Here is a 72,089-nt window from a genome sequence, read left to right as displayed (position 1 = left end):
CCTTCAAGATCCTCAGCCATAAAACAAGGAAGAACCAAGACTGGTTTGATGAGAATGACAAGGAGAGAAAAGCTTTCCTACAGGAAAAGCACAGGCTGCACAGAGCCTCTCACAATGATCCTTCCTGCATTTCCAAGAAGACAGTATTTGCCAATACATGCAAAATAGTTGAAGCCAAGCTCAGAAAGATGTAAGACTTCTGGCTCTGCCAAAAGGCTGACAAGATTCAGGGCTATGCCTATAGCCATGAAGAGATTCGTTGATGCTATCAAAACACTGTATGGCCCTCAGTCTTCTGAGACCTCACCCCTCCTCAGCACAGATGGCATCACACTCATTACTGAGAAAACCAAGATTCTGGATAGATGGGCAGAGAATTTTGAATCTGTGCTGAACAGACCATCCACCATAAATGAGGAAGCAATTGATCATCTAGATCAAGTAGACATCAACCATGATATGGACTTTCTTCCACCAGAAGAGGAAGCCAAGAAAGCAACCAGCCAACTGTCAAGTAGCAAGGCTCCTGGAGCAGATACTAAACCAGTGGAGGTCTAGAAAACAGGTGGTCCACTCATCACCAGAAAAAAAAAAGAGCCCTTCCAGTCCTTCTGGGAAATAAAAGATGCATCCATTGTACAGCTGTACAAGAGGAAGGGAAACCGCTAAGCATGCTACAACAACAGAGGCATCTCTTTGCTCTCAGTAGCTGGGAAAATCTCAGCCAGAATCCTGGTAGACGGGCTAAGTGCTCATCTGGAATGAGGTCCTCTCCCAGAAGGTCAGTGAGGCTTCAGGAAAGGAAGAGGAACTATCAACATGATTCTTGCTGTGAGACAACTCCAGAAAAAATGTCAGGAGCAGAACAGACAAATTGCTCTGAAGACCAAGCTGAAAGTCTGCTGCGCTGCCATCCTACCCAACCTTCTCTATGCATGCAAAACGTGAACGGTGTACATGAGACAGGCATGTAGACTGAACCACTTCCACTTGTCACGCCTACGGAAGATCATGAAAATCAATCGGTAAGACAGAATTCCTGACACGGAAGTGCCGTCTGCAGCAGACATGCCCACCATCCACATGAAGCATCAAGTCAGATGGACAGGGCATGTCGTCAGGATGTCAGACGAGCACATCCCCAAGCAGTTGTTCTTTGGGAAACTGTCCACAGGGAAGTGCTCTCATGGTGGTCAGCGAAAACGATTCAAGGACTCGCTCAATGCCCTTGAGGTCGATTACACTTCTCGGGAACATGCAGGCTTGAATCTCTCATTCTGGCAAAGCCTTCTCAATGAAGGTGCCACCAAAGCTGGAAAGAATTGCAGCACGGAAGCAAAAAAGAAACAACAACGGAGGAAAGAATGAGGAGCAGGCACCTGGACTACAGAAACTTCACACACTTGCCCCATGTGTGGGAGGTACTTCCCAGCCCGGACTGGACTCATCGGCCACCCCCAGACACACAAAAAAAACCACTCCCACCCAAGGATGCTTGCGGTGAACACACACACACACACACACACACACACACACACACACACACACACACACACACACACACACACACACACACACACACACACACAGAGTAACCATTTAACATCAGACTCACTAGATTTATTGGACTAGTGGCAGAGAAGAAGTTCTTATAAGAATGAAGTTTCTGGTTCAGTATTTGATAGTGTTAGTTGTCCATTCATCTTTGCTATGACCTTCAGATAAAGGTGTCATTACTTTCAGTGTTGTTAATACAATCACAGTTTAAGATCATCTTGAACTGAGTCTCAAGGAGAGCTGGAGCATGAAAAGAAAAATTGATGTGGGCACAGAAAAAGTTTAGGCTCAAAGCAAAGAGAAATTCCTGGATGTACTAAGTGAATTCTACCATCTAATCTATAATGTATGATTTGCAATACTCAATGCTGAAAGATGACAAGTTTCCTAGCACAATGAAGAATATAAAAAATGACAAAGAGCTATCAAGCGTAGCACTTGAACCTGATTTTTTTTAACCAACTGGTTTTGAATCGAGCATTTCTTCCACCTATTTACTTGAAATCTCTCTTATAAAAAGGCTTTGGATAGACTTAATGTTGCCTTTTTTAAAAAAAAATGGCTTTCCTAGTTCTTTAGTACACAAGGCCTGTCAATAGCAAAACAAACCGTTTGTGCATTTGTGTGTTACTTTGCAAAATTAACAGCAAAAAATGTATATTATTGTGCAAGCTAATGGTACACCATATTGTACTGCAGAAATGGAGCATTGGTAAATGTTATTACAAACTACAGTACGTGATAAAACCATTTTGACTAATGATACATTCTGAGTCTGAAGAAGTGAATATTACTCTATTTTCCTGAATGGATTAATTTAGCAAATTTTGGTTCAGACACTATTGGTTTGAGTAGCTTGTAGTTAGAAATTGTATTCACACAACATATCTCCAATGATTGCCGAGATTATTTTAAAATTAGTTATATACTGTATTTCCACTAACAAAACCTATACATAGAAATATGAAAATAACTTTAAATGGAAAAACAGAAAATTTGAAAATAAATTATATAGATTTATCCAAAATCTAAGTTTGCAACACACGCAGCATGGTGATTCAGTATTTCACATTGTCGTCTCAAAACTCCAAGGACCAGGAGTCAATCCCTTTGACCCTGTGGGATCCTTAGGTGCTGCCATTTCTTCTTATATCCTGAGCACATGCTGGTAGTAAATATACTATTGTAAATTATAAGCTAGTGTAGGTTTCTGGCAAAAGAGAATCAAAGGGGAGTTGATAAGCATGTGCGAGAGAGATTAAGTTGCAATTGCACAGAGGAGATTGGCAATGGGAATAATGGGATTGCTTACCTGGCAGCTGGCATGTATGCAATGGGCCAAATACCTTGTTATTAGTATTAAAGATACACAACTCTGCATTTCTTAATTTCTTTTATTACTGACTGTGTTTGTTTTCTATGAACATTACTTTCTGCACATAAGCGGTTTTTTATATCATTTCCAGTGTGGGTTAATTTTGATTTGATTTGAAGCGCACTATGAAAGACATTCATTTCCACCCTCTCCTTATTTGCCCTTGAAACAGCAATATCTTTTTATAAGTAAGTAAGATATTATGAAAAATCCTGACGAGAGCTTCTGTCTTGGGTGTTTAACTCACTGCATAGTTGTGTAGAGACGCACAGCAAGGACGGTAGAATGAAAAGATAACTTATCTTCAAAGTCATTACCCGTGGACGGGTGATGCGACTGAACACTGTAGACGATAATGTCGGCTTCTGATCAAAGCAAAGTCAGTCGCCAGGAGTGGCAATCAGGTCAGAATGCAGCTCATTGATTGCGTCTTTGCTACGCTCGAGCAAAAACACAATTAGCATAGCCGCAGCACACCTCTGTACCAGAGCTGAGGTGTCAACAATCAGAGGGGCTGAACCTATGCACAAAGTTGAGATACAATTTGAGAAAGCACATATAGACATGGAGACAGCATGTGTAGAGAGTATATTAAGTGTGCTTGAGGAAGAATGTGAAGCAGGCTGCCCCAGCAGAGACAAAGGTGTCCACCACAGCTACAACCTCAGTCAAGAGTTGCTACTGATGTCAATCCCACCTACACAGTGATGGATAAACTGAACTTCCATCCATGCCAAGACCAATCTCCAAAATGCTCTCATTCAGGAGCTGCTGGTGCATTAGATGTGGCTTGGTATCTGGCTTGTCCAGACCTAGTCGTAGCAGGACTAAAAATGTTCGATAAACAATCTTCCAGTTGTCTGTCCTGGAAGTCAAGTTTTTGCAATACCATGGAAGGCCTAAGTCTCAAACTCAGCAAAGAGCTCTGGAAGTCACTGCAACATATAAGTAGGGCTAGGGCAGTTCACATTCATAATCCAGCTGCAGGTTTACAAATGCTGTGACAAAGACTGGACAAATTCTATGGCTCTCCAGAGGTAACTGAAGCATCTCTCTTCAGTAGACTTAATAACTTCCCAAAACTCTCACACAAAGAACTGCAGAAGCTACAGGAACTTGCAGACCTGTTATCTGCGATAATAATAAATTGAAAGAACAGTGGATAACTGAAAGGTCAATTATAAAATGAAGCATCATGCCCCTGGTCCACCATTTTCATTCTTTGAAATTTGCATTTTGTCTGCCACCATGCGGAGATGTGAAATGACACTAGTTTCATACTCTCAAATTCAGACAACTTCTCATTCAAAGCCAGGTCTCCAGCAAAAGCATGGCAAACCAGAAGCCCTGTCAGGGTCAGCAAAACTGAAGTAGGAAACTGTATTATAAACCTCAAGGATGATGCCCGGTCTATAACAACCCTCGCCCCTTAAGGAAATGCAGAGAAAAAATGCCTGCAGACGAGAGCTGCTTTTTAAAAGAGCACCCAAAATGTGGCAAATGTGTTTCAACCCAACATCAAGCAAAAGACTGTAAAGCTTTCATGCACTGCACTGAATGCAACAGTGGACCAGTACATATCAACAATTCGTTCAGGGCCAGCACCTTGGGCTATCACTGATTCCAGCACACACTGGTCGGTAGCAGAGCATGGCGGGGAGCCAGCTGAACATCCATCAGATGTAGCTACTTCCTCATGCACAGAAGTATGTGGGAAAGACTTCCAAGGCAAACCCTCCTCCGAAATACAGTTTGTCTAGCCAGCATCTATCCAAAAGGACATCCTGAGCAAAAAAATAAAGGCATATGTGATATTAGCTGATCAGGTTAATGTGTCTTTGGCAAAATCAATGTGTCTCTGTCCACCAGAGAAAGCAGGATCTCCCAGTGGCCACACATTTTAATTCCACATCCCATTCCCATTCTGATATGTCTATCCATGGCCTCCTCTACTGTCAAGATGAAGCCACACTCAGGTTGGAGGAAGAACACCTTATATTCTGTCTGGGTAGCCTCCAACCTGATGGCATGAACATTGATTTCTCTAACTTCTGTTAATGCCTCCCCTCCCCTTCTTACCCCATCCCTTATTCATTCACTCACTCACTCATTTATTCATTCATCTATTTATTTATCCATCCATCTATCTATCTATTTATTATTCCCCCTTTTTTGTTTCTCTCTTTTTTCTCTCTCTCTCCTTCTCACAATCACTCCTTGCCTGTTCTCCATCTTCCCCTGGTGCTCCCCTCCCCCTTTCTTTCTCCCCAGGCCTCCAGTCCCATGATCCTCCCCCTTCTCCAGCTCTATATCCCTTTTGCCAATCAACTTCCCAGCTCTCAGCTTCCTCCCTCCCCCTCCTGTCTTCTCCTGTCATTTCGGGTTTCTCCCTCCCCCTCCCACTTTCAAATCTCTTACTATCGCTTCTTTCAGTTAGTCCTGACGAAGGGTCTCGGCCCAAAACATTGACTTTACTTCCTCCTATAGATGCTGCCTGGTCTGCTGTGTTCCACCAGCATTTTGTGTGTGTGTTGCTTGAATTTCCAGCATCTGCAGATTTCCTCGTGTTTGCGTTCTGTATTCAAAGTTCTGTTTCCCTGTACTCTCTAATGACATGTTCTGGAACCCTCCAGAAGTTGCTGGACGAAGAGCCAGTGGCTTTGTCATGGAGTCAATAGCAGAGGAGGCCTGCTTACCCTTGCCAACCTTTATTGAGTGTAACCATATTTACAACAATAGGGATGAAGATCTACACAGTCATTCACATCTCAAGGCCATTGCTGACCAGACCTCCCCACTTGACTCTTCTGCGGAGATGTTCTTATTGCTTGGCAGAGACACCACTCATGCACATCAGGTAAGCGAACAGCACAATGGTCAGCACTATGCTCCTTATGCCCAAAGACCAGGCGTCGGTGGAGTCATAGTGGGTAAAGTCTGCCCTGATGGTACTCATCTGCACAGTTAAGGCTAATGTCCTGGAGAATGTGTGCCCAAGTCATTTCAGACTCTGTGAGAGTAGAATCTTTATGAAAGAGAAAAGGTAAGTAAACCAAGCACTCTGACATACTTACCCCTGTAAAGCAGATTTCGGTAAGCTACTATTCTGTCACTCGGAAGATGATTATAAGTTAGCACCTTCCATCGAAGATGCGGTCTTCCTTCAAACTGTGAACAAAGTGTTTAGCAAAGATGAGTCAAACAGTTGGTAGCTCCTCTGCTCCCCTTCCTTTTCTCTCTCCATGACAACTCCTGCCAAACAACAGAGAGCTGGTCCTGAGCTGACACATGTCACTCAGTCACACATTGAGAAGGAAATGAGAAATGAAAGATCATTACATGGAGTTCATGCAGAGATTCTTCCGGAACAATCATGCTGAGTTAGCACCTCCACCAGAAGCTAACAAAGAAAACTGGTACTTGCCCAATTTTGGTGTTTACCACCCTAAGAAACCTGCACAAGTACAAATTGTCTGTGATTCAAGAGTGCTGTTCAAAGGCATATCACTGAACAATGTGCTCTTGCGGGGTCCAAGCCTATAAAATCTCTGGGTCCTCATTCGCTTCAGAATAGAGTCTGTCACAGTGATTGTAGATATTGAACAAATGTTCTACAGCTTCTTAGTGAGAGAGAATCTAAGACTATCTCAGATTATTGTTTTTCATGATCTCTAACTGGACGAGATTCTGGAATACCACAAGAGAGTTCATATATTTTGTAAACATGAGAAAATCTGCAGATGCTGGAAATTCAAGCAACACACACAAAATGCTGGTAGAACACAGCAGGCCAGGCAGCATCTATAGGGAGAAGCACTGTCAACGTTTCAGGCCGAGACCCTTCGTCGGGACTAACTGAAAGGAAAGATAGTAAGAAATTTGAAAGAATGAGGGGGAGGGAGAAATACGAAATGATAGAAGACCGGAGGGGGTGGGGTGAAGCTGAGAGCCAGAAAGGTGATTGGCAAAAGGGATACTGAGCTGGAGAAGGGAAAGGATCATGGGACGGGAGGCCTAGGGAGAAAGAAAGGGGGAGGGGAGCTCTAAAGGGAGATGGAGAATAGGCAGAGTAATGGGCAGAGAGAGAAAGAAAAAAAAGAGGGGGGAAAACAATATATCAGGGATGGGGTAAGAAGGGAGGAGGGGCATTAACAGAAGTTAGAGAAGTCAATGTTCATGCCATCAGGTTGGAGGTTACCCAGCCGGTATATAAGGTGTTGTTCCTCCAACCTGAGTGTGGCTTCATCTTGACAGTAGAGGAGGCCATGGATAGACGTATCAGAATGGGAATGGGACGTGGAATTAAAATGTGTGGCCACTGGGAGATCCTGCTTTCTCTGGCAGACAGAGCGTAGGTGTTCAGCGAAACGGTCTCCCAGTCTGCATTGGGTCTCACCAATATATAAAAGGCCACACCAGCCGACTCACAGGTGAAGTGTCGCCTCACCTGGAAGGACTGTCTGGGGCCCTGAATGGTGGTGAGGGAGGAAGTGTAAGGGCAGGTGTAGCACTTGTTCCGCTTACAAGGATAAGTGCCAGGAGGGAGATCGGTGGGAAGGGATGGGGGGAACGAATGGACAAGGGAGTCGTGTAGGGAGCGATCCCTGTGGAAAGCAGAACGGGGGGGGGGGGGGAGGGAAAGATATGCTTGGTAGTGGGATCCCGTTGGAGGTGGCGGAAGTTATGGAGAATTATACGTTGGACCTGGAGGCTGTTGGGGTGGTAGGTGAGGACAAGGGGAACCCTATCCTGAGTGGGTTGGTGGGCGGATGGGGTGAGGGCAGATGTGCGGGAAATGGGAGAGATGTGTTCGACAGCAGAGTTGATGGTGCAAGAAGGGAAGCCCTTTTGTTTAAGAAAGGAAGACATCTCATTCATCCTGGATGAAAAAGCCTCATCCTGAGAACAGATTTTTTCCCTCCTCCTCTTTTCTCTCTCTCTCTCTCTCTCTCTCTGCCCATCACTCTACCTGTTCTCCATCTTCCTCTGGTGCTCCCCTACCCCTTTCTTTCTCCCTAGGCCTCCCGTCCCATGATCCTTTCCCTTCTCCAGCTCTGTATCCCTTTTGCCAATCACCTTTCTGGCTCTCAGCTTCACCCCACCCCCTCCGGTCTTCTCCTATCATTTCGCATTTCCCCCTCCCCCTCCTTCTTTCAAATCTCATACTATCTTTCCTTTCAGTTAGTCCTGACGAAGGGTCTCAGCCCGAATCGTCGACAGTGCTTCTCCCTATAGCTGCTGCCTGGCCTGCTGTGTTCCACCAGCATTTTGTGTGTGTTGCTCATATATTTGGTAACTGTCCCTCGCCAGTTGTGGCAATCTATGGCCTTAAGAGAACTGGTATCAAGGGAGAGAAGGAATTCGGGACTGAAGCATGCAGGCACATAGTAAGAGATTTCTATGTTGACGATGGTCTTTATTCATTTTCTAGTGCAGAAGAAACAGTCAGTGTGCTGAAAGAAGTGCAAGACATGTTGGCACAGTTTAATCTCAGACTGACAAGATCATATCCAAAGGTCTGAAGATCTGGCCAAAGGTCTACAGAATCTTGATCCTGGCCAGGACCTCCCTTCGATGCAGCACAGCTTGACCTTGGGTGGGACCTTGTTACCAACACCCTTACTTTCCAGGTCACTGATACTGGATAGAACCCTTCATGCATTGTGTCATGCTGTCGACCATCAACTGTCTCTGTGACCCTCTTGGATTTGGTGCTCCAGTCAGCATCTAAGGATGCTCATGTTAAAAGAGTTGACCTCTGATGGGGTGTCCCACCCCCTAAAGAGAAACATGAGCCGCGACAGCAGGGACATTCTTACCTTCAGGATCTTAAAGTTCTGAAGGTTCCAAGAACCTACACAACAATTCAACTGTATACAGCTCAAATGGAAGAGGTCTGCATTTTCTGTGATGCATCAGTTAAACCTATTCCCACTGTTACGTACCCGAATATCACAGACACTACTGGGTACAGTGAAGTTGGATTCAACCTGGGCAAGCAGAAACTTGTTCCCAAACCAGATTTCACCATACCAAGGCTTGAACTCGATGCTGTTGTTTTAGCAGTTGAGATGGCAGAGTTGATAACCGAAGAGCTGGACACAGAACTAGATGACATCAGGTACTTTACCAACAGCAAGGTTGTGCTTGGTTATATATTTAACGAAACAAGGAAATTCTATGTTTTTGTACGTAACAGGATCCAATGTCGAAACCAGAATCAGAATCAGGTTTATTATCACCGGCATGTGTTGTGAAATTTGTTAACTTAGCAGCAGCAGTTCAATGCAATACAGAATATAGAAGAAGCAAATAATAAAATAATAATAATAAATAAATAAAAAATAAATCAATTACAGTATACATATATTGAATAGATTAAAGACCATGCAAAAACCGAAATAATATATATTTAAAAAGTGAGGTAGTGTTCACGGGTTCAATGTCCATTTAGGAATCAGATGAAGCTGTTCCTGAATCGCTGTGTGTGTGCCTTCAAGCTTCTGTACCTCCTACCAATGTATCAGGCGATCAGCCCAGAAGTGTCAATGGAAATATATTTCTACTGATTTTAACTCAGCTGATAATGCCACTGGAGGGTTCAAAGCTAATCAGCTCACTGGCTCCTCATTGCTAACTGGCCCGGCATTTCTTGGTGAACCCTGCCAGGAACTTCATTATTTTCAATGTGAGAATAGTTAAAGGACTGTGTAGTAAGACTATTCAAGACCAGTCTCTGAAACTATCCTTCTTTTACCAAAAACTTAGTGAAATGATCATTTGACTTTTAGTTTCAGTAGTTAAGTTTGACATCCTATGTATGCCAGGCGGGGAGCAGTCAGGCATCTGGAGGAGCAGTTCATGTTGTACGTAAACTGTTTTTTATATCAGTCAGTCTGGATCAGGAGCAGCATCTCTAACACCATCACACTGAGCAGCGGGGCCCCCTAAGGCTGTGTGCTCAGTTCACTGCTGTTCACTCTGCTGACTCATGACTGTGCTGCAACACACAGCTCGAACCACATCAACAAGTTCGCTGATGACATGACCGTGGTGGGTCTCATCAGCAAGAACGACGAGTCATCTTAAAGAGAGGAGGTGCAGCAGCTAACGGACTGGTACAGAGCCAACAACCTGTCTCTGAATGTGAACAAAACAAAAGAGATGGTTATTGACCTTAGGAGGGCATGGAGCGACCACTCCCCGCTGAACATCGATGGCTCCTCGGTAGAGATCAAGAGCACCAAATTTCTTGGTGTTCACCTGGTGGAGAATCTCACCTGGTCCCTCAACACCAGCTACATAGCAAAGAAAGCCCAGCAGCATCTCTACTTTCTGAGGAAATTCCATCTCCCACCCTTTATCTTCACCACATTCTACAGAGGTTGTACTGAGAACATTCTGAGCAGCTGCATCACTGCCTGGTTCGGAAAATGCACCACCTCGGATTGCAGGACCCTGCAGTGGATAGTGAGGTCAGCTGAGATCATCAAGGTCTGTCTTCCCACCATTACAGACATTTACACCACGCACTGCATCCACAAAGCAAACAGCAATATGAAGGACCCCACGCACCCCTCATACAAACTCTTCTCCCTCCTGCCATCTGGGAAAAGGCACCGAAGCATTCGGGCTTTCTCGACCAGACTATGTAACAGTTTCTTCCCCCAAGCCATCAGACTCCTCAATACCCAGAGTCTGGACTGACACCAATTTACTGCCTTCTACTGTGCTTATTGTCTTGTTTATTATTTATTGTAATGCCTGCACTGTTTTGTGCACTTTATGCAGTCATGGGTAGGTCTGTAGTCCAGTGTACTTTTTTTTCTGTGTTGTTTTACGTAGTTCAGTGTAGTTTTTGTATTGTTTCATGTAGCACCATGGTCCTGAAAAATGTTGTCTCGTTTTTACCGTGTACTGTACCAGCAGTTATGGTCGAAATGACAATAAAAAGTGACTTGACTTGACTTGATTTCCTATGCCTGCTAATTTTGATTTGATTTGAAGCACACAGTGGAAAGACATTCATCTCCATCTTCTCTTTATTTTCCCTTGAAACAGCAATACCTTTTGAGTTAGATCTCATTAAAATTCCTGAAGCTTCCATCTCCAGTGATATGTGATGTGCTTAACTCATTGCATAGCTGTGCAGACACACACTGCGAGGGTAGTGGGGACTGTACGGCAAATGATTTGAAGTTAAGTTTGGGACAGAGCGAAAATTGAAGAAGCACTTTGTTTCATGAAGTGTATTTTATTATTTTTAATCTTTGAAAGATGTTGATAATTGAAGACATTTAAAGGGGAGTTGGTTGACATTAGAACTCATTACATACTGCATTGGAGAAAGCCAAAGGCAGGCAAGATAAAATACTGCAGCATACTATTGCTCAGCTCTTCAGAAGATCTTTTCGCTTTGCACTCTTTGTGGCCTTTAGCCATTTTTTAATGGTTACAACATAAACAAAATGACAGCTTAGGTTTGGAAGCTCTAAAATGAGTCAGGTAAGTGGGGGCTCTCCATTAAAGTAACTGGACCTGCGTTTGTCATTGTCATTCAATGTACACTTCTTTGACAGAAGTAAGTGTGTGTGTGTGTGTGTGTGTGTGTGTGTGTGTGTGTGTGTGTGTGTGTGTGTGTGTGTGTGTGTGTGTGTGTGTGTGTGTGTGTGTGTGTGTGTGTGTGTGTGTGTGTGTGTGTGTGTGTGTGTGTGTGTGTGTGTGTGTGTGTGTGTGTGTAGCCATCAAATTAATTCTGGACCATGCTTCGAAAAGGAGCCTTAGGAGGAGAACTTTGAAATGTTAAGTCATAATTTATAGCTATTGCAGAGACCAGAGTTCAGCATAAATTACAATGGATTTGCCCAGTTTACAAATTCTGAACTTTGACACAAAGCTGGGTGGCAGTGTGATATGTCAGGAGGATGTTATGAGAATGCAGGGTGATTTGGACAGGTTGGGTGAGTGGGCAAATGTATGGCAGATGCAGTTTAATGTGGATAAATGTGAGGTTATCCACTTTAGTGGCAAGAACAGGAAGGCAGATTACTATCTAAATGGAGTCAAGTTAGGAAAAGGGGAAGTACAACGAGATCTAGGTGTTCTTGTACATCAGTCAATGAAAGCAAGCATGCAAGTACAGCAGGCAGTGAAGAAAGCTAATGGCATGCTGGCCTTTATAACAAGAGGAATTGAGTATAGGAGTAAAGAGGTCCTTCTGCAGCTGTACAGGGCCCTGGTGAGACCCCACCTGGAGTATTGTGTGCAGTTTTGGTCTCCAAATTTGAGGAAGGACATTCTTGCTGTTGAGGGAGTGCAGCGTAGGTTCACAAGGTTAATTCCCGGAATGGCGGGACTGTCATATGTTGAAAGATTGGAGCGACTGGGCTTGTATACACTAGAATTTAGAAGGATGAGAGGGGATCTGATTGAAATATATAAGACTATTAAGGGATTGGACACACTGGAGGCAGGAAGCATGTTCCCGCTGATGGGTGAGTCCAGAACTAGAGGCCACAGTTTAAGAATAAGGGGTAGGCCATTTAGAACAGAGATGTGGAAAAACTTTTTCACCCAGAGTGTGGTGGATATGTGGAATGCTCTGCCCCAGAAGGCAGTGGAGGCCAAGTCTCTGAATGCATTCAAGAGAAAGTTAGGTAGATAGCTGGGTCAAGGGATATAGGGAGAGGGCAGGAAGGGGGTACTGATTGTGTATGATCAGCCATGATCACAGTGAATGGCGGTGCTGGCTAGAAGGGCCGAATGGCCTACTCCTGCACCTACTGTCTATTGTCTATTGACATTTATCTGCCAACTTCAGATAAAAAATTGTTGCTGTCTCTATTCACAACTCAAACTGTAGTCTGGCCTTGAAGTGCAGCTCTAGATTTTGAAATATATTATCAAGAGAATCATATTTCCAGCCATAATTTGTTTGAAGATTAAACATGTGCATGTGACTCATTGTTGGAGAAAAACAAACAAAAGCAGTGTGATATATGGATATCCCAGATGTTCACTTCAACGGCTACTTTGCTTGCCTGGAACCTTTTTGAATCGATTCAGATGTCTATTGTAACAAAATCAAAGGCAAATAATCCATAAGCCAATAACATCATTGATGTTTTTCATGAGCACTTAGAGGGTTCTGTCTTTGACAGTGGCGGAGCGCTTTAAGATCAGTGACCATAGTTCTATTCATTTTAAAATAGTTCTGGGAAGGTCCACAGGTTCAAGTTCTAAATCAGGTCAAGGCAGGTTTTGATGGTGTGAGAGGGCAGCCTGCAAAGGTCGGTTGGAGTAGTTTGCTTGCAGGCAGGGGAATGTCTGGCATGTGGTAGACTTTTAAAAGTGCATGCTCCTGTCAGAGAGGGTGAGGTTGGCAGGAATAGGGAACCTAGAAAGAAAAGGCTCTGGTCAGGAAAAAGAGGCATACGTGGGTCAGCTACCGGCAGCTGGGAGCAAGTGAACCCCTGGAGGAGTAGAAGGGAGGCAGGAGTATGCATGTAAGATCAAGGACACAAATGGTGCATGAGAGCTTTGGAACAGAAGATGAAAGAGAATCCAAAGAGATCTTCGATGAATATTTCTCATCTGATTTTTAAATGAAAATAGAAAAATATAATGATCGTAGAGTAGGTACTAGATGTCAAAAATGTGTGAAGGTAGATAAGCCTTCACAGCTTGACCAGGTATCGTCAAAAGCAATGTGGAGGGATAGACAAGAAATTGCAAGAGCCCGTCAGGAAGACCTTTGATAAGGTTTCACGTGGTAGGGTTGTACTGGGAGTTTGATTGCAGATTTAGAGCTGATTGGATACACAATTGATTAAATATTAGCAGGAAACATGATGATGATGAAAGGCTGTTTCTCAGAATGGAGACTCGTGACTAATGCCAAGAATGCCTATTGTGCTATTCCACGCCCTCGCTTCGGGAAGCCTGATCACGTACAGGAGTGAGATACGCCAACTAGTGGAGTAGTGCTGCAGCAACAACCTGGCACTCAACGTCAGTAAGACGAAAGAGCTAATTGTGGACTTCAGGAAGGGTAAGTTGAAGGAACACATACCAATCCTCATAGAGGGATCAGAAGTGGAGAGAGTGAGCATCTTCAAGTTTCTGGGTGTCAAGATCTCTGAGGATCTAACCTGGTCCCAACATATTGATGTAGTTATAAAGAAGGCAAGACAGTGGCTATACTTTATTAGGAGTTTGAAGAGATTTGGCATGTCAACAAATACACTCAAAAACTTCTATAGTTGTACCGTGGCGAGCATTCTAACAGGCTGCGTTACTGTCTGGAATGGGGGTCGGGGTGCTACATGACCAGAAGAAGTTGCAGGAGTTTGTAAATCTAGTCAGCTCCATTTTGGGGTACTAGCCTACAAAGCACCCAGGACATCTTCAGGGAGTGGTGTCTCAGAAAGGCTTCAACTTTCAGACTTCCCATTGATCTTTGGGCTTCAATCTTTGGCTTTGATCTCAGACTCTAGGCTCAATGAATCACCGGCCATCATGCCTCCTGATCACCCATTTGATCCTGGTACCCATCAGCCTGAGATAGCCCACCATCCATGGGCATCCTGAGAAATCTAGAACACATGTACACTTAGATGTGTATTGTGAAGATAGTAGATTACTAGCTACCGAATGAAACAGTATAAAGTCATCTGCCTAGATTTTGCTTATTATAGAATGTAAAGGAAAACATATCATTTTCTAAGTACTTAGATCTGTAAATTCAGCTTCATTATACAATGTTGTTAATGTAAGGGGTGGAATGACTATATATTCCAGAATTAATATGCTCCTTTCTGAAATTTAGTATTAAGCAAGTTTGTTCTGTATGGAAACATATGGAGAGGAGCCACTAGAGCACATAATATTCAGACTAATGAGACCAATTTTGAATTGGAATGCAGTTGAATGAAAACTTTTGTGAATGATTATATTGTTCTACAATCCAATTATACCTGAAATATTCAGATTCCAAGCGTGTGTTCCACAACCATTGATATATGTGGGCACCAGTACAAAAAAATTGTACAGAAAAATAATGTATGAGCTCACTGGACGATCAGTGAGTCAGAATTTATTAAAGCTCTTTCTTTTCATTTAGTATCATATATTGAAATCTAGCTCAGGCAGATGGGATAAAAGTCTCCACTCGGCCGACTACTAAGCCCCTAATTGCTTGAGAAATCCAGAACATATGTACAGGTCACTTACACATATGTTGTAACGAAAACTAGAAGCAGTAAATGTCCAAGGGGTATTAGCACCAGGTGGGATACATTTTATAATCCTCAAGAAAATGCGTGAGAAATTAGAAGAGTTATCGATTAATGTTTCTTGATCTTTGTGTGTGTATATATATATATATGTTTTTACCTCAGGGCTAGAATATGGTTCCTGTAATCCTGATATTCAAAACCAGATGAAACAAGAATCATTGAATAAAAACCAGTTAACTTAGCATTGCCAGTGGGTAAAATGCTCAGCCGTATTTTGCAGAATGGCTTGAATTCCATCTAAAAACAAGGCTTGCACAGAGGAAAAGCTGTATGATTACACCAGTAACAGACTATATGGAGCTTCATTGTATCATGCTGGAAAATGTACACTGGGAGGAAAATGCATGATTAACACCCGTCTGTTTAGCCCAGTAAAGGAAGCATACAAAATTCATGCAGCAACTTCATTAACGCAATTTCAATGATCAGGCCGTGCTAACTGAGCTGCTCATTGTCTTGGCACATAGCCCCAGGGCTCACTTTTCTGAGTGGTTAGTACCAATTCAAGGTAGCTAGTACTGATTAATATTTGCAGCTTTTAACGGGAAAATACGTTGTACAGCTGGCGATGGAAATCACTCCAGGGGCCCTGGAGCTTTTGTGGAGATGATGACAAAATCCAGGTGAGAGTGGGTAGCCTGATTTCTCAGCGTTTCTCTGGGGGTAGTGGTTAAACACCACTGGGATGAAGCAGCAAACGTGGTAGGAATGATGAGGAATTAAGTTCCAAGTTCATGGACACAGTCCAGTAAGAGGCTTAAAGGATAAACCAGTGAATTTGTTGCTGAAACGGCTCGCTTGATTAATATAGCATTCACTACCCTAAACACTTAATCTTCCTGCCATTGGTCCAGAATGGCAGCCACGTGTACCATCAACAAAGCCCACTGCTGTTCATTCCCTAGGCTGCATCAAGGGCAGCATTTAAACCTATGACCTGAATCATGTAGGAGAGCAAAGGTTACAGTTACTTGGGCATTTCATCATCAGCAGGTTCTCCAACAATTGCTGGGTCTACTTCATGAAATCCACCTGCAGTGGCATTGTGGGAGTACTTGCACCAAGAATGGTATCATTTCAAGAAGGTAACTCACCATCACTCAAGGGCAATCAGGGTGGACACGAATGCTTTTAACACTTAATGCTTTAATACTTTTCCCCCTGCTGAAATATAACAAATCTTTACACGTTTGTCCATGCAGTTACCGGGCAACAATTGCTATCAGTTAAGGCCGGAACTAATCATTCAAATGCTCCACCATTCTTGCTCACATTTGCCACTATTTCAAGCCTCACTTGCTGATATTTTTTCCCATGCAGCAGTGGCAGGTGCATCACCCAGACACGTTCACTAACTCGTACTCTTTTGGAGATTTGGAAGATGATCCCCTTTTTTGCATTTTGTGCGGGGGAGTAGCTTGGTTCTTGGTATGTTTCTTATGGGGGAGGGGTGATTAGAGGTCGATGATCATGCTGCCATTCTTTTTTCTTGGTTTTGTGGCTACCTGGAGAAGAAGAATTCCAGAATTGTATACTGTCATAATAAATTAACCCTTGAAAATTGCTCACAATACTCCAAGTGTGGTCCGACCAGTGCCTTATAAAGCCTCAGCATCACATCTTTGCTCTAATATTTTAGACCTTTTGAAATGAATGCTAATATTACATTTTCCTTCCTTACCACTGACTCAACCTGCAAATTAACCTTTAGGGAAACCTGCTGCAAACACCCTGCTTCCTCAACACCACCTGCTCCTCCACCTATCTTTGTATCACCTGCAAATTTGGCCAATCCTCTTACCTAAGATCTCTAATCAAATCCAGTTCACAACAGTCAATCTAGAATTGCCCTTTCCTAATGGGGTTCAACAACAAGCTGCTCTAAGAAGCCATCTCGCAGGTATTCCACAAATTCCCTCTCTTAGAATCCAGCACCAACCTGATTTTCCCAATCTACTTGCATATTGAAATCCCCCATGACTGTCGTAACACTGCCCTTATTACATGCCTTTTCTATTTCCCATTCAACTTTAAATCCCACATCTTAGCTACTGTTAAGGGGCCTGTATATAACTCCGATCTGGGCCATTTTACCCTTGTAGTTTCTTAACTCTGCCCACAAGGATTCTATATCTTCCACTTACTAAGTATTTGATTTCACTTGTTACCAGCAGAACCACCCCACCCCTCTGCCTAACTATCCTTTTGGTACAATGTGTACCCTTGGATGTTGAGCTCCCAAATATGGTTTTCTTTCAGCCATGCCTCGGTGATACCCATATGACATCCCTGCCCATTTCTAACTGCACATATATGGTAGCTTCTTTAGTATGCAGTGTACATTCAAATATAACACTTACAGTCCTGTAATCATCACCCACTTCAAGTTTACCCCATGCCATACTTTACCTCATTCCACTGACTGCAATTTTGCCCTCTCGTCTGCCTGCCCATCTTCATAGTGTGACTACACACTGCATAGACTTGTATACAAACTGTTCCATTCTCAGCCCTATCACTCCAGTTCCCAACAGCTCTGGTAAAACTACTAGCAAGGATATTGGACCTCCTTGGGTTCAACTAAAACCCATCCTTTTTGTACAGGTCATACCTTCCTCAGAAGAGTTCCCAATGATCTAGAAATCTGAAACCCTGCCCTCTGCACAACTTTCTCTGCTACTCATTCATCTGTACTATCAATCTGTTCCTGCCTTGACTAGCATGTGGCACTCAGAGTAAACTAGAGATTATTACCTTGGAGATCCTGTTCTTCAGTCTTTTCCTTAACTCCCTATACTCACTGCGCAAGACCTCTTCCCCCTTTCTACCTCTGTCATTGGTGCCAATGTGCACCACGACCTCTGGCTGCTCACCCTCCCTCTTGAGAGCTTTCTGCAGCCGCTCTGAGACATCCTGGAACCTAGAACCTGGGAGGCAACGCAGCACCCTGGCGTTTCTTTTGTGGCCCCAGAATCTCCTGTCCATGCCCTAACTATCACTACTGCTCTGTCTGGCTTCACCTTTCCCTGCTGAGCCTCATGGCTGGCCACAGTGCCACTGGACTGGCTGCTGCTGCTGTACCCTGACAAGTCATCCCCCCCAGTAGTATCCGGAGGTGGGTACTTGTTGCTGAGGGGAAAGGCCACAGGGGAACCCTGCACGGACTGCTTACTCCCCATACTTCTCTTGGTGCTCAGCATTCTACTATCTGAAGCCTGCTTGATGAAAGCCTCAAAAATGAAGTTTTCAGCCTCCCAGATGGTCCTGAGTGCATCCTGTTCCAGCTCTAGTTCTTTGACCTTGTCAGTCAGGAGCTGAAGTTGGGTGCACCTCCTGTAAATGTAGTCATCTGGAGACTGTTAGGTACCCTGAAATCCCACATCTCATAGGAGCAGCACTTCACTGCCTGATCCACCATATTGCCCACGCTTGTTATACCTCTAACTTCTCAAACTGAGGTTCTAGCCTGTGCCTCTTCTCACCCAAGCCTGTTGAGCCAAAGCCTGACAGCTCTAACACACAACTCGCACAATGACCACTTCAACAATGGATGTTCCATTCAAACCCTGCTTCTTTTTATTGGCTTATGCCAATTAACCCTAGTTACCAGTAACCCAAGCAATCTCCCACTTTGTGGACGTCCCAGCAGGCTCAGCTTACTGTTTAAAACTGGTGCGCAAAGACCACAAGAACCTGTCTCCAACTCACTACACGATCTCCATAGACTAGTCTCAACTGTCCCCATTCGCTTTTTTAAAACTGGCACATAAAGTCCATAAGGAACGTCTCCAAGATGCTCCGTGATCTCCCGCTCTACAGGTATGTAGGCAGAGATATGGAAGGGTTCATCACTGAAGATCTGTGTTTATAGGGACCCATGTTCATTAATTGTCTTCTCTGAGAAGTAATGCCAATGCAAACTAATCTTCACTATAGGGCTCAAGTTGATCTCGTATACAGGTTCACACCTGATTAGATGGTGGTGGACAAAGTCCCGGTCCCGTCAGCTTTCAAAACTATCACCTAATCTCCATGCGCAAGATGTTGTCAACCTTTCCTTCAGCCCACAGAAATGGAAGGAGTAGGTAGGGTGATTTTCTTTTTGAAAGGCAGGAAGAAATTACATTTGTACGGTATTATTTATCCCAAAGGAAGTTCTTCATAACTCCTGTGAGAAGCGCCTGACTGCACCTTGAGAACTTTGCACAAAGATTATGCTTCCTGTGGGTGCTATTTTCCACCAGCCTCTGCTCCTCTTTTTATTTCAGCATCCAGGCTTAAAGCAGCATCTTTTTCCAGTGGTTGGAAGAATACTGCTTGTATTGTAGATGTATTTTTTAATAGTTGGCTCCTGAAGCTGCAGCTGTAAGACTAAGTGCTGGCAGCTGTGAAATCTTATGGTAAATCAATTCATTAGCTTGCACTGAAACTGGTGCGGTGTAGAATTACAAAGGAAACCCAACAATGCTGTTCAGAGAACTTTGTAAAAGAATATCGTAACCATTACAACACTTTTAAAAATAATGCTAGGGTGACACACTACTTAACAAGATTAAAACATAGGAAATAAATATCCAGACTACAATGTCTGGGTTTGGCATTTGGAACTGAGGGGGGAAATTTTATTATACAAGAGATTCTAAACCTTTAGAATTCTCTGTTGTAGAGGTACATGTATGGTCTTGACACTATATTTGTCCAAGGCTAAAACTGATAGGTCTTTGTTCACTTAGGAAATCAGAGAATACTTATATTGATTAGGCAGAAAAAAGGACAATGCACAGGATCAGGTGTGACCTTACTGAAGCATGGAGTGAGCTTGAAAAGTTACATGACCTACTTCTACTTTGTCCTATTTGGTTAAATCAAGTAATATTTATAACAGAAGATTAATGCACAGAACCCACTCAGGTTTCATGAAGTATACCTCTGGGGAACTGGTTCCTAAATGTAGTGTTCATGTTATGGCAAAGTATTCTTGTGTAATTATACTTACTGTGTTTTAAAAAAATTATTATTGTGTTCTTTATCGCTTGCGTTTTTTTTTCTGTGCTGCATCGGATCAGGAGTAACAATTATTCTGTTCTCCTGTACACTTGTGTATAGGAATCTTAAATCTTGACCTTGGCCTTGTGCTGAAATCATTAACAATATCAGACATCTTACATTTAGCTGGAGTTTCCTGATATTTAATTAGCACTGATTGGACTGCCTTTGCATGCTGTGGGTCCTAATGAATTTCTGACTGAAAAAATGTGCAATAAATCAGAGTTTAATTTAAATCTTATTTATGCATTAGATAATAATAACTATTACTGTGCTGATTTCAAAATGTTCCATCCTGCTGATAGTTAGGATCCTAGCGAGCTTATATCTAGCCTCTTATACAGCTCGAATGATGCTCAGCATAAACTTGAGGAATGTTGCCTTATTTTCTGATGAGGAAAATTACAGCCTTCAGACTTAGCATTGCATTGAACAATTTCAGGTAAACACCCTAATATAATTCACAGATGTCGTTGAACTGTTAAGTTTTAACTGGTTACTTTTCAAATTGCTTTGTATAGTTTTGGTCTAACTTTTGTCTTTTAAAGTAAACGTTCCCTTGACAACGTTGGCCTATACAATGTCCCTCTGTTCTGTCACATTCTCTGCAACATTACATGCTTGTTTTCTTATTTTTCCAGTTTGGAGATAAGGACTTGATCGAAAGTGTCAATTACCTTTCTCTCCTCACCCAGATGCTGACTGACAAGCTGAGCAATTTCAACGTTTTCTGTGTTTGTTTTGAACTTCTAAAATCTACAGTTTTTTAGTGGCTCCTGTAACACTTCACAGTGCCAGCAATTGAGGTTGAATTCATGCTGCTGCCTATAAGAAGTCTGTACGTTCTCCCATGACTGCATGGGTTTTCTCCGGGTGCTCCTGTTTCCTACTACATTTCAAAGACCTATGGCTGTGGTGGCCAGTGCTATCATGTTTGCTGTTGTGTGCTGGGGCAGCAGGCTGAGGGTAGCAAACACCAACAGAATCAACAAACTCATTTGTAAGACCAGTGATGTTGTGGGGGTGGAACTGGGCTCTCTGACGGTGGTGTCTGAAAAGAGGATGCTGTCCAAGTTGCATGCCATCTTGGACAATGACTCCCATCCACTCCATAATGTACTGGTTAGGCACAGGAGTACATTCAGCCAGAGACTCATTCCACCGAGATGTAACACTGAACGTCATAGGAAGTCATTCCTGCCTGTGGCCATCAAACTTTACAACTCCTCCCTCGGAGTGTCAGACACCCTGAGCCAATAGGCTGGTCCTGGACTTATTTCCACTTGGCATGATTAACTTATTATTATTTAATTATTTATGGTTTTATATTGCTATATTCTTCACTATTCTTGGTTGGTGCGGCTGTAACAAAACCCAATTTCCCCTCGGGATCAATAAAGTATGTCTGTCTGTCTGTCTGTTAAATCAGATTAGGAAATTGTTGGTATGCTATGCTGGGGCCAGAAGCAGGGCGTCACTGTGGGCTGCCCACAGCAGAGTCTTGGACTGGGTTGGCCATTGACATGAGTAATGCATTTCACTCTATGTTTCAATGTACATGTGACAATTAAAGCCAACCTTTAATCTGTGATTTTTGTTTTACACTGTACTTGCAGTTACAATGGAAGTTTTTAATCCTTTAATATCTGCTTGCTTTGGAGTTTATTATTGCAGTGCCAACATAATATATAATTAGCAATCCTTGAAAATATTATGGTTTTTATTATGCTGAAATCAATTGTAGTACCACAGTAACTGTGCTTCTGGTCTGCCAGTTTAGTCTGCTGAGTGAAGCATCAGTATCTCTCTGTGTGAACCTGGCTAGAGACTGGAAGTAACACAATGTAAGATACTTTGTCCATTTGATTCCCAACTGGGTACATCAATAGTTACCTGACAGTAATGGTGCTGTACAATAAAGTACTACACTGAAGGGAATACTTGCACAGTAAGTTACATTGTGTAGCATTTATTATTAAAATCATATGGTAACAAACTAGAGGATCTATGAACTTCAAGCATATGTTAGTCATCATGTTTGAAGTTCAAAACTCCACTAAATCAAACATTATAAAAGTTTTCATATTTTCCTCATTCTTTTGGTGGGACTGTAACCCTTCTTCACTCATCATAAAAAACCCCAATTAAAAGATATGCCCCTTCTATTGATTTCCCATGAGTTATGTCACAGAAGACTGACCAGGGCTACAGTCCATGTATCTGAAGGTGTAGGAGCCCAAACTTAGAAAGAGGAGTCAGCAAGCTTTTGCTTAATCAGAAGGTGTCTGTTTAACAATTAAAATGCAAAACGTAACATGAGTTAAACCAATTTTTAAACTTCTAATGCCATTATATTTCTTGAATTACAAGTTACCTGCATTGCATTTCCAAAATATGATGAAACAGCAAATGCTTAGAATTTCATGGTCTCAACATTTGGTACTTAATTGATTTCATTTTCCCATGAAAAATCCTTGCAAAATGTGGAAAACTTCTGGATTGAGTTTTTGGTTATTATTGTTAATTTATGCAAAAATGTATAATGAAATGATTAGCTTATATTTTGTCTTGGTAATCAAGCAAATCGCAATTACCATTGCATTGAGGATTAAACCTCTGCAGAGACAATCTGTCCCTGTTGTACAACACCGGCCCCAGCAGAAAGGTTCACGATGAGATCCTGGACAGCACAGAACATCTTCCAAGTGATGGGAGATACCTTTCAGCAAAAGCAGATAAACATGATGAAATTCACCAATGCTGCAGGGTAGCAGCATTGCATTTGGGTCTCTGAGAAAAAGAGTGTTCAAATATGGAGCAATTCTCATTTAACAGCTTGCTCAGCTCATATTTAATATTTTTGCACTTTTGGTAGGCTCATGAGCCAGCTAAAGCACGCTTATATGAGAAAAGAACACTTGCTGCTTCCCAACCATGCATGCAACCTCTCTCTATGATACTTTATCCTCATTTGATTCCCAGCTGCTTACATCAATAATAACCAGGTAATAACGATCCTTTTTCAGTAAAACACCACGCTGAAGGAACCACTCATTCTTTAACTTAGATCGGGTGCAGCATTTATTACCAAGATCATATGCTAACGAACTAGAAGAGTTAAGTACTTCAAACATGTGTTAGCCATTTCAGCACAAGCAATTGGCCGTTTTACCAGAATACACACAATTGTCTTTCATACAACTCCTTCAAGGTCAGAAGAACCAACCATTCAGGAATCTCTTGAAACTTGCTATGGATTCAGAATTTCAGCAATATCTTTATATATTTCACCTAGTCAGTGCAATAAGTAGGTATCATTTTGGGACATGTTAATTATATTTGATTTACTAACTGGGTTGAATGCTGAGCAGAATATGTGGTGAAGTAAATGAAATTGTATGTTGTGTTCCATGAGTATGTGCAGGTTTGGCTATGATAGCACTTTGGCAATTCCCCCACTTTTAAAAAGAAAGTTCACATTAATCTACAAAATGAGATATATGCCATACGAATATTACATTCTTAATGCTCCCAAGATGTTAAAGTCCTGACAGCTCACATCTGCTCAGCATTACAAATCATGTTGTATTTTTGCAAACAGTTGCTGTTACAATGCTTTAGGTAAATCCCCACTTGAACACAACTTTTTGATGCCACAGCTGGAGGAGGGTTGACCTCAGTGGGGTTCTTTAATGCAAAGGCTTTATGAGGGGTTTTTTTTCCCTGCCTTTCACTTGTAAGGTTCTCTGAAACATTTGACACAATATTTACCAAACTATGAATTTCCCGCCACAGCAGAATGTGTTCAGTGATCAATACAGTGATCATTCCCAAGTGGGTTTAAATCAAGCACATCCAAGTCCAAATGGAAAGATATTGTATCCTCTAGTGCGTCAGCCACAAGAGCCAGGAGACTTCCAATGATCCAAAAATACCAGTAAATCTCCGGCCAAGTATATCTCAACGCAGTCATTCTGGCTGCAGAAAAGGAAATACATGTAATAGGTAACAGACTCGCAATACGGAAACAACTATTGGAATGCAATATTAGAGTGAGGTGTTTACCTTACATCATTGCATTGATTAATGGTCCATTTCTGATGTGTTCCTAATAATGTATTAAATTTCAACAATTCCCAAGTTAAGACTATAATTCTCTTTTATTTCGTAAAATTATAGCATGATTACAGATTAAGAGCTGTGGAATTTCCATGTACATTATTTGTTCATTGCAGTCTTTAACAAGTTAACTTCTTCTATATTTTGGGTTGTATCTTGTTGGCTCTGGGCAGGCATTTAAAAAGCAACCACTGGCACTTGGCCATTCAATCTAGAGTCCTGGACTTAAGCACAGGTCTGGGATTTACTGACAAATTTGGTAGGCTTGATCTGTCAGTTCATCCCTGCTGTGGGAGTCCACATGGAATCCATTGGCAGGGCTTCCTCCTGCTCGGATCCTTTGCCAGGGCAGACCTGGCATGGAATCTGAGACAAGACTCTAATGATGTCAGTGGGGCTTCTGGGCCTGTAGATTAGGAGGGAGAGGAGAAAGGCTTATACATTTCTGTTTTTATTATCTCACTTTAGTTTAATGTTTTTAATTATATATTTATGCTTTTAATTATCCAACTTTTAAAAACTTAATTATGAATTAAAATCAATTAATAATTCTGAGAGCATTTATCTCAGTATTAAGAGATTTAAAGTCTTGATGTCCATGACAACTATAGAGAGAAGAGAGATCTCAGCCTCCCTTTTCTGCTTTCTGTCAAAAACTGTCAGGTGTATTCAGCTGGAGGGGGCATTTGCAGTATGTTGCTTGAGAGTTAGCTGTTATTTGGAGTTTGCTACCTAACTCAAGGGTGTGGAAGGTCAGTGAGATCAACAGCCCATGTCTAGTAAGTGTGGGAATGGAAGGGTGATTCTGGGAAGTAGGCTGGTAACAGCACTTGGATGCCATTTCATGAAGTACACCAGTAAGTATTTTATTTGTTTGACTCTAAACCTTCATTTGTTAATTTGCCAAAATTGCAAGCAAGGTTAGCTTCAAATATGCAGCAATTTTACACATTAAGTATATGCCAGTGACCTTTCATCAGAACTGGAAAAGTGAGGAGAACAAGTGTGTTTTAAATTGGAGAGATAAGAGAACAAAAGTAGTGTCTGTGTCAGGGTGAACAAATTTGGTGAGTACAAATATAGTCAGGCATTTATAGTAATCCTGCTCGCCCATAGCATTCTAAACAGGCTTCAGTAATTGATTTGGCATTGAAGGACATAGAGCGATCTAAGCCAATAGTTCCCAGGTAGAAAAGGCAGAAAGTATTGTAGAAAATGCATGAAATGGGCTGCCGGCAATACTGGTGGAAGTGGATATGATAGGGTCTTTTAAGAGACTTTTGGATAGGTACATGGAGCTTAGAAAACTAGAGGGCTATGGGTAAGCCTAGTAACTTCTAGGGTAGGGACATGTTTGGCACAATTTTGTGGGCCGAAGGGCCTGTATTGTGCTGTAGGTTTTCTATGTTTCTAAAATCAAAAAGCACAAAACTAGCAAAGGATCTCAGACCTGAAACATCAGTATTAGAATCAGGCTTAATGTCACCGGCATATGTCATGAAGTTTGTGGTTTTGTGGCAGCAGTGCCCTGTAATACCCAATAATAAATCTATACATTACAGTAAAAATAAGGCAGCATCTATGGAAATTAATAAATTCATTCTATTACCTTCTTCAGAACTTGAAAGGAAGGGAGACAACACCAGAATAAAAAGGCCAGGGGTGGGTGGGGGGCGGAAGGGGAAGGAGGATAGCTAGAAAGTGATTCGGATGAAGCTAGATGGGTAGGTATACTTCACAACTTCTGCCATCCCCAAAGGGATTCTACATATCTCTATCACTCCATGCCCTCTCTCCACTTTCCACAGGGATTGATCCCTCCATGAATCCCTTGTTCATTCATCCCTCCCCACTAACCTTCCTGCCGGCGGCCAAACAGCCCATTCACCTCCTCCCTCATCTCCAAACAGGGCCCCAAAAAACTCTTCCAGCTGAGACAACACTTCACCTGCGAATCTGCTGGTGTCCGGTGCTCCCAATGTGGCCTTCTCTACACTCTGAGAGCCATCATCATCTGGGGGACTGCTTCATTGAGAAATTCGACTCCATCTGCCAAAAGTGAAACTTCACAGTGGCTAAACATTTTAATTGTGATTTCCATTCCCTTTCCAACATGTTGGCCCACAGCCTTCTCTTGTGCCAAGATGAGGCCATCCTCAGGATGGAGGAGCAACGCTTTATATTTTGTCTCGGTAGCCTCCAACCTGATGGCATGAATATCGATTTCTCTTTCCAGTTTAAAAAAAAATGCCTTCCCTCCTCCTCTTCTTCTATTCCTCACTCTGGCCTCTTACCTCTTCTCACCTGCCTATCACCTCCTCCTGAATTCCCTCCTCCTTCCCTTTCTCCTATGGTCCTCTCTCCTCTCCTATAAGATTCCTTCCTCTTTAGCCATTTGTCTTTCCTATCCACTTGGCTTCACCTATCCCCTTCTAGCTATCCTTCCTCTCTCCGCACTTTTTTTTCAGTCTGGCATGTTCCCCCTTGTTTTCCAGTCCTGAAAAAGAGTCTTGGACCAAAACAACAGTTTATTCATTTCAGTAGATGCTGCGTGACCAGCTGAGTTCCTCCAGCATTTTGTGTGTGTTGCTTTGGATTTCTAGCATCTGCAGACTTTCTCATGTTTATATAAAAATTAAATAAATAAGTCATGCAAAAAGAGAGGAAAAAAGTATTGACATGGTATTTGTGAGTTCATTGTCCATTCAGAATTCAAGTGTCTTCAGACTCCTCCCTAAAAGTGGCAATAAGAAGAGGGCATGTCCTGGGTGATGAGAGTCCTTAATGATGGATGCTGTCTTTTTAAGGCATTGCTTTTTGAAGTTATCCAGCATGCTGGGGAGGCTAGTGCCCACAATGGAGCTGGCGGAGCTTACAGCTTTCTGGAGCTTTCTCAGATCCTGTGCAGTGGTCCTTCTATACCAGACGGTGATGTAACCAGTTAGATTGCTCTCCACATACGTATATCGGTAGAAATTTGTGAGTCTTTGGAGACATACTAAGTCCCCTCAGGCTCCTAATGAAATATTGGCGCTGTCGTGCCTTCTTTGTAATTGCATCAATATGTTAGGCCCAGGATAGTTCCTTAGAGATGTTGACACTCAGGAACCAGAAATTGTTCACCCTTTTCACTTCTGATCCCTCGGTAAGGACTTGTGTGTGTTCCATTGACTTCCCCTTCCTGAAGTCTCTATCAATTCCTTGGTTTTACTGACGCTAAATGTATGACTGTCCTGTGACACCATGCAACCGGCTGATCTATCTTGCTCTGTACACCTCCTCGTCACCATCTGAAACTCTGCCAACAATAGTTGTGTCATTGGCAAATCTACAGATGGTGTTTGAGCTGTGCCCAGCTACTCAGTTGTGGGTGTAGAGAGGGTAGAGCACTGGGCTAAGCACACATCCTTAAGTTGCAACAGTTTTGATTTTCAGCGAGGAGGAGAGGTAATTACTGATCCACCCAGTCTGTGGTCTCCTGGTGAGGAAGTCAAAGATCCAGTTGCAAAGGGAGGTATAGAGGCCCAGGTTTTGGAGTTTGTTGATTAGAACTGAGGGTATGGTTGTGTTGAACGCTGAGCTGCAGTCAACAAACAGCATCCTGAGGTAAGTATTACTATAGACCAGGTGCTTCAAGGCCAAGTGGAGAGCCAATGAGATTGCATCTGCTGTAGACTCATTGTGGTGAAAGGTCAATTGAAGCAGGTCCATGCTCCTGCTTCAGCAGGAGTTGATTCTGGCCATGACCAACATTTCAAAGCACTTCATCACAGTAGATGTAAGTGTCACTGGGCGATAGATATTGAGGGAGCTCATCCTGCTCTTCTTAGGCATTGGTATGATTGTTGCCCTTTTGAAGCAGGTGGGAACCTCCCACTGCAGTAGTGAGAGATTGAAGCTGCCCTTGAGCATTCCTATCAGTTGGTTTGGACAGGTTTTCAGAGGCCTGCCAGGTAGGTCATCAGAGCCTGACACCTTGCGATTATTCACCCTCTTGAAAGATGTTCTAACATTAACTTCCGAATTGGAGATCACAGGTGCTGCAGGGATTTGCGTATGTGTGGTTTAATTCTCCCTTTCAAAGCATGCATAAAAGGCATTGTGCTCACCTGGGAGTGAATCATCACAGCCATTCACTTTGTAGGAAGTAACGGCCTGCAAACCCTACCAGAGCTGACGTGTATACAATTCCATCTCTAAATTCAATTGAACTTGTTTTCTTGCCCTTAAAATATCCTTCCCTAGGTTGTACCTATACTTCTTGTGTAGTTCTGCATCACCAATCTTGAATGCCACAGATGTAGCCCTCAGCAGACTACGAACTGGTTCATCCACAGCTTTAGGTTTGAGAATGTTCAGTATGTTCTCGAAGGCACACTCATCCACACAGGTCTTGATGAAGTTGGTGACAACTGTGGTGTACTTATTCAAACTTGAAGGTGAATCCCTGAATATTGTCCAGTCCACTGACTGAAAGCACTCCTCTGACTCCTCTGCCTCACTTGACCATACCTTCTTTCCTCAGCACTGGTGCTGCAGTCTTAAGTCTCTACCTTTACTTTGGTGACGGACTTTATTGCAGAGATAGATGTTTATTACTGCTGATCAACCTCACTAACCCAGAAAAATAATTTTAGTCCTGTGGAGTCTCATTTCCTCCAAAATCGGGGATTCCAAAAATATTTTTCTTTCTTTTAATCTGCTCTATTCAAATTCTATTTACATTTCCTAGTTTTTGTTCCACATTCTCTATGATTCATACTTCCCTTTAAAATATCCTAGCTTAGTCTCTGTCGGGGTGAGAACGAACCAGGATCAGCAGTTAAAATGCTTCTAACATGGGCCGAATCATGAGTTTAAATTGTCAGCATATTTATATATTTCAGTGTTAATATATGCACAATAACATAGGTTTGTATAACGTAATATACAGTTAAAATACACATATTAACAAATTTGTTTATCACTTATGGTGGGCCCAATTTTGCAAGAACCATCTACCAGCTGAAGCTAGCTTGTGCCACTTAAATCCGCCTTCCATCTCTTAGAGGGAAGTGCCTTATGGTTTTAGCAGGCACTGGAAGGCATTAACATTTGAACTGACATAGTCAGTTTAATCACAAAAGGGCAAGAAATTACACTGGAGGACCTGGCACAGTCTGGGCAGAGGAGGAGAGATGTCCTGTTTCCAGAAGATCATAGAACACTCTCTCAGGACACACACCAAGGTGGAAGTGAGAAGGGAAAGGCTTAGTAGCCAATGCTGGATCATCATTGGACCAAGTGTTGAAGATCTCCGTATCATCAATTTAGTGAATGCATTGCAAGACCAACTCACCTGACATCAACCTCTACTGTTCATGATGAGTTAACTCCATTTCTTCATCACACTTATACACTCAATACTATGCAGTCTAGTGCCCTTCCCTTGGACAACATCGGTGGTGTGGAGAGGGGAGACTTGCAGCTTGGGCAACTGCCGGTCTTCCATTAAAAAAAACCTTGCCCAGGCTTGTGCAAATCCATGGTCTATCGAGACTAATGGAGGCCTACCTACTATGCAGAGCTCTCATTGTGTCTCACAGCCTGGGCACAGTGCTCCTTCAATTGCATCCACTCATTGACACTTTTCCCTCTATCCTAAAGATCAAATTGGCAAACAATTGGAGGAAAATCGATACTCCTCTTCGCACCATTCTTGCTTTTATCAAGCAATCTCTTCAGATTTACAGGTAACATGATGTAAACCTATACCTCCTAGTTTCATTGCATTTCCTTGTAACAACCTGATGCCTTATTTCCCTTCAATAGCTAAGTCTACAAGGAGCTTGATGCTAATAAACTCAACACAATACACCTTTGATAGCCAGTGGCAAACTGGTCTTGTCCTGAGTCTGTGTTATTATAAAGGAAGTCCTTACTGTTGCCATGTGCACTGTTTTTCAAAGCTCAACGTTCAATGTAAATTTATTATCAAAGTACATATATATTGTATACAACCCTGAGATTCACCTTCTTGCAGGTATACTGAATAACCATAATAGAATAATAACTACAATAGAACCAATGAAAGACCACAGCTTGTCCCATTCTGAGTGTTGTCTACATGGTCTTTCCGACACCGGTTCAGCAGGTAGAACTACTGCTTCACAGCTGAATTGACCTGGGTCCAGTCCTGAAGCTGTTTGTGTGGAGATTGCCAACTCTCCCCGTGACTCTGTAGGTTTCCATCAGGTGTTCTAGTTTCCTCCCACATCCCAAAGACGTGTTGGTTGGGAGGTTAATTGGCCATGCCAACTGCCCCTGGAGTAGGTGGGAGGTAGGAGAATGAGGGGAGAAACGATGGGATTGGGAAACTGGGAATAGGTTACATGGAGATAAACAGGAGACTAAGAACAGGAATGCTCTGAGATTTGGCATAGACACGATGGGCCAAATGGTATCCTTTGTGGGAAGCATATGAAATAAGGAAGGTTTGACATCGGCAGGTTCTTGCAGAAACTTGAAGTCAAGATAAATTTTTTCAGCTCTTAGCACATCACCCCTGCAGGCTTAAGAATAAGCACTTCTTGAATTGAAATAACACTCAGCAGAAATCAATCAGCATCCAGCCTTTACAAAGTGCTTGGCAGCAGCTCTTCCTGCTGTGTGTTTGTGCACGCAATTTTGAGATTACCCTAGCTGGAATGTGGTGCTCCATTTTGCCTGCACCATGGCATTACGTTCTGATTGACATCATTCTCTGCCTATAACGAATGATATCATGTGAACATCGCCACTCTGCAACACACAGAATGCTGGAGGAAGTCAGCGGTCAGACAGGGAAATGGACAATTGATGCCTCAGGTCAGATGAAAGGTCTCTGCCAGACATGTAGACTGTCCACATATGCTGCCTTTCCCATGGAGATCCTCCAGCATCTTGTGTGTTGCTCAGATTCCAGCATTTGTAGCCCCTTATGTTTCTATTATCGCTGTGCGTACTGATCTAGAGCACTACGGTGGCACAGTATTTTATGCTGCTGCTTCCCAGCTCGAGGGACCCGAGTACAGTCCTGACCATGTGTGCAATCTGTGCAGAATCTGCGAATGTGTGGATTTCCTCCAGCTACATATCTTTCCCAAAGGTTTCCCTGGGGTTACCTCTCCGATTCTCCCATCAGCCGTGTACAGTAGTGGTAATTTACTGCTGCCAATTAACTTACCAGACTACACAACTTTGGGCTGTGCCAGGAGTTGATGGACATGAGTGAGAGAAAAGAAGGTGCTGGGAGAGAGAGAAAGGAGAAGGAAGATGGAACTAACTGGAATGCTCTACTGGGAGTCATCATCGGCTGCACTTCGACAGCACTAGGCGGCACTGAAGTGTAGTGGTTAGCACAATGCCTTATAGGATCAGCGACCGGGGTTCAATTCCCGCTGCTGCCTGTAAGGAGTTTGTACATTCTCCCCGTGGCCGTGTGGTTTTCCTCCTACAGTCCAAAGACATACAGGTTGGTAGGTTAATTGGTCATTGTAGGCGAGGAATAAATCAGGGCCAGAAAGGTCTATTCCATAGAACCATAGAACACTACAGCACAGTACAGGCCCTTCAGCCCTCCATGTTGTGCCAACCCATATAATCCTTAAAAAATAGTACTAAACCCACACTGCCCCATACTTCATTTTTCTTTCATCCATGTGTCTGTCCAAGAGGTTCTTAAATACCCCTAATGTTTTAACCTCCACCACCATCCCTGGCAAGTCATTCCAGGCACTCACAACCCTCTGTGTAAAAAACTTGCCCCTGATGTCTCCCCTAAACTTTCTTCCTTTAATTTTGTATATTTGCCCTCTGGTGTTTGTTGTTGGTGCCCTGGGAAACAGGTACTGACTATCCACCCTATCTATGCCTCTCATAATCTTGTAGACCTCTATCAAGTCTCCTCCCATTCTTCTACGCTCCAAAGAGAAAAGTCCCAGCTCTGCTAACCTTGCTTCATATGACTTGTTCTCCAAACCAGGCAACATCCTGGTAAATCTCCTCTGCACCATCTCCATAGCTTCCACATCTTTCTTATAATGAGGTGACAGAATTGAACACAATACTCTAAGTGTGGTCTCACTAGAGATTTGTAGAGTTGCAACATGACCTTTCTAGTCTTGAACTCAATACCCCTGTTAATGAAGCCTAGAATCCCATAGGCCTTCTTAACTACCCTATCAACCTGTGCAGCGATCTTGAGGGATGTATGGATTTGAACCCCAAGGTCCCTTTGTTCATCCACACTCTTAAGTAACTGACCATTAATCCTGTACTCAGGCTTCTGGTTTGTCCTTCCAAAATGCATCACCTCACACTTGTCCGGATTGAACTCCATCTGCCATTTTTCTACCCAACTCTGCAGCCTGTCTATATCCTCTTGTAACCTTCGACCACCTACATCTCCATCCACAACTCCTCCAATCTTCGTGTCATCCGCAAACTTACTCGCCCATCCTTCTGTCTCTACATCCAGGTCATTTATAAAAATCACAAATAGCAGGGGTCCCAGGACAGATCCCTGCGACACTCCACAAGTCACTGACCTCCAGGCAGAATACTTTCCTTCCACAACTACCCTCTGCTTTCTTCCTTTAAGCCAATTTTTTATCCAAACAGCCAAGGTTCCACTTATCCCATGCCTCATGACTTTCTGGATTGAGTTTCTCATGAGGGACCTTATCAAATGCTTTGCTAACGTCCATGTAGACCACATCCACTGCCCTACTCTCATCAATTTCTTTTGTTACCTCTTCAAAAAAACTCAATCAGGCTCGTGAGGCACGATCTTCCCTTCACAAAGCCATGTTGACTATCCATGAGTAGACTGTACTTCTCCAAATGCTCGTAGATCCTATCCTTAAGAATCCTTTCCAGTAGTTTGCATATCACTGATGTAAGACTCACCGGTCTATAGTTCCCAGGTTTCTCCCCATTACCTTTTTTAAACAAGGGAACTACTTTTGCCATTCTCCAGTCCTCCGGCACTTCCCCTGCAGCCAAAGAGGATTCAAAGATCATGGCTAATGCTCCTGCGATCTCTTCTCTCAATTCCCACAACAACCTGGGGTGTATCATATCCGGCCCTAGGGATTTATCAATCTTAATGTTTTTAAGAAGATCCAGCACTTCTTCCTTAATCTCCACATTGTCCAGCACACAGGCCCGCTCTACTTCGACCTCATCCTGATCAAGATCCTTTTCACTTGTGAATACTGAAGCAAAGTATTCACTTAGGACCTCCCCAACCTCCTCTGCTTCCAGGCACATGTTGCCCTCTTTATCCTTTAGCGGTCCCACCTTCATTCTCATCATCCTGCTATTCTTCACATACGCATAGAACGCCTTGGGGTTCTCCTTAATCCTACATGCCAAGGCCTTCTCATGCCCCCTTCGAGCTCTCCTAGGTCCTTTCTTTAGCTGCTTCCTGGCTACCCTATATTTCTCATAAGCCCCTCCTACTTCCTGCCTCTTATATCTAACATATGCTTCCTTTTTCCTCTTGACAAGTTGCCTCACATATTTCGTCAGCCACGGTTCCCTTTTCCTACCATTTTTTCCTTGCCTCAGTGGGACAAACCTATCCTGAACCCAGCTCAATGGGTCCCTAAACTTCTCCCACATTACTTCTGTGCTTTCCCCTTTGAACATCTGTTTCCAATTTACTCTCGCTAGTTCCTGCCTCATCCCTTCAAAGTTAGCCTTTCCCCAGTTAAACACTTTACCATTTTGTCTGATTTTATCCCTTTCCATAGCTATGCTGAAGCTAAGGGAGTTGTGGTCACTCTCACCAAAATGCTCCCCCACCAAGAGGTCTGTCACCTGACCAGGTTCATTACCCAGAACTAGATCCAGTATGGCCTCTCCTCTCATCAGCCAGTCCATGGAGCCAAAGCCCTTTCACTCTGCTGCCTCTCAATCCGCTGCCCACTGGATATGGCTGCCTTCTTTTTAAACTGTTCGTGCTCAACTGGCTGACGTCACGCGCCTGCGCAGCCTGGCCTCTCTCTTCCCCTGAGAGCTCCAAAATGTCTTCCCGCTGGAAATCCTTAGGTGCTCTCCCGCTGCCTTCTCATTCCGAATTGTACTGTATCTCAATAAATAAATAAATCAATCATGAACCCCATGGGCTGAAACGGCCCGAAACGTCGACTGTACTTTTTCCCATAGATGCTGCCTGGTCTGCTGAGTTCCACCAGCATTTTGTGTGTGTTGCTTGGATTTCCAGCATCTGCAGATTTTCTCTTGCTTCTGGGCGAATAGTCTTACGTCTGTTGTTACAAGACAGATAAGAATTCCCTACCAATACTGTAGCAGCCGCATCTCCCATCTACATCAATTTCAATATTTGAAACAATTCTCTGTGCCAAACAACAGATGCTCTGGAGCTAGATTTTGTGGCCCATTCATCTGTGTGAGTAATCTTCAAACTGCTGTTTCGAGGATTCTCATGTTAATTATCCTGAGCGCACACTTCGAATCCCTGAGGAGGATACCTTACAGGATCAGGTGCCAAGTTAGAGTAAAGCTGAATTTGAAAGTAGAAAAATTCGAGCAATGGCTAGTAGTTGATCAGAAAGCTACTCCTAGATTAGGCTAATAGCAAATTCTTGCACATAACTTGTAACACTTTGACTATTGCCAGAGGACAGAATGAATACAAGACCTTTTTTTAAATTACTAATGTAAAAATTAAAAATAATCAATGTAAAGAAAAGGTACTGAATAGAAGACACGGCAGGCCAGGAAGTAGGACACTGGAGGCATAACTCCTTGTGATGGAAATAAATGACGAACTCTGATACTGTGTAAAGGAAATGACAAGCAGCACTCAATAGAATGATGAGAGTAAAATGTAAAATGTCTACCTTTTTTTTGTACAATATGCTTTAATCTCTCATTTTCTGCTGCATATTAAATTATTCTTGTTCTATTTTTAAAAAACCTAAAGTTACAAACGGTACCCATTGTATAAAGGGTAATGTGGAGTTAAATTTTAAAAATCAAATGGGAGATTTTGTGTTGACTTAATATTAAGCTGTAATTAGCTTATGGATGGTTGTAAACATTTGTTGGAAATACCATTACTGGGATCTGCCAGATAATTATATACAGTGTGATCTTATGACGAAATAAAGAGAGGTAAGAAAGCAAAATGAAAGACATGCTTCTTTATTATAGCTTTCAACTCCTTCAAAGATCCCTGAACACTTCTTATATATTAGGTTTCAAGTGTTGCCATTGTAGGTAGTGTATGGAGTGCAGTGGACAATTTACACTCAGCATAGCCTCGCATCTAAGGAATGGCTCATTCCTCCTTTCCTATTGATGTTCCTCTGGGGACCAGCCAAACTCTGACAACAATTTCCTGTTCTTCTTTGGAAATGTCATCTCATGTACAGCTGAACAGTTAGACTGTTGCAGTTTAACAGTGTCTGAAAGATAAGACTTCTGACTATGCAGTACTTACGCAGTGCCACATGAAATATTTGGCCTTCATTTTAATATGTAGACTATGACCCCATAACTATTGAGCTGAGCTGACAATTTACAATGGTCTCATTTTCCTTTTTATGATGACTAAATTTCTGTGAATAGTTGCATAGCAATTCTTGTTATTCAACCGAATGTAAATATGAACACGATTTTAACATTGTGTCTAGCATTCTGAATTAAATGAATCATAATATTTAAAGAGCCAGACATTCCACTTATACAGAACTTGATTCAGGAAAGTAATCTCTGTGATTCAGATACTTCGGAGCAGGCCATGTTTGTTTATGAAGTCCTGACTACACACTGGAGAAACAACCTTCGGATTTGTACTGCTGTGGGCTACTTTTTTCTATGGGTACTGCAGTAAAACAGCTTCCTTCTTATAATCATGCATTAGTCCAAAAGCGTATTGAAAATAATAAGACATGGTATAAGAATGAGGTTTCATTCAACATGGCTCCTCTGGTCATGGCAGATTCAGAGGACTGCAAATACAGTTTGGTGATGTCTGTAGGTACGTTACAGGGAGGCAGAGATATCATTGACAAAGCCCACGATTGCCACCAGTTTAACTTGATGACCAGTTTTATGGCATTAACCAAAATGCTTATTTTTCCTACTTTACACTACTTCAGGGCCTATAGTTTTTTGATGTAACAAAAGCTACAACTTTTCATCAAAGTTTGGAGGAAAATTAAATCTGGAAATGTTTGATTTGTACTTGGTCTGCAAAACCAATTTGAAATCTGGAATAAATAAGCAAATTTTATTTATTGCTGTTGCTTCACAATGTAATAGCACTTACTCTCCACATCTTTCTCCCAAAGAATTTTGATTAATGTTTGTCTATGGTTTGTCAAAGGCACACTTGATATTTAACATATGAATGTTGTTTTGCTTTCAATTTTGGGTAAACATTTTCTCCAAAAATTGAAGAACTGTTGGTGGAAATGGTATACATATGATAAGTAGCAGTTTTATAATTTCAATCATTAAATCATTATAATTCCATCACTAAAGGCCTCTTTGCCTTACTACCTTGGGGAGGAGGTACATGAGCCTATACACAATATTTTAAGAACAGTGTCTTCTCTGTCATCAGATTTCTGAATAGTCCATGAACCCATGAACACTACCTCATTGTTTTTCTTAGCACTATTTATTTATTTTTGTATTTATTTTATGTCTTGCATGGTACTCTAGCCACAAAACAACAAATTTCACAAAATATATCTGTGATAATAAAACTAGCCACTTGGATTACTTTTGATGAAATGAATTTTTTTATAGAATATGGAGTGATTGTTGAAAGTCCGATGAAGGTATTAATGCTGAACAGTTCTCTGGCAGGAACATTTATTCTCAGTGATGGTAGTTCTATCAAATGATCTTGTGTCTTTGTTCCACAACAAGCGTAGAGTGAGGTATATGCCTGGTGTTTCAAGTGGTCTTAGACAAGCATGCATTCATTCTCTTCAGAAGAATGGAAAAACCTGCAAAGGTGGAAAAATTGGAAACGTGGTCCTGAATTTACATTTTTTTGACTGTCATGCAGTCAGTGCGCAGGTAACTTTGTTCACTGAGTCTATTCAGGGGTTTGTTTTCACCAGGTTTCTATCCTGTAACCACAGGACTACAAGATGTAGGAGCAGAATTAGGCCATTCAGCCCATCGAGTCTGCTTTGCCATTCAGCCCATCGAGTCTGCTCTGCCATTCCATCCTGACTGATTTATTATCCTTCTCAGCTCCATTCTCCTGCTTTCTCCCCATAACCTTTGATGCTCTTACTAATCAAGAACCTATTAACCTCTCCTTTAAATATGCCAAATAGTTTGGCCTTCACAGCCATCTGTGGCAATGAATTCCTTAGATTCACCCCACCCCCAGCTAAAGAAATTCCTTTTCATCTCTGTTCTAAATGAACATCTCTTAATTCTGATTTTGTGTCCTCTGGTCCTAGACTGCCCCTCTATAGGAAACACCCTTTCCACATTTTCTCTGTCTAGGCCTTTTGATAGGTTTCTTATAAACTGCAATGAGCACAGGCCCAGAGCCATCAAACACTTATATGTAAATCTTTTCATCCTTGCGATCATTCTCATAAACCTCCTCTGGAATCTCTCTAACACAAATACATCCTTTCTTAGATAAGGGGCCCAAAGCTGCTCACGATAGTCCAAGCAGGGTCTGACCAAAACCTCATAAAGCTTTAGCATTACATCCTTGCTTTCTTATTCTAGTTCTCTCAAAATAAGTGTTAACATTACAGTTGACTTCCTTACCACTGACTCAACCTTTAAGTTAAACTTTAGGGAATCCTACACAACGACTCCCAAGTCACTTTGCACCTGTGATTTCTGAATCTTCTCCCCCTTTAGAAAATAGGTTTTTTTTTCTTTCTACCAAAGTGTATAACCATATACTCCCCTACACTATATTTCATCTGCCACGTTTTTGTCATTTTCCTAATCTATCTCAGTCTTTCTTCAGACTCCCTACTTCCTCAGCACTACCTGATCCTCCACCTTTCTTCATTCTGTTTGCAAACTTGGCCACACAAAGCCATCAGTTACGTCTTCCAAATCAAGGATATATAACGTGAGAAGAAATGAACCCAACAACAATCTCTGCTAAACACTACAAGAAGTCACTGGCAGTCAGCCAGAAAAGGCGCCCTTTGTTCCTACTCTTTGCCTCCTGCCAGTCAACCGATCTGACAGCTATAACTTTCCTTTCAATGTGATCCAGGACTCTTAGCATGTGTGCTTGTCAGTTGATACTTATGCTTAATATGAGAACACAAAATCAACAACAAGTCTGTTGGGCTGCCCAGCTTTTGCATCAGGGACAACTTGTTAATTAAATATTAAGTGTGCCTGCTGCGTTATCAGCTTTAATTAGTAGAACTATTTTACTTACAAATCTGCAGTATGAAGACATTTTCATGGGAGTTTGTTGGGTGTTTCTGAAGAGCTTTCTCTGAATCTGTCTCAGTCTTTCCTCAGGGTGTTCCTGAAGCACGTTTCTCTTTCATCAGGGTCCAGGAATGAGCTGAAAGTGCATCAGATTTGCAAATGTTTGTCAAAGTATGTAGATTTGATAAAGAACTGGTAAGGAGTAAGACAATGTTGAAATTATGTTTTTTTTTTATTGAGGATAGGCAGATTAAAGAGGTGGAACTGTTAATCTCTGATGGAATGTAAAGGTGAATCTCCATAGATTAATGCTTATGACTGCAGAAGCGATGGATTGAGCATATGGATAGACTTTAAGATTGCAATAAAGACTTTGAAATTGATTTACCAGGGTAATCAGTGCCATTGGATTTTGAGAAGATCTTGAATTATATTTATTTCAAATTTTCAAGAAGTATATCAAATTCAGTGCAAACTTTGCTGAAGGGTGAAATGTGGGAAACAGGTAAATGGACAAAGACACTTTGACTGTCAAGAAGTTCAGCAGATTGACAATAATTTAGGAGTTACAGATTGACAATAAGAAGTTATTGATTTTACTTTGAAGCATGAAGGAACTGAATATTTTTGAACTTGATATTAAGTTTGCTGCAAGGAAAGGTACTGAATTTCCAATTCATAAAACAGAAAGCAACATACAGGAGGGGCAAATGGGAAGTCAATTAATTGGAAAGAGATTGAAATACAAAAGTAGCAAATTCTTGATGGAATTACATAAGTTATTGTTGAGTCACATGGTATGATTTTGGACCCCCTGTCCAAGGAAGAATACATTTACTTTGGAGATGGTGATTGTCCTGTGAGGAGAGATTAAATAAGATTCTTTTTTCACATTGGAATATAGAAGGCTGAGAATTGATCTCCTTGAGATAGCCAAGATTCTAATAGGAATTGACAATATTACGGGGAGCAACTTCCTTTAGTTGGAGGATAGATTATTGGCAGTGATTGCCTAGGATGAGAGGTCCACCATAAGAAGACGGATGAAAAATGTGTTTATTCAATGTGGAAATTCTTGGAATTCTGTACTCCAGAGGTTTGAGGATTATCAGTAATTGACTACATTTAAAGCTGCATTTGACAGATTTATGGATGCTAAAGGATAAGGGGATTAGGTGGGAATGTAGACTTGAGATAGAACCATTATCTTACTGAATGATGAGATAGGCTGGAGAAAATGGATGGATTTGTCCAATTGCACAGTCTGGTTCTATTTATGTTCTTAATCTGTTATCATTTCTGATCTCCCCTATTTTCTGTAAATTGAAGCTGTTTAAAATTGGTAATTGAGCATAGCTACATAAATAGGCGTCTAAAAGCTCAGGGAACAAGATGGCATAATAATTCTGAAGCAACTGTTAAGCTTAATTCAACACTATATCACTCTGACTCAAACAACTTTGATATTGTAAGAAAATAAATTAACCCAAAATCAATGAGATCTTCATCTTATTTTAATGGGTTTTCCATTTGATTACAGCAGTAGGAGTTAACAGCTTAGTTCATTTAGTCACAGTTAACATCTGCTACGTCATTAAAAACTGAGCTTTGTTTCCAAGAAAGCACAAATTATCTATGCATAGTTTGAATTAAATTCAAAACTCATTAAAAAACACATTTTGATTTTAGTTCTGGATTCTTTCTTTTCCTACATGAGAACATAACTAAATGACTTAGTCCCTGGTGACTGCTCTGTCATTCAATAAGATTAAGGCTGATCTTTTCCTTCAGCAGTACTTTGCTGTACTAAGGCCATATCTATTGTTTCCTTTAAGATCTGAAATCCATCAATATTCATTTTGAATATACTCAGTGATGGAAATTCCACAACCAAGTTAGAAAGAGAATTCCAAAGGTTTTGCTATAGTCTGGCTGAAAAAAAATCATTTGATCTCTGTGACCCCTGGTTTAAGCAGGAAACATATTATCTCTCCCTCTATTTGATCAAGTCCTGTGGATATTGTCTGTAGTTCAGCTAGTACCATGCATTATCTTCAATTTGGTGGTTACGTGTTCAAATCCCACTTCAGAGACCTGAACACAGAAGTCTTGACAGACATTCCACTGCTATGGCTTTACCGCTCCTTTGGACATGGTGCATTTTTGATGAGGTGTTCAACTGGGGGTTGCTCGGTTTGAGTCATTCTCAAAGGGGCCGCTGAGTTTGGGTCACTCCCACGGAGCGGCTGCTGGAGATGAGTAACTGGTTGGTCTCCTCAGAGGGGCTAGTGGGTTTGAGCCTCTCTCCTCAGTTTGAGCAGTTGCTCTCGGAGATGCTATCGAAATTCTGAGATTTATGGATTGGACTGTAGTTCAATCTAACTATATTTCATATTGGCCTCTTTCAGTTATTTTTTTTGTGTTTTTGTCCATTCTTTCTTGTTGCTGATTGGACGGCTGTGGGTTGGTGTTTAACGTTCTCGTTGCTGTTTCTCCGTGTGCAAGGGAGGGGTTGGTGGGGGGTTTGGGGCTTGTGAGTTTTTGTTTCTTTTTCTTTTTGTGCGGGGCAAGGTTGCTGTCTTTTCTTTCAATTACCTCTATGGTTTTTCTGTATTTTATTGCTATCTGGAGAAGACAAATCTCAGATTATATTTTGCACACATACTTTGATAATAAAATGAACTTTTTTAACAGAGGACAGGGTTCTGTCTCAAAGAGATGCACAAAAACCCATAACACTTTTTGTTACCCCTGTTATCCCTGGCTCCGCAAACATATCTCACTGTAACTAGTTTGTAATCTGGAAGCTTTCTGCATTGTACGCCTTGTGATTGTTATGGTGAACAGTATGGCATTTGCAGCATTGACTTAACTTTGTACAGGAAGTGCTACTTTAGAACGTTATAATTTTCTATATTTTTGTGGCATATTTATTTAAAAGGGATTTATCGTGTAACTAAATAGAGTGAAACAGAGGAACAGCTGTGGGACTGTTTCGAGTTACTGGACTGGGCTTTGTTTAAGGACTCATCAGAGGATCTGAATGAATATGCCATGGTTGTTATGGGCTTTGTAAAGACAGTTGTAGATGAGTATGTCCTTATTAACTCATGCAGAGTCTTCCCCAACCAGTAGCCCTGGACGAACCAAGAAATCTGCAATTCTTGAATCAAGAAATGAAGCGGCATTTCTAGACTACTAGAATCACTGAAGGACACTTGACACCTGTGGCAGGGCTCGAATACTATCACCTCCTACAAAATTAGGCCAAGCAACATACGTGACAACAAGGTTTTGCTCCCAGATGAGCTTAATGCCTTTTGTGCTCACTTCAGTGACAAAGCATGGAAGCACCTTCATGAACTCCCACATCCCCAAGTGATCTTGTGATTTCAGTCTCTGGGGCCAGATGGAGAGAGCCCTTCAGGAGGGCGAAACCATCAAAAGCATACAGCCTAGATGGAGTACCTGGCTGAGTACTGAAGACTTGTGCTATTCAATGACCTGGTGTGTTCACTGATATCTTTAACCTCTTGCTTAGGCTGCCTGCTTCAAGCTGGCTTCAACTATACCGGTGCCCAAGAAGAACATGGTAACCTTTTTCAATGGCTATCATCCAGTAGCACTTACATCCACTGGGAGGAAGTGCATTGAGAGGTTGCTAATGAAACATACCTGAGAAAGGACTTGAATCTGCTCCAAGTTGCCTACCGGCACAACAGGTCAACATCAGATAACATTTCATTGGCTCTCCACTCAGTTCTGGAACACCTGAACAGTGAAGATCCATACATTAGGATGCTGCAGGATGGACTACAGCTTGGCATTCAATACTATCATCCCTTAAAGCTAATCAATAAGCTCCAAGACATAGGCCTTAATACATCTTTGTGTAATTGGACTCTTGATCATCTCACATCACCTCAAAACTTCACCCAAATGTATGGAGTTACTCAGCTCGAGGAGATGCTCCCTCGCTGCTCCATTGACAGAGTCCATTGCTGTCTGTGAGCTTACAAATTCTCACAGCAGTTTGAGCTTTCTCCAGTTTTCTCCAACATTCCCAATAACTGGCTCCTGCAAAATACGTCTAACAAGTGTTAGAATCTGAGGTACGAGTGGATGGAAATGTGGGGAGAGTAAAATAGGACTGGCATCAACTGAAAAGCCAGAGGGCTGTTCCTACATTGTATATCTCAATGGCTTTAATCCCCTTGTAAGTTAGTTCATACTCCAAGCAACCTCACAATGCTCAGTCTACAACAGTTTGAAAATTGCTGTTTTCTGTAATCTGGCTATACATTTCCAACTGTCTGTTCTAGTCCCTAAATGCATGTGTTAAACCTATAGCTTTCAAAAAGATTCCCACAGCATCTTTTTAAAGCACAGGTCCTTTTAATACCTCTGTTGCATCTTCAGGTGAAACCATTGCAGAAGGCTGTGGCATGAGTAAACTCATAAATTTTTCATCTGTCTGAGCCTAATGTCAGTGCTGGTGATAATATTGCTTTCCTCTTTTAACATATCACCACGTTAGAATGCTCAATGTCTTCTTTGCAACATCAACGACGTCCTCGGCCCATATAAAAACCTCTACTACCGGTACTTTCAGTTGCAGGGAAATATTCAGAACCTGCTTTTGAAAATCAAAACACTGCAGATGCTGGAAATCTGAAATAAAAACCTGAAATGCAAGAAACGCTCATCAATTAGGCAGCATCTGTGGAAAAGGAAAGAGAATTACTATTGGAATATAGGAAGTATAGGAGGAATTCTGCAGCAACAGCCTCTCATGCAAGATTGTTGATCTGTAATGTCTTTTTCTTTTTTTTAAAGATGTTACCATACCAGCCCAGCATTTCCTGAATCCACGTATATGTATCAAGTTTCCTAATAGTATAATTAAGTCCTCTAAGAGCCAGTTTCACTGTTCCCCTTTCCTCGACACCTATTGTTCTTCCAGGCAGTTTTCTTAAATGTTAGCCACTACAATTAAGATGGATTAAGATGGATTAGCCTCGGCATCCACTAGCAACCAGTGTCAACCCATCCTTAAATCGCTCTCTGCCTCAGGCATGTCATTATTTTCTCTTTAATTATTATATATCTTCACCTATTCCAAGTAGTGGCAGTTCCACATTCTCACTGTTTTTTCAGTATATATGTTATGATTGAATTCCATATCACATTATGAATAATAAGAAAAGAAAGCTTATCATGTATATAGTGCCTTTCATAAACTCAGGACATCTCAAAGCACTTGACAACCACTGAAGAACTTATAAAATGCATTCACAGTTGGAATGTAAGAGTTGAAGCAGGCAATTTACACCAGCGGTCTCCTACGCACAACAAAGTCATAATAATCAAACAATGTGCTTTAGTAATACTGGTAGATATTGTCCAGTACAATGGAGATAAATTCTGGCTCTTCTCTGAAATAATGCCAAGGGATCTTTGTGTGCTTATCCAACAAAGCTAGTATCTAATCTTACAGATTGAGAGTTTGCACTTCCAGCTGCACAGCGATCTTTCAGAACTACACTGAAGTGTCAACATGGATCTTTGTATTGAAGTCCCTGAAGTGGGACTTGAACTCACAACCTTCTAACAAAGACAAGAGAGCAGTACATTGAACCCTGGCTGATACATTCATGGCAATCTGATATCTGTGCCTTGTTAGTGTGGTTTTCCCACTTGTGGAAAGTGGAAGCATCCTCTATATTTTATACCATCAAGCCACACTTCAGTCTTTTACAATGGGAGAAGTGCCACAGATTGCTAAATGCTTCCAGCCAGTTGGATCCTCCTTGTCCTCTTTGGGAATGCCTTTATAGACACGTTGGCCAATCTGTCATGCTATTATTGATGTTCTGTGTCTTGGCTCACTGATAAAGAACAGTGGCCAGCATCCATGGATCCAAGTGCACAGTGTAACTCTATGTCTTCTGGGGAAAAGTGGGAAAACATTGATCCTTTAAACATTGCATTTGCAAATTGCTACCAGATTAGATGCCGCATGTTCATTCAGATATGCACAGCTCCCAAAGAGTATTATCCAAAACAGCCCCAACATATCATCAGTGTTAGAAAGAGTGCAATTTAATTATGCCGTCTTGTGAATTACAATTTTACTCAAAAAAATAAAATGCTCATTATAATCTCCCTTTGGAATATTCACAACTGATGATATAGTTGAAGACTTTTCTGTTTATGACAGGGGAAAGGTTATGAGGTTAATCTTATAATCACGTTTATATGACACTGTTGCCAAGACAACATGGCAGGTCCAAAGCTTCACAGCTTTCATCCTTCAGAACAAATTTAAATATTAAAATAATTCTCACGTGAATGAAGAAATAAAAACGGGAACAGCTGCATTTTGACAGTTGAAGTAATTGACTATGACATATAATGTTAGTGGTCATGATTTAATTGCCAAAACCACACTTTTCCCCAAAAATATATTGTATGTAATAATATGATGATTAAAATGATTCATCTGCCTTCATTTTGTATTTGTTACTTTTGCTGGATTTATTTCCAGTTCAGTTAGCAGTGCTTGCTATTAATGTGCTATAAGGCAGCATATTTTGAGACAGCAAATTACACAACAAAATACAGAGATATATAGAACCAAGAGCAAACCTATGATGTCTGATATGGTCACAACTTAGATCTATACAGACCCTGTTGCACTGTTAAGCATTGAAGGGAAGTAATGCATCAAGATAGCGATTATGATTTAATTATTAATACCACACCCTTCCCCAGCAAAACATTGTCTTATGCAGGGGGAGCAGTTCAGGAAAGGGAATGCTGAGATATATTGCTGAATCAGTTGGAGGACACAATGATAAATCTGACAATAGTAAACCAACAACAATACCAATCAGTGAACAGAGGACACTGAGTTAAAAACTAAAAATACTGGAATTACTCAGCAAGTCAAACAGTATCCATAGAGAGCAGCAAATATTTAATACCACCACCTGGCTCAAGAACAGCTATTCTGTTATTATTAGACTACTGAAAGGCTCCTTATAATGATAAGGTGAATTCTTGACCTCACAATCTATCTTATTACTATCGTATTCTTGAACCTTACTGTTTACCTGTACTTCACTTACTTAGTGACTATTTTGTATTGTTGTTTTATCTTGTACCTCAAAGCACTGTGTAATGATTTGACCTGTATGAACAGCATGTAAGATAAACTTTTTGCATCTCAGTATATGTGACAATAATAAACCAATTCCAATTTAAATCTGAGATACTGTGATCACAAAATGAACACTGTGATCAGTTTTGATACGGAGATCAAAGCAAAACCTTCAAATTTTCTGCAAGAAAGAAACACCGTTCCTTAAAGATTATAGTAAGGTGTGAAAAGAAACAGATTCAGGTTAATTTGTTTTGTGAGGATAGAACACAAAGAACTTTGAGAAACATGAGGAGCTACAACTTCGGAAGTTTAATACACATTGAGTTGCAAGCAAAAAGATTTAAAATGGAAAAGGCGAGATCTAGAAAGATGCTAAAAAAAAGTCAACATTTAGAATGGTCTTCCATTCAAGGAACTGGAACCAGCATTCAAGGTCACTTTCAGAACAGCTAGGTGGAGTCATGTGGGAATACAGTATTTTTTTAAATACATTTTATTGGCTAAACCATGATAGCCTTTGAAATTCTTCAAAGAATGTACAATGGATTCTCAGTGCTTCCATGCACTGACCAGTCAACGTTTTAAGATATGGGAAGCAAGCCTTCCTACAATGTACATTGCAACAGCTTCTTATTTTGTGGACTTTGAAACCTTCAAAAAAATTCCAAACCAGTCACAAGATTAATGCCCTGGAAATTTTAGCATATAGCAACAAATCCAATCACTTTAAAGAAAAGGCATCTATTGTTCAAATCTCTGTCTGATTTCACCTGAAGCCAAACTTCAGTTCTCCTGGGTTTCACATCCATATGCTGCATTGCTGTATAAAGGAACATCAAAGTACAGATTTTCCTTAAATCCTAATCTTCAGCAGGATATCATAATGATGAAAAGCAAGAAGCAAGAGTTTTGGAAGCTAAGCAAGCATCTCACCACACCGAACAGGATGGACAAACAACCAATCTGCAAAAGACCAACAAACTGTGCGAATACGAAAGAAAATAAATACATAAATAAATAAACAGACAAACAAACAAACATGGAGAATATGAGATGAAGGGTCCTTGAAAGTGAGTCCATAAATTGTGGGAACAGTTCAGTGGCGGGACAAGTGAAGTTGAGTGAAGTTAACCCCTCTGGTTCGAGAGCCTGATGGTTGAAGGGTAATAGCTGTTCCTAACCTGGTAATGTGGGTCATGAGGCTCCCAACGCCAGTAGCAAGAAGAGAACATGGCCTGGGTAGTGGCTGTTCTTGATGATGGATGCTGCCTTCCTATGACGGTGTTCTGTGTAGATGTGCTCAATAGTGAAGAAGGCTCTACCCATGATGGACTGGTCTGTACTCTACTTCTTGTAGGCTTTTCCATTCAAGGACATCGGTGCTTCCATACCAGTCAGTATACTCTCCACCACACTTCTATAGAAGTTTGTCAAAATTTTAGATGTCATGCTGAACATTTGCAATCTTCTAAGGCAGTAAAGGTGCTGCCGTGCTTTCTTTATAATTGCACTTGTGTGCTGGACCCAGAACAAATCTTCAGAAGTGATAACATTGAAGACTTTTAAATTCCTGATGTTCTTCACCTCTGATCTCCTGAAGAGGATTGGTTCATGACCCTCCGGTTTCCTTATTCTGAAGTCAATAATCATCTCCTTGGTCTTACTAACATTGAGTACTTAAGCATTAAGTTTGCATCAGCATTAGAGCTCTTATTAGCCTCACAGTCATAAGTATAAAGTGAGTTGAGTAGGGGACTAAGTGCACAGCCTTGGGGTGCACCTGTGCCAATGGAGGCTGTGGAGAAAATGTTGACAGTCTGAGGTGATCACCCCCTGATATGGGCCTGCAGTCTATGCTCCATAGTTTTTATGCTCCATTATTCCCCGTAACTTCCGCCACCTCCAATGGGATCCCACCACCAAGCACATCTTTCCCTCTTCCCCCTTTCTGCTTTCGGCAGGGATCACTCCCTACGTGACCCCCTTGTCCATTCGTCCCCTCCATCCCTTCCCACCGATTTCCCTCCCGACACTTATCCTTGTAAGTGGAACAAGTGCTACACCTGCCCTTACACTTCCTCCCTCACCACCATTCAGGGCCCCAGACAGTCCTTCCAGGTGAGACGACACTTCACCTGTGAGTTGGCTGGTGTGGTATACTGCGTCCAATGCTCTCGGTGCGGCCTTCTATATATTGGTGAGACCTGACGCAGACTGGGATACCGTTTCACTGAACACCTACACTCTGTCCGCCAGAGAAAGCAGGATCTCCCAGTGGCCACACATTTTAATTCCATGTCCCATTCCCATTCTGATATGTCTATCCATGGCCTCCTCTACTGTCAAGATGAAGCCACACTCAGGTTGGAGGAACAACACCTTTTATTCCATTTGGGTAGCCTCCAACCTGATGGCATGAACATTGATTTCTCTAACTTCTGTTAATGCCCCTCCTCCCCTTCTTACCCCATCCTGTTTAAAAAATTTATTTATTTATCTATCTATTTATTATTCCCCCCCCCCGTTTTCCTCTCTTTTTTCTCTCTCTGCCCCTCTCACAATCACTCCTTGTCTGCTCTCTATCTTCCTCTGGTGATCCTCCCCCCTTTCTTTCTCCCTAGGCCTCCCATCCCATGATCGTCTTCCTTCTCCAGCCTTGTATCCCTTTTACCAATCACCTTTCCAGCTCTTAGCTTCATCCCTCCACCTCCTGTCTTCTCCTATCATTTCGGATCTCCCCCTCCCCCCTCATAGTTTCAAATCTCTTACTATCTCTTCTTTCAGTTAGTCCCGACAAAGGGTCTCATCCTGAAACGTCGACTGTGCTCCTTCCTATAGATGCTGCCTGGCCTGCTGCATTCCACCAGCATTTTGTGTGTGTTGCTTGAATTTCCAACATCTGCAGATTTCCTCATGTTTGCTTCTTTCAACTTCAAACTGATCATTGCTTGTAATTTACATTAAGAACTGAAGACTATTTATCCTTTGAATTAATATCTGATATAATCATAAAATTCCATAATGTCTCCACGGTCCCTAGCAAACATTTTCAGCTTTTCAGGAACTCAATTATTATTTCACTTGGTGGTGTTACGCATGTGGCCCCTTCCTTTTTGAGAATCGCAGGATCGCTATTGATTCGAGTCAGGAGACCCAGGAAATGAGAGAGAGAGACGCAGATTCCTCAATGTTTGGAATGTGTCCTGGGCCTCCGAGATACAAAGCCACAGAACAGGTCATTGTCTTTTGGAGATGGAATTGTGTATTGAATACTGTACGATTCATCGAAGCCCCCCCAGGCAATGAACCGTGGGGGGTTGGTGGAGGGATTGCATCATCTCAACCTGATTGACATCTGAGACCCTGTGAGTCAGGATAAAAGAGGGTCTGGGGAACAGCCCCTCAGACGCACCAGAAGAAATGCTAGAACTCCTGTAACAGCGCAATAGCGAAAGCCGGTGGAGAAGCCCACTTGCGTCCTTTTCGGAATTGATGGGCCTTTACCACGGAAGCACGGCTTTAGCTAACCACAAAGGGGAAATCAGCCCCCAACGACTCTCGAAGGATTGACATCATAAAAGGAATGGGCAAGTTAAACCTCCGTCTTTCTCTCCAACCAAAAGCTGCAGCTTGAATGAACTTGAGTGACTTTTATATTTCCATCGGACAATACATTATCCCCTAGACAACGATAGAGCTATTTCTTATTGATTATTATTATACCCGCGCTTTTAGATTTAGTATTGACGACGTATATTATATGTATGTTTGCATTGATATTATTTTTGTGTATTTTTATCAATAAATACCATTAAAAATAGTACCATCAGACTTCAACAGACCTCTCTATCTTTGCTGGTAAGTGACCCAGTTAAGGGGTACGTAACAGTGGTTCATTAGATAAGAAGGATTACCATTCTGACAGCCCAAAGGCTGGCGAAATGCGATGCTTGTGTTTTGTATTTGTTCTTTACAAACCTGTGGTACATTAGCACTACTGATCACCTCTGCTTGATATCATGTTCCCAAGCTGCCTGATTGAGTGAATCCTGTAGTTAGCAGGAAGTACAGTACTTATTTCCCATCAAAAAGACGCAAACCACAATATGGCCTGTGTTAATTTGATTACTCTTGTGGTAGTTACAGATGTCTGCTGCAGAACTACTACATTTGAAGGCAAGCAAGCGCTCAGTTTTACTTTTTTAGAACTTCGCACCCGCTTTTCTTGACCAAGATAGCTAAGTTTGCTGTTCCAATCAGATTTATGCAGTGAAGATTCCAGAATCAGTAAAGAGCTCTCATGATGCTTTTCCTATTATTGTAATTCTTTGTTGAAAATTACAGAAAGGCCAGCATTACATTGAACAAAACAACCTTGTACATCCCAGATATTGTCATGTGTACATAACCTTCTGTCTGGGTTTCAGGTCCTAGAATCTGAACTCATTCATGATTTAGCAGCTTCACACATCAGCCTGGATTCCAATAACTACTCCTCAAAAGACTTACCACAGCTTCCAGCTCCTGAAACAAGCCTTTTTCTCACCCTTCACCTTTGATTCTGATCACATTCTGTTCTTGCTCCAGATTCCAACAGCACCCACTTCCTTAACCCTGTTCCTGCAGATCCCCCTCTTCTCCCTCCAGACTCAGACAGGTTTCTCTTTCCTCATTCTGTTCAGCTCCTTTCCCTCTGAATCATGGGCCTGACAGCACTAACTAAATTCTGACAGCTCCTTAACCCTGATGCTTTTCCTCTCTCCTCTCATTCCTGAGCTAACAGTTCTCTCTTCCCTCACTTCCTGGTTCTGACACCTCTCTCCTCCCTCACTTCCTGGTTCTGACACCTCTCTCCTCCCTCACTTCCTGGTTCTGACACCTCTCTCCTCCTGGTTCTGACACCTTTCTCTTCCTTGCTCCCCGTTCCGACGTCTCTCTGCCCACCTTTCTGCTCCTAGTCGCACACTCTTCTGCTTGTGTCTGTTCTCTCTTCTCACACTCAAAAAATCCCCTCCAGATCCTGACTGCTTTCCCCTTCCTCTGATTCTGACAGCTGCTTCCTTCCTCACTCCTGATTCAGTTCCTTTTACCTGTACGGACTCTCTTTTCTCTGCAGATGCCACTTGTCCTGCTGAGCATCAGCAGCATTTTCTGTTCTCTCTCTCTTTCTCTCCCCCTTCTTATTCCTGATTCTAACAGTTCTCTCTTCCCTCATTCCTGACACACTATAGATAGTCCTCTTTCTCATTCTGGCTCCAGATAGTTCTCATTTACCTTATCATGTTTCTGACAGCTCTCGTGTAATGATTTGCATAACAACACGATGAGCCTTGTTATCAATATTATGTTCTCATCCAACATTTGCCATCTCTGTGCTGGATTAAATTCAAATGGCTCAGTTGACTGTTGTTCCATGAAAGCACCATAACTACTGTCAGTTACCTGGCATTGAACTGCATGCTGTACTGTGCTGTGTAATACATCAGCTGGATATTGAAGGCTTTTTGAATTTAGGACATCTCCGAGTTGCCATGCAATACCCAGAAGATTATATGTGAAGCTGGTGGCACTGCGACAGAACCATCTGTCTTTGTGCGTCTGCTTCAACTGCTGCTTTCTGGTGAGAGGGAATTAAGTGTTGGTGACTTGGTAATGACGAGAGTGTCAATGCATCTGGTAGAAGGCAAAACATAAGATGTTGCAAATACTTTCAGCTCCAACGCGGAAGGAACTCAGAAAGTATAAAGTTATGATCATTTTCAGCCACTGAATTTCTATCTGTCAGTTTGTTTATTTATGGACTATGACTGGAATACATGATTTATTCATTGAGACATTTGACTGAAGAACAGCCATACCATACCAGATAATCTCTACCCATTTTCTATTTTGTAGAAATAGAATTTTATAGAAGTTACCTAAAATGAGAACTGTTCCAATTGGCTTCACTGTTCATGTACTATATCGTCTGTGCTTTAGTTTCTCTTATGCCAGGAAGTGACATTCAGATTTGCAAGCTGCAGGGTAGTCAGGAGCTGGAGAACTGAAATGTAAGCTGACGGCACTAGGCAGAGGATAACCTTTACTTTTATGGAAGCGGGTGATTGCGCCCCAAAGAGGCTTGAGATAATGAGGTGTTTTGCAATCCCTTTTTCACAACAGGAGATGGAATTTAATCCTAACAAGTGCCAGGTGATCCATTTTGGGAAGTAAACTGGGGTTAGAACATGCAGTAGGTTGCTAAGAAATGCTCATGAGCAAAGAGACCTTGGGGTTCAAGTCTATGGTTCCTGTAAGTGGCTTTACAGGTAGATGAAGTGACAAAGAATGCACAAGGCATGCCTGCCTTCATAGATCATGGCATAGAGTGTAAAAGATAGCAACTTGACAAAACACTGGTTAGACCACACAGAGTGTTGTGTGCAGTTCTGGTTACCACCCTATAGGAAGGATGCGGTTGCTAGAGAGAGGAGGTTCTTCAAAATGTTGCCTGGGTCAGAGGACCTAGTTGTGGAGAGAGATTGGATAGACTAAGTTCGCTTTCCCTAGAAGTGTATCTTGACAGAGGGATATAAAATTATAAAAGGCATCGATAGGATAGACTGTCAGAATGTTTTCACTTGGCACTGATTTTAAAATCAGGACACATTGGTTTCTGGTCAGAAGAAAAAGTTTAAAAGATAACTTGAAGGGAAAGTGTTTTCTATTCAGTAATCTGGAACTTTGTAAGAAAGGACTTGGTGGATGAAATTCAATAGAATCACTGCAAAAACAAGCATCTACTCCATTGATTCTTCCTACACATATCACTACCTCAGGTAATCAGCCAGCATAATCAAAGACTCCTCACATTTTGGTCAGTTTCTCTTCTCTTCCCTTCCATCAGACAGAATATAGAAGAGCTTGAAAATACCACCAAGCTCAAGGACAGCATCCATCCTGCTGTTGTAAGACTCTTGAATGAACCTCTTGTATGATAGAGCTGAGCTCTTGATCACTCAACTACCTCATCCTGACTCTTGCACCTTATTTGTTACCAGGATTGAACTTTCTCTGTGATGATGAAACTCCTGCCTTAGAAGCAAGCTGAATTTGCTCCTGTTTGACTGCTGGAGAAACAGGTCCACAGCAGATGCCATCTCATTCACTCTTCTCTTCACTCATTCTTGGAACATCTGGATAGCAAAGATGCATACATCAGGATGCTCTTTATTGACTACATCTAAGCATTCAATGCCATCATCCCTTCAAAACTAATCAATAAGCTTTAAGACATTGGTCTCAACCTCCTTGTGCAATTGGATCCTTGATTTCCTCACCTGCAGACTGTAGTCAGCTTGGACTGGCAACAACATTCCCTCCATGATCTCCATCAGCACAGGCGTAACTCAAGTCTGTTTGATAAGCCCCCTGCTCCCTGCTCTACTCACTTTACACTTATGACTGTGTGACTAAGCACAGCTCCAATGCTATATTCAAATTTGCTGACGGCACTGCTGTCATAGGCTGAATCAAAGGTGGTGATAAATCAGTAAAGAGGAGGGAGATTGAAAATCTGACTGAGTGTTGTCATAACAACAATCTCTTACTCAATGTCATCAAGATCAAGGAGCTGATTATTGACTTCAGGAGGAGGAAAACATAGGCTCATGAGCCAGTCCTCATCAAAGGATCAGAGGTGGAGAGGGTCAGCAACTTTAAGTTCCTCAGTTTTATCATTTCGGAGGACCCCTCCTCTCCTGGGCCCAGCACTTTAGTACAATTATGAAGAACGTATGTCAGCGCCTCTACTTAGAGTTTGCAAAGATTCAGCATGACAACTAAAACTTTGGCAAGCTCCTATAGATGTGTAGTGGGGAGCATATCACAACATGGTATAAAAGCACCAATGCCCCTGAACGGAAAATCCTACAAAAAGTAGTAGGTGTGGCCCAATCCATCACTGGTAAATCCCTCCCCACCACTGAGCACATCTACATGAAGCATTGCCGTAGCAAAACAACATCTATCATCAAGGACCCCCACCACCCAGATCATGGCCTTCCATGTCATCTCCTCGTGGTATCTCGTGCTTGCATTTCTCTTCTGGTGTTTTCTTGGGGACAGCAAAGTCCTAGCTTGCTCGATCAGACTACAGACTGTCAGTCCCAGGCTCCAACAGTTTCAAAAACAAAATTAAGATAAAAAAAAACAGGTAGAATGCTTAAAAAACCTGAAATGTTTGATTATCTGGAAGATGTCGTCTGAGGAATCATTGTTTGCTGGCACCATCTTCACCAGAGACCGCTACAAACTCAAGATTTTTGATGATTATTGAGTGTTAAGTATTTCTTAGTGCACAGAAATAGTTAAAGGCTCAGTATTAATTCAAGTTTTTTGCTCTTTTTATAAGATCTGCTTCTGAGGATTTATCTAGTTTTAAAGTAAAACAGTTTTGACAAAGGGCAAAAAATAAATTCCAATCCTTATTGTATCTTCTGACAGACTTTGAATGAGAATCGTACAGTGATTATCTTTTGAAAGAAGTAACTGGAATAGTTTGCATAATCAAACCAAACACCCATAAAGAATGTTGGAGTTATATATTAAATGAAAGGTAAAATGATTTCCCCTGATAGGGACTGGCATTTTCTACAGCCAACATGTATGTTTCAAAGGTGTCTTCTGTCTGTAGCATCTTATCAGCTGAAAGAGACATCTTAAGTTTTAAAATCTCATTATATTTTAAATTCAGCTTTTCAAAAGCAATCAGTTTCACACATTTTTAATTGATGTGATTTACATTCTTGTTTGATGCAGCTAGACCTCGTTATTTTAGTTATCTTCCTTAGCTTTTCAAAGAGCTGTCCATTCTGTGCTTCAGACTATCTGCTTCTGCTCCTGGAAATGGGCGTGCTGAACAGAGAAACTCCTCGACTGCAGCTGCATTTTTTAGTTCAGCCCACTGCTGTACACTCTGCTCACACCTGACTGCACAGCCAAGTGCCCGAGTTATCACGTTGTCAAGCTTGCCGATGACATGAAAGAGGCGGGGCTCATCGCCAGCAAAAATGAGATGGCCTGCAGGAAGGAGCATGAGGCTCGGTGCCAGGTGAATAATCTTTTCCTCAATGCGAACAAGACAAAGAGGATGGTTATTGACTTCAGAAGAACTCGCACCACTCACACCCCTCTTACATCAGTGGCACAACAGTGGAAACTGTGAGTAGTTTCAAATTCTTGGAAGTGCACATCTCATGTAAACTCTCATGATCCCAGAGCACATTATACACAATCAGATAAGCTCACCAACACCTCTAATTTCCGAGGAGGCTGAAGAGAGCTGGACTACGCACATCTATACTCATGTCATTCTATAGAAGAGCTGTAGAGAGTGTCCTAACATGTTGCAACTCTGCATGGTATGAAAACAGCGTGTGGCGAACAGGAGGGCTCTACAAGGTGTAGAAAAAATTGCCGAAAGCATCACCGGCACCAGCCTGCCCGCTGTCAAGGACATATATACAGAAAAGTGCTGGAAAAGGGCCAACAACATGAAGGATCCCTGTCCCACTTCCATCAGGAAGGAGGCTACGCAGTATCCATACCAGGACCGCTAGACGCAAAAACAGTGACTTTCCCCAAGCAGTAAGGCTGCTCAATGCCTTCATCCACTAACTCCACCCCACCACACCCCTCAACCGCCATTACTTTATCATTTCCTGTCACTCAACTCATGTATGGACACTTCTGGGTCCCATGACACATTATGGACATGCGCTCAATCTGAGTACATATATAAGATATCTTATGTATTTATATACAGTATATTACATTTTTAAAAATTATTTTATGTTCTTTATTTGTGTTTTTTTTGGTGGATTTCCAGAGTACTGGAAATGACATTGAACAATGTTCAATCTTGAATATCAAATGGATTTTTATATTTTCACTAGAAGAAAGGACTTCCTTTTTCCCTTGAAAATAACCCACCCTTCTCTGAGAAGTTGCTGCTTGCAACCGAGTCTAACTTTTTAAATTAAGAAATAATGGCAATTTATTTACTATACTCAGAAGAATTGCACAAGATACTCAAACATTTCATGTTTATAATTTCCTGTAAAACGCCTGGTTTTGTAAAGGAAAACCCAAACAATCTGTATTAATCTCTTAAAATACAAGGTAACTCTTTACTGACTGATTATGTAATTTAGGACAGTTACAATACAGCACAGTTACAGGCCTTTGGCCACGATGTTGTGTTGAACTAACTAAATTCTGCCTGCACAATGCATATATCCTGCCATTTCCTGCATTTTCATTTGCATCTGCAAGGGCTTGAATGCCTCTATCGTATTCATCTCTACCACCATCACAGAAAGCATATTCCACTCCTTGTGTGTAAAAAAAACTTGCCCCTCACATCTCCTTTGAATTTACCCCCTCTCACCTTAAATACATGAATTAGACATTTCAATCCTGGGGAAAAAAGATACCAGCTGTCTATTTATGCCTCTCGTAATCTTTTATACATCTATTGGCTCTTCCCTCAGCCTTTGCTGTACCTGAGAGAGCAACATCAGTTTGTTTGATCTTCCCTCTAATCCAGGCAACATCCTGGTAAACCTTTTCTCACCTCTCTAAAACGTTGACATCCTTCCTGTATTGTGGTGAAAGTAACTGAAAGGAACAGGTGAATTGATCATAGGGAACAGGACATGGCAGACCAATTGAATAACTACTTTGGTTCTGTCTTCACTAAGGAGGACATAAGTAATCTTCCGGAAATAGCAGGGGACCGAGGGTCTAGTGAGATGGAGGAACTGAGGGAAATACATGTTAGTAGGGAAGTGGTGTTAGGTAAATTGAAAGGATTAAAGGCAGATAAATCCCCAGGGCCAGATGGTCTGCATCCCAGAGTGCTTAAGGAAGTAGCCCAAGAAATAGTGGATGCATTAGTGATAATTTTTCAAAACTCCTTAAATTCTGGATTAATTCCAGAGGATTGGAGGGTGGCTAATATAACACCACTTTGTAAAAAAGGGAGAGAAAAACTGGGGAATTATAGACCGGTTAGTCTGACATCGGTGGTGGGGAAAATGCTAGAGTCGGTTATCAAAGATGTGATAACAGCACATTTGGAAAGAGGTGAAATCATCGGACAAAGTCAGCATGGATTTGTGAAAGGAAAATCATGTCTGACGAATCTTATAGAATTTTTTGAAGATGTAACTAGTAGAGTGGATGGGGGAGAGCCAGTAGATGTGGTATATTTAGATTTTCAAAAGGCTTTTGACAAGGTCCCACACAGGAGATTAGTGTGCAGACTTAAAGCAAACGGTATTGGGGGTAGGGTATTGATGTGGATAGAGAATTGGTTGGCAGACAGGAAGCAAAGAGTGGGAATAAACGGGACCTTTTCAGAATGGCAGGCAGTGACTAGTGGGGTACCGCAAGGCTCAGTGCTGGGACCCCAGTTGTTTACAACATATATTAATGATTTAGATGAGGGAATTAAATGCAGCATCTCCAAGTTTGCGGATGACACGAAGCTGGGCGGCGGTGTTAGCTGTGAGGAGGATGCTAAGAGGATGCAGGGTGACTTGGATAGGTTAGGTGAGTGGGCAAATTCATGGCAGATGCAATTTAACGTGGATAAATGTGAGGTTATCCACTTTGGTTGCAAGAACAGGAAAACAGATTATTATCTGAAAGGTGGCCGACTAGGAAAAGGGGAGGTGCAACGAGACCTGGGTGTCATTGTACACCAGTCATTGAAGGTGGGCATGCAGGTACAGCAGGCGGTGAAAAAGGCAAATGGTATATTGGCATTCATAGCAAAAGGATTTGAGTACAGGAGCAGGGAGGTTCTACTGCAGTTGTACAAGGCCTTGGTGTGACCACACCTAGTGTATTGTGTGCAGTTTTTGTCCCCTAATCTGAGGAAAGACATTCTTGCCATAGAGGGAGTACAAAGAAGGTTCACCAGATTGATTCCTGGGATGGCAGGACTTTCATATGAAGAAAGACTGGATCGACTAGGCTTATACTCACTGGAATTTAGAAGATTGAGGGGGGATCTTATTGAAACGTATAAAATTCTAAAGGGATTGGACAGGCTAGATGCAGGAAGATTGTTTCCGATGTTGGGGAAGTCCAGAATGAGGGGTCACAGTTTAAGGATAAAGGGGAAGCCTTTTAGGACCGAGATGAGGAAAAACTTCTTCACACAGAGAGTGGTGAATCTGTGGAATTCTCTGCCACAGGAAACAGTTGAGGCTGGTTCATTGGCTATATTTAAGAGGAAGTTAGATATGGCCCTTGTGGCTAAAGGGATCGGGGGTATGGAGAGAAAGCAAGTACAGGGTTCTGAGTTGGATGATCAGCCATGATCATACTGAGTGGCGGTGCAGGCTCGAAGGGCTGAATGGCCTACTCCTGCACCTATTTTCTATGTTTCTATGATTGCAACAGCAACACACACAAAATGCTGGAGGAACTCAGCAGGCCAGGCAGCATCTATGGAAAAGAGTAAACCGTTTACGTTTTGGGCCGAGACCCTTTGCCAGGACTGGAAAGGAAGGCGACAGGTCAGAATAAGAAGGTGGAAAGAGGGGAGGAAGAAGTACAAGGTGGCAGATGATAGATGGAACTAGGTGAGGGGGAGAGGGTGAAGTAAAGAGCTGGGAAGTTGATTGGTGAAAGAAATAAAGGGCTGTAAGAGGAGGAATCTGATAGAGAGGACAGAGGGCCGGGGAACAAAGGGAAGGAGGGAGGAGCACCAGTGGGAGGTGATGAGCAGGTGAGAGAGTGAAACAGGACTGGGGAATTCTGAAGGTGAGGAGGGTGGGTGGGGCAACTACTGGAAGTTTGAGAAATCAATGTTCATGTTATCAAGTTGGAGGCTACTGGATGGAATATAAGGTGTTGCTCCTCCAACTTGAGTGTGGATTCATCGTGGCAGTAGAGGAGACCTGGTCAGGTCAGTCGTCTGAGTGGTGTTGGTACCATGTAACTCCGTACCCATGGTCGGGTGGTCGGCGACTAAACCAGCTCCCCCACCAGCCTTGCCTGGTGAGGTGGGTAGCTAGACACCCTGCAGGACAAGAAACAAGACCTTTCAAAGGGCAGATGAACCCTCTCGTGGGGTCAACGGCCGCCTAGCAAACACATCCGTGAAGTGCGGAAAGGGCATCCCTTGCATCGACGCTTGGTCTGGCCGTTCACTGCAACAGAACTTCCCTCAGCCATCTTGGATGCCACTGTGCCTCTGGATCCAGGAGGGGATGTGGAGCGGGTGGGTCTGGACCTGTGCAACCCCCTACTCACCTAAACTCCATTAACGCACGTGCTGTTCCTTCCTGAGGAGTGGGGTATCCTCAACACACCCCCCTAACTGACTGAAGGGAATCATCATCATCCTACGGGATGGACAGCCAGAGAGAGAAGAGACCATGGACTGATATGTCGGAATGGTGACCACCAGGAGATTCCTCTTCTTTTTGGTGGACAGAGTGATGGTGCTTGGCGAAGCAGTTTCATAATCTATGCCGGGCCTCACTGATATACAGGAGGTCTCACTGGGAGCACCAGATACAGTAGATGACTCCATCTGACACACAGGTGAAGTGTTGCCTCACTTGGAAGGACTGTTTGGGGTCTTGAATGGTAGTGAGGGAGGAGATGTAAGGGCCGGTGCGGCACTTCTCGGATCGCAAAACCCTGCAGCAGATAGTGAGGTCAGCTGAGAAGATCATCGGGGTCTCTCTTCCCAGCATTACAGACATTTACACTACACGCTGCATCCACAAAGCAAACAGCATTATGAAGGACCCCACACACCCCTCATAGAATCTCTTCTCCCTCCTGCCATCTGGGAAAAGGCACCAAAGCATTTGGGCTCTCACGACCAGACTACGTAACAGTTCCTTTTGGCACCTGGCTGTCTAACTCAGGAATTGGGCCTTTAATACCTTGTTAGTTCCCAATCTATTCCCAGGTTCCAATAATTACTAACACCTGCATGCCATCAAACAGAGTCGTATAAGAGTCCTGTGACCACTACTAGAAACTGCCAGTTTGTTGGTCGACTCGTGTATGAGTAACCTCACTCCATGGTGTTTAGGACTATCAGTTCTAAGTCAAGCCTTGTTCCTGAATTATCGACCAAGACTCCGGGTAAAACCCCCTTTGGAACCCTTCCCACGCTTGCTAGGATGGTAGCGTCTCCCTCCTCGGCCTCCGCGCCTGTGTTCAGCGCTTGGGTTCGTTCCACCACCATGGCCTTGCAACACCCAAACTATCAGACTCCTCAATACCCAGAGCCTGGACTGACACCTTACTGCCCTATTGTCTTGTTTATTATTTATTGTCATGCCTGAACTGTTTTGTGCACTTTATGCAGTCCTAGGTAGGTCTGTAGCCCAGTGTTTTTTTTTCCTGTGTTGTTGTTTTTTTTTACATAGCTCAGTCTAGTTTTTGTAGTGTGTCATGTAACACCATGGTCCTGAAAAACATTGTCTCGTTTTTACTATGTACTGTACCAGCAGTTATGGTTGAAATGACAATAAAAAGTGACTTGACTTGTTCTGCTTACCAGGGAAAAGAACCAGGATGGAGATTAGTGGGGAGGGACAAGTGGACAAGGGAATCACCTAGGGAGTGATTGCTGTGGAATGTAGAAAGTAGGGAGGGAGAGAGAAAAATGTGCTTGGTAGTGGGATCCCTTTGGAGATGGTGGAAGCTATGGAGAGCCAGCAACAGTGGTGGAGGCAGATATGATAGGATCTTTTAAGAGACTTTTGGATAGGTACATGGAGCTTAGCAAAATAGAGGGCTATGAGCAACCCTAGTAATTTCTAAGGTAGGGACATGTTCAGCACAACTTTGCCTGTATTGTTCTGTAGGTTTTCTATGTTCCTATATACATGCTGAACTCAGAGGCCAGTGGGGTGTTCAGTGAGAACAAGAGGAACCCTTTCCTTGATGTGTCAGTGAGAGGTTGGGGTGAGGGGAGATGTGGACAGTGTTGATGGTGGAGGAAGGGGAAACCCCTTTCTTTGAAGAAAGAAGGCACCTCAGTTGTTCTGGAATGAAAAGCCCCAGAGAGCAGATGTGGTAGAGATGGGGGAACTTAAAGAAGGAGATTAATGAACTGATAAAGCCATGCATGTGATATGTCATCTTCTTTATCACTCTTTCGGCCTGTGTTGGCGTTTTCAGGACCCCAAGATCCTTCTGCACTTCTACACAGTTAAGGGCTTTGCAATTAACAGTGTACTGTCTGAATTTGTAATGTTCATAGATTAGGTGCTAAAAGACTGCATGATGCAAGGCTCTTTGTTAGCTTGTCCTACTTAGGAGCAAGTCTCTCTACAGTAACTACTCAGTGAATCATAAAATACAGCAGCAAATTACACTTGTGCTCTTTGTGATAAAGCCAAATTATAATTTCATCGTTTGAGATGTGCTCTGAGTGGAAAATCAAACTCAGGTAACTGGGATGGTGATTTCTCTTTCAAATCTAACTGATAGAATACTAATGAAGCGAAAAAAATCTGAAGTGAATAAATCTGTGAGGATTGAAATAAATATTAGATGTCATGATTTGATGCCTGGTCTAAATGTGATTTTAAGAGGGTGCTTGGTAATAGATTCTCCATTTGTGGACATGGAAAAGTGAAAAGTGCCCCTAGAAGGGGCATGCAGCTGCTGATTGCACTTTCTTGATCCAGTCAAATCAAATCAAAACCAAATCAAGGAATTTAATTATCAAAGTACGAATATGTCACCATATACAATCCTGAGGTTCATTTTCATGCAGGCATTTACAGGAAAACAAAGAAATACAAAAGAATTTATGAGAAAACTATAAATAACAAAGACAAAGATCCAATGTGAAAAAAATGAGCTAAGAGTTAAAAAAAAAACATGAATTGTAGAGTCCTGAAAAGCAAGTCTATAGTTATATAGTCAGTTTAGCATTGAGGTAAGTGGAGTCATCTACACTGGTTCAGGAGTCTAATGGCTGTTGGGTAATAACTGTTCCTGAATCTGGTGGTGTAGGACCAAAACCTTCTGTACCTCATGTCTAATGGTAGTAGTGAGAAAAGGGCATAGCCTGGATAGTGGGGGTCATTGATGAAGGATGCTGCTTGCTTGCGGCATCTCTCCTATTAAATGTGCTCAGTGATGGGAGGGCTTTGCCTGTGATGAACTGGGCTGTATCCACCATTTTTGTAGACTTGAAACCGATTCTAGATCCCATTTAAAGAGACCAGATGATAGTGTTTGGCATTTGTTGGGTGGTTTCTTAAGGTGGTTACATGTTGGGTAACACAGAAGGACTGCCATCTGCTTGTTAGGCCTTTTCTGCGTGGGTACATTCTACACCATGACACAATTTGTCTTCCTGCAGCCAGCTACATTCTGTTTAAATCAAAACATCAGTTTGTTCATCTGTAGTGTCAAGAAAACAAGCTCTCCCTCAACGTTGCAAAAGCATAGTAGCTGGTTGTGGACTGCAGGAGGAATGGAGACAGGCTAACCCCTATTGACATCAATGGATCTGGGATTGAGAGGGTGAACAGCTTTAAGTTCCTCGGCATAAACATCACGGAGGATCTCACCTGGTATGTACATACTGGCCAGGTGGTGAAAAGAGCACAACAGCGCCTCTTTCACCTCAGAATGTTGAAGAAGTTTGGTATGACGCCCCAAATCCTAAGAACTTTCTACAGGAGCACAGTTGTGAGCGTCCTGACTGTGTCACTGCCTGGTATGGGAATTGCAGGACTCTGCAAAGAGTGGTGTGGACAGCCCAGCACATCTGTAGATGAGAACTTCCCACTATTCAGGACATTTACAAAGACAAGTGTGTAAAAAGGGCCTGAAGGATCATTGGAGACCCGAGTCACCCCAACCACAAACTGTTCCAACTGCTACCAGCCGGGAAACAGCATAAAAGCCAGGACCAAGAGGCTCCAGGACAGCTTCTTCCACCAGGCCATCAGACTGATTAATTAATGCTGATACAATTGTATTTTACTTCCAGGGCGCCTAGGAGCAACTCGAGTAGCAGCCGAGCTCTCAATTGATACGATTAAATATTCCCATTTCAGCCTGATACAGCTAAAAAGCACAACTGCTTCCAAGGTCAGTACAATCAATAAACATGTTTTAATGCATTTAAATGAGCTGTCACTGCTTAAAACTGACAGAAACAACTCTGACTGTGGACAGAAGTGCCCACGGAAGATGAGTGGCTGTAGATCGGGGTTACAAGTGCGTTTAAGGAAACGCTCTGGTGAATAAAATCAATGATCTCAGAGCTAGGGTGTTGAATTAGAGGGACATTAGGACCGCATGTGTCCTTTGTTTTACGGAATCTCGGTTAACCCCTTCCGTACTAGATGCAGCGATTCAGATCAATGGGTTAACTATACACCACCAGGACAGATCTGTAGACTCTCTCAAAAGTGGAGGTGGTGAAGTATGCCTCATGATCAACTCTTCTTGGTTCACAAATATATCAGTGCTGTCCCAAATCTGCTCACTAGAATTACCATTGGAGTTCTCTAGGCTCATTTTGGTAGCAGTATACATTCCACCTCAGGCCAATGTCAGTTCGTCTTTAGATGATTAGAGCAATGGGATCAACATGCATGAAACAGCACATCCTAACACCTTCACCACCTTTTTTGGGAGATTTTAACCAGGCCAGTCTGAAAAAATCACTAAGCAACTACCATCAACAGATCACTTGCAATACTAGAGGAAACAACACACTGGACCATTGTTACACCACCATCAAGAATGCCTACCATGCTATTCCACACCCTCACTTCAGAAAGTCTGATCACCTGGCTGTACTTCTACTCCCTGAGTATAGGCAGAGACTGAAGACTGCAGAATCAGTAGTGAGGACCAAGAAGGTATGGACAAGGGATGAACAGGTGTGCCCACAGGACCACTTTGTGCCAGTGGACTGGACTGTATTCAGGGATTCATCTTCGAAACTGGATGAGTATGCTGCAGTTGTTACCAACTTCATTAAAACCTGTGTGGATGAGTGTGTGCCCACAAAGACTTACTGTACATTCCCAAACCAAAAGCCGTGGATGAACCAGGAGATACGTTGTCTGCTGAAGGCTAGATCTGTGGCATTCAAGTCTGGCGACCCAGGCCTGTACCAGAAAACCAGTGATGATCTGCAGAGTGCTATTTCAAGGGCGAAGAGACAATTTTGAACGAAATTGGAGGCGACATTGGATGCACGGCAACTCTGGCAAGGTCTGCAAGGCATTACTTCCTACAAAGCGAAACCCAATAGCATGAATGGCAGTGATGCTTCACTACCAGATGAACTCAATGCCTTCTATGCACGCTTTGAAAGGGAGAACACAACTACAGCTGTGAAGATCCCTGCTGCACCTGATGACCCTGTGATCTCCGTCTCAGAGGCCGATGTTAGGCTGTCTTTAAACAGAGTGAGTCCTCGCAAGGCAGAAGGTCCCGATGGAGTACCTGGTAAGGCTCTGAAAACCTGTGCCAACAAACTAGCGGGATTATTCGAGGACATTTTCAATCTCTCACTGCTACGGGCATAAGTTCCCAGTTGCTTCAAAAAGGGAACAATCATACCAGTGTCTAAGAATAACGTGAGCTGCTTTAATGACTGTTGCCCAGTAGCGTTCACATCTACAGTGATGAAATGCTTTGAGAGGTTGGTCATGACTAGACTGAACTCCTGCCTCAGCAAGGACCTGGATCCATTGCAATTTGCCTATTGCCACAATAGGTCAGTGGCAGACGCAATCTCAATGGCTCTCCACACGGCTTTAGACCACCTAGACGACACAAACATCTATGTCAGGATGCTGTTCGTCGGCTATAGATCAGCATTTAATAACATCATTCCCACAATCCTGATCGAGAAGTTACAGAACCTGGGTTTCTGTACCTCCCTCTACAATTGGATCCTCGACTTCCTAAATGGAAGACCACAATCTGTGTGGATTGGTGATAACATCTCCTCCTTGCTGACGATCAACACTGGCAAACCTCAGAGGTGTATGCTTAGCCCATTGCTCTACTCTCTATACACATGACTGTGTGGCTAGGCATAGCTCAAATACCATCTATAAATTTGCTGACAGTACAACCATTGTTGGTAGAATCTCAGATGATGACGAGAGGGCTTACAGGAGTGAGATACGCCAACTAGTGGAGTGGTGCCACAGTAACAACCTGGCCCTCAATGTCAGTAAGATGAAAGAGCTGATTGTGGCTTTCAGGAAGGATAAGACGTAGGAACACATACCATCCTCATAGAGGGATCAGAAGTGGAGAGAGTGAGCAGCTTCAAGTTCCTCGGTGTTAAGATCTATGAGGATCTAACCTGGTCTCAACATATTGATGCAGTTATAAAGAAGGCAAGACAGTGGCTATATTTCATTAGGAGTTTGAAGAGATTTGGTATGTCACAGATACACTCAAAAACCTCTATAGATGAACCATGGAGAGCATTCTGACAGGCTGCATCACGGTCTGGTATGGGGGGGGTGCGGTGTGGTGGGTAGTTACTGCACACGACTGAAGGAAGTTGAAGAGGGATGTAAATTTAGTCAGCTCCATTTTGGGTACCAGCCTACAAAGTACCCAGGACATCTTCAGGGAGCGGTGTCTCAGAAAGGCAGCGTCCATTACTAAGGACCTCCAGAACCTAGGGCATGGACTTTTCTCACTGTTACCATCAGGTAGGAGGTACAGAAGCCCAAAGGCACACACTCAGTGATTCAGGAACAGCTTCTTCCCCTCTGCCATCCGATTCCTAAATGGACATTGAACTCTTGGACACTACCTCACTTTTTAAAAAAACATAGTACTGTATTTCTGTTTTTTGCATGATTTTAGTTTATTCAATATATGTATAACGTATAAAGTATACTGAATAAGAGTCCTGACGAAGGGTCTCGGCCCGAAATGTCGACAGCGCTTCTCCCTATAGATGCTGCCTAGCCTGCTGTGCTCCACCAGCATTTTGTGTGTGTTGTTTGAATTTCCAGCATCTGCAGATTTCCTCGTGTTTGCTCTCTGAATAAGGGTTACTTATTTGTTTACTTATTTATTATTATATTATTTTTTTCTTCTTCCTCTATATTATGTATTGCATTGAACTGCTGCTACTAAGTTAACAAATTTCACGTCACATGCTAGTGATAATAAACCTGATTCTTTATTTCTATGTTATATTGACTGTCCTGTTGCACATACTGTTTATTATATATTGCACATTGCACTTTTAGACAGAGATGCAACGTAAAGATTTCTACTCCTCGTGTACATGAAGGATGCAAGTAATAAAGTCAAATCAATTCAAATCTGTCTTCGTGTGATGCAGACACTTGCAGGCAGTGCTGTATCAGACCGCTAATCCAGTACAGTATTACAGTTGATACAGAACTTTTGCTGTTAGTTGTTAATTGTGCTCTGCTGTGGTATGAAATGAAGGTGAACTGTCGTAATTTATGTGACATACGGCCATTAATGAGAATGCATTGAACCAAGATCAAACATTTTGTTTGCCATAATTTATAGTGTCAGTGTAAATGACAGCTTTAGTTTCTACAGGCTTTCTGAGCACAGCTTCACCTAAAATTAAGTCTGGACATTAAGGATCCTTCAGTGATAACAGAAATGCTTTTCTTCAGCAGAGAGTGGATAGACCTTGCAGTCACTTGTAGTTAATTTGCATAAAGAGAAACTTAGTTAAGCATAGTTAATTATATACATGTAACACAAGGGATTTTATTTGGTTAATTGTGATAATGATTCACTTGAAAGAAGTGCCTTATGTTGGTAATTTATTCAAATTGCATAAGTAATTGGTGTAGTGGGTACGTTTAGATGACACAGAGGTCATTTGTGAGAATGGTCTCTTGAGTATGTTCTGCTGGTGTTGCTAATCAGGCTGGATGAATAAAATATAAACCAGATGATGGTAATGTTCAAATGGGAATGGAGGAAGGATAGTGGAACATGAAAAGCTGTTGTAAGCCCTTCAAGCAGGTGTACTTTTGTACTTTACAGAAATCCTGCATCTGTAATTTAGCTTGTATATCCTCTAGTGATTGTGAGAATGTGCCCTGGCCCTCAGACAGACTAAAAGCAAATGTGTAAAACTTGCACTGTGCTGTGGTCAGTGGATATTGTTTTCAAAGCATTTGCTGAGCTGGCGAAAATCTCTGAGTTTGTTGAAGCCCCTGACACCTAGATCTAGAATTAAAGTCAGAGAAACTTGGAAACGCTCAGTGGGTCAGGCAGCATCTGTGGAGAAAGAAATACAGTTACTGTCTTGGGTCTGTGACTGTTCACTGAAGCTGAGAAAGGGAAAGTTAAAAAGCTAATTTTAAAATGCAGGGAAGATAGGAAGAATGGATTGGTTAGAGGAAATATCGCCGACAGAGTGAGGCCCAATCAAAGGGGTTAATGGGGCAGTTAGAGGCAAATTATGCTCATTTTCTAAGTTATACATTGCTAATAATTGGGCAGTGGGACATGTCCAGCATATCATATTGTACTGATGAAGAGAGAAAAAACCGAGTCAAAAGTATAGATGGATAACTGGCAGAAATGATCAGTAATGATATTGGCAGAAAGAGCAAATTACCTGAAGTTGGAGAATTCAGTATTGGTTCTCAAAGGCTGCAATAAAACCAGATAGCAAATGAGGTATTGTTCCTCAAATTGGTATTCTGCTTCCTTGGAACAGTGCATGATACCACGGACAGATCAGCATGGGGGAGAGAAACGGAATTAAATACCAGAAGCTCAGGGTCACTCCTGCAAGCTAAACTGAATGAACAAAGCAAAAGTGACCATGAGCATCTGGTGTTTTAATGCCTGCAAACAGGGCAATGACTGCAGGATGACATGGATAGGGAGCTTAATACTTAAATTACATAAGGACTGGAAGGTAGGGAAAGGCAGAGGAGTGGCTCTCTTAATGTAGTTCAAGAAATGAGGATGTAGAAGTAACTTCTGGAGGGACAGTGTATAAAGAGTCAAATAATAGGAGCATCTCTGAAAAGTTCCATAATAATTATAGGCAATTTTAATCAACATGTAACTGAATATTGATGCATAAAGTAAGCCTAGATGAGGAGGTTTTGGTATTTTCCACAAAATACCCCAAAATAGGTTCAGTGATTACTTTATAACGAAGGCATTACATGGCAGCAGTGAACATAATGAATGAATTTTGCATTCACGCTCATTTGAAAGAGGGAGGGAGGGAGAGAGAGAGGGGGAGAGGGAGGGAAGGGGAGAGAGAGAATGAGATAAAGGAAGTACTAAGATTAATATTTGAAAAAAGACATACATATATGAGGGCATGAAAGCAGAGCAAAATAAGATGAAGTGAAAATTATATTAAGGGTTAAGTCAGGTGAGATGCAGCAGCAGATGTTTAAGGGGATATTTTAGAGTACACAGTATAGATAGCTTCCAGCAAGGAAGAAAACTTCCAGCGGTGGTCCCACCATCTGTGGATAACTCAAAACAAAATTAAACTTCGTATCAAATTTAAAAAAACATATTTTGTGCAAAGAATAGGTGGCAGTCCAGAAAGCTGGACAGAACATAAAAATACAATGAACAACTAAAGGATTAACAACAGAAAAAGTAGGACAGAAAAAGCCAGCCAGAAATGTCAAATACATAAGGAGACAGGAATTGAACAGTTATTTTCCTTCAGTATTCACAACACTGGGCATGCGAAACAGCCCAGAAATAGCACAAAATCGGGTATTGAAAGACAGAGAGGAACTCAAGAAAATTACATTCATGGTGAAATGGCATGTAAGTAAGTGGTTGGAGCTGCAAGTTGACAAGTCTTGACAAACTTTATCTTAGAGTTTTAAAAGTAATAGCAAATTAGGAAGTTGGTGTTTTGATAACAATTTTCAAAAATTCCAGTTTATTGAAGAACTTGTGTTAAATTGAAAAATAACAAATTTATCTTAATTATTAAAAAAGGGAAGGAAACAGAATATCAGTTACTTAATATTTGTTGCAACGTCAAATATTATTATTAAAAATTGTTTTATTAGTACACCAAGAAAAATGGAAATTAATCAGGTAAGCCAAAATTTATTTAGTGGAAGGGAAATCATATTTGACCCCTTGAATGAAGTACTTTGAATAAGAAATATGTGCTGTGGATAAAGGGGAATTTGTTGATGCGCTGGACTTAGATTTCTGGAAACATTCAGTGAAGGTGCCACATCAAAGGCTGATACAGAAAGTTAAAGGCTCAGTGTGTTTGAGCTAAAATATTGGCTTGTATGGAAGATTGGCTGGCCGATAATAGGCAAAAATGTGCCTTGGAAAGATGTAACAAGTGATATGCTACAGTGTTCAGTTCCAGGAATCTAAGCATTATTCATTTGGATGTACGCACTAAAGGCATGATTGCTAAATTTATTGATGACATAAAGATAGACAGGAAAACACATTGTGAGGAGGAAACAAGGAGACTACAAGACGATTCTGATAGATTATCTTAATGGGCACGGGTACAGTAAACAGAATATAATGTGAGAAACTATTAAATTATGCAATTTGGCAGAAAAAGTACATGAAGCATATTATATAAATGATGACAGATTGCAGAGCTCTGAGATGCAGAGAGATCTGGGTGTCCTGGTGAATGATGTGGAAAAGGCTGGTAGACAGGAACAGGAAATAATGGGGAAATAAACAAGAATATAGTGTTGTAGTTATTTTGGGCATTGGCATAATTATACTTGGAGTATTATGTAACAATATTGGTCTCCTTATTTAAGGAAGGATGATAATACATTTGAAGAGGTTCAAAAAACATTAACCAGACTAATATCTGGAAGAGACAGATTATGAACTAAACTTGGTCAGGTCAGATTGCTGAGATTTAAGAGAATGAAAAGGGGCTTAAGATATAAGATCCTGAGAGTCTGTGTAGGGAATTTTTACTCCTGTTGGAGAAGCTGGAATCACAGGCCATTGTTTAAAAGTAAGCAGTGTTGAGGCGAAACTGAGGGTCAGAGTATTTGAAGCTCTCTTCCTCATAAGGTGGTGAAAGTGGAGCCTTTGATTATTTTAAGGTAGTAGTAAATAGATTCTTGATAACAAAGGGGGCAAATACGTAGTTATTGGGGTAGATGGGAATGTGGTTTCAGTTACAATTTGATCTATTCTGGCAGAGCAAGCACGAGATATTGAGTGGTTTTCTTCTGCCCCTTATATTATAAGCTTAGAGCTCATTCTTTTTGGGATGGAAATGATGGGTCACTACAGGCTTTCTGGAACGGCCCATTCCTCCCTGAGATGGGTAATTCTGCAGCCATTCTGCAGCATGAGCAGCGAGCTTCCAGAACTGTTGGACGAGGAAAGAAGGAAGGAGGGGAGGGAGGGCCGTATCCATATTGTGACTTCAAGAGCAACTTTCCTTGAAATTCAGTAAGGAACAAATCATGAGGCAATTGTAACTTGGCAAGGATATCCTGACTGGTCGCAGTACAACCACAGAAAAATGTGAACTCTGCTTTGACAGTAGATCTTAATGTTGCATTGACTTTGATCTCACACCTTGGAGCTGGAGACATTTTCCAATATATTCCTTTTTGCTTCAGCTTGTTGCGCAAGGTCACAGAGCCTTTTTATTGCCCGGCAGCTGAATAGATTTCTTTCTCTATTAAAGGTGGTAGATGGATTGAGAATATGGGTCTGCATGCATTACAGGTATTCCAATTGTGTGAGCATACCCATTGCGTCCTGGGGCCCAAGTAGATCAAACCCCCAGATATCATGTGATTTCTGCATTTGCTGACATATAGCTATTGTGCCAATGTGTTAGTCATCATTTGTGAAGCTCATCACTTTCACGCTAGAAAGAACGGGGTTTGAGCCCTGCCCAAGTCTGATGACTGACTCCTCTATGCTCATGTTCAGAGCCTTTCCAACTTGGATGCCTGTACTTTATATGTACTAATCAGACTCTCTTCATTATATGATCTTCTTAGTCCCTTGCCAAGGATCCTACCCTCCGAGGAACTCACCCATGTACTGTCCTGTTCCCTCTCCTCAGGCTGCATGCCACTCATGTCTAGTCACTCACTACATGTTAATCCTCCCTCTAATTTACGTGCAGTGTAAGCACTGTATGCTAGTTGATAGCTGTGTGTCAAATCCAGTGGCTTCAATCACACTCTCATCTCTGCTTTTACTGCCAGACCCGGCTCTGGATTCTGGGCTGTCTGAATGAGTCCTGAAGTGTTTCATAGGAAAGGAGAGTGACATTAAGGCAAACAAATACAACATGTGAACAGCGAAATCCCACACAGAGTAAATGAAATGTTTGGCCAATCAATCTAATCAGGCAGTGTTGGTTAAATCATAAATATTAGTTTGGGACAGTAGGAGAATTCTTGCCTTTCTTTGGATCCTTTTGCATCCTGCTGAGCAAACACTCGGAGCAAAGCCTTTTCCTTTTTTGAAAAGCAGCACTTGTAACAAAATGAAACTCTCTCCAAAGCAGTGCACCAAATTACCAAGCTTGATTATTAACTTTAAGTGATGGAGTGGGGACCGATCTTTAAAAGGCCAGATGTTTCCATGAAGCCAGCAATAGATAGCAGTTAATGCCGCAGATGTCTTGCTTTCATTGTCGAGCAGCAGTATCTTAAAGTTTATGGCTTGCAGGAGATCGTAAATGAACATGTGATAAACCCATTAACTGTGCAGTACAATGGGTCTAACAAGCTATGAGTCCTCTGAGGCCAGTAACTGAAGCGCATAGTGGAAGCTGATGATAAGGTTTTCTTCTTTTGACCTAATGATTTTGAAATAAGATGTGTGCATACAGAAAAGAATTTTGAAAAGCCCACTGGTATTAAGAAATTTTGAATGCTGCGATTATTTTGAACAAGCTACTTACATAATATCTTTAAAATAATGATGAATGACTTGCTGTGCTAACTGGCTCTAATCAACATGTGGATGTGAAAACCATTTGTCATTTGCCGGGCTCTCCCTCCAGCTGTATTTTAAAGTCAGTTGACACAAGGGAACTTCACAGACA

The 72,089-nt window shown here is 42.0% G+C and overlaps 1 long non-coding RNA gene across 1 annotated transcript; it reads right to left on the bottom strand.

The window, feature by feature from the left end:
- Positions 1-23,442: 23,442 nt before the first annotated feature.
- On the bottom strand, positions 23,443-42,599 carry LOC140742113 (uncharacterized). Its single transcript, XR_012102221.1, has 3 exons — positions 42,502-42,599; positions 38,831-38,962; positions 23,443-24,252 (listed from the first exon to the last, which is right to left on the bottom strand). It is a non-coding gene; the product is annotated as an uncharacterized lncRNA (long non-coding RNA).
- Between the last annotated feature and the right edge of the window lie 29,490 nt (positions 42,600-72,089).

Source organism: Hemitrygon akajei, chromosome 19 (genome assembly GCF_048418815.1).
Source record: "Hemitrygon akajei chromosome 19, sHemAka1.3, whole genome shotgun sequence".
In the NCBI taxonomy this organism is placed as follows: Eukaryota; Metazoa; Chordata; class Chondrichthyes; order Myliobatiformes; family Dasyatidae; genus Hemitrygon; species Hemitrygon akajei.
This window is presented reverse-complemented; position numbering and strand designations above follow the sequence as displayed.